Source organism: Cervus canadensis, chromosome 18, assembly GCF_019320065.1.
Source record: "Cervus canadensis isolate Bull #8, Minnesota chromosome 18, ASM1932006v1, whole genome shotgun sequence".
Classification (NCBI taxonomy): domain Eukaryota; kingdom Metazoa; phylum Chordata; class Mammalia; order Artiodactyla; family Cervidae; genus Cervus; species Cervus canadensis.
This window is the reverse complement of record NC_057403.1, coordinates 41,730,111-41,788,101: the sequence shown is the minus strand read 5'-3', so window position 1 is coordinate 41,788,101 and position 57,991 is coordinate 41,730,111. Positions and strand designations below refer to the sequence as shown.

Below are 57,991 nucleotides of genomic sequence, written 5' to 3'. Positions count from 1 at the left end.
ATGACATGTCATCATGTTGCAGAAGGAAACAAAACACAAATGACCCACACACATGTGAAAAGATGCTCCAGGTTATCAGAAGTCAGGGAAGTGCACATTAACATCACATCTTAAAGACTGATAGAAAATAAAAGCCAGGTAATACCCAGAGTTGGCAAGGATGTAAAGAAATTGTAAGTGAAGAAATAGCAGAGTTTCAGCTGGTGCCACTTTAGAAAAAAGTTGACCTTATTTGATAAAGCTGAACAAACACATACTCTACACATGGGCATCAGAGCAGTCTATACAAAAGACTCTAGGTAGCATTGTTCAAAATATATAAAAAACTAGAAACAGTCCAACTATTGAAGTCCACTTCAATAGTTGAGTGAATAGATTGTTATAATTCAGACAATAGAATGAATATATGAAAAGAAAGTGAAAGTGTTAGTCGCACAGTCGTGTCCTACTCTTTGCGACCCCATGGAGCGTAGCCTGCCAGGCTTCTCTGTCCACAGAATTCTCTAGGCAGGAATACTGGAATGGGGAGCCATTTCCTTCCCCAGGAGTGTTCTCGACCCAGGGATCCAACCCGGGTCTCCTGCATTGCACAGATTCTTTACCACCTGAGCCACAAAGGAAGCCCAGAATGAAAATATACAACAATGAAAATGAGTGATCTACAGCTAACTCCATCATCATGAATGAATCTCAAAAATATGGTGTTCTGCCAAAGAAGTCACAGAACAATATCTGTAGTGTGATTCCTTTTATGTAAAGTTCAAAGAGGGACAAAACTAAAGAATGTACTCTTAGGAATAGATTCCTAGGTGACAATACTGTGAAGGATAACAAAGAAACAATGATTTACTAAATAAAGGAAAGTGCTTACCTTGGAGTGGGGGAGAGGGGCACAGGGGGGCTTGTAGGGTATGTTCTATTTCTTAATCCAAGAGAATGGGTTTGTTTTGTAAAATTCATTTTTCAATTTTTTCCTTTTTGGCCACATCCTCTGGTGTGTGGGATCTTACTTCCGTGACCAGTAATCAAACTCATGACCCCTACAATGGAAGTGTGGAGTCTTAACAACTGGACTGCCAGGGAAGCCCCGGAGGGTGGGTTCTTACATGTTCATATTACTGATATTTAAACTATAAACTGTTTACATATGTTTTATATGCTTTTTGTTACATGTGAGAAATTTCACACTAAATTTTTAAACGCCATGTGTGTGTGCATATTTCTGGGAGAGTCTACATTCATCAGATTATTGGAGTGTCTGGTCTTCTAACAGAGTGCACCTGAGTGAGAAGGTTTCTATGGTCCCATCATGCTCTAATATTCATTCCTTAGATGGATAGAACTCTTGTGTCAGCCTGATTACGGTTCATCCTGATCAGCTGACCTCAACCCCACTCTGCCTTGGAGAGGGATGTGAACCAGGTGTGAGTTTTGTGTTGTCATAACTCACGTGACCACCTTAGGGTCAAAGGATGTTACCTGCGGGCTCATTGCAGAAGGGAGATGTCCTTCTTTCCTCCCAGGAGACTGAGTCCCTTTGCCTTGAACGCCTCCATTCCTTTCTCCCTCCCCAGTTCCAGTCCTGACATAACTTTTGTCTATCTTTCTTCTTCCTCCTGTCCATCCCCATCGTGCTGATGGACCTGGCCCTCTCCAAAAGGCCCTAATATAGCAGAGCAGGAGTCAGGACCCAGCCCTGTGCTTTTTCTGCTGCCCCACCTGGCACACCTGTCCTCTCCCCCCCACCCCCAGCACCTCTGTCCTCCCATGGGGGCGGTCATGTGCTTGTCCAGGCTTGCAGTGCCAAGTCCACAAAAGGATGGTTTACTCGTTAATCCATCTCACCCACTGAAGGACTTCAGATTTTATTCCAAATGAGATGGGAGCCACTGCAGAGAGGGAAGGATATGATCTGAATTCATTTCTAGAAGGTCTTCATGGTGACTGTGTAGAGCTTCAGGGGTAAAACGAGAAATGACAGAGGCCATTCAGATCCTACGGCACTAACCCAGGTGAGGGATGACATAGCTGGGAGCAGGTGGTGACCTTGGAGACGGGGAGATGGGAACGATTTATACAGCCAAGAGAGTTTGCAGTAGGATTGGTTGTGGGAGTATGAGAAAGAGGACTCTAAGGTTTTTGGCCTTTGAGGATCTACAGGGAAGACGATGCCATCACTTGGAATAATGGAGAAAAGGACGAGCAGGTGTGTGTGCAGGTAAACACGGGGAGGTCAGGAATTATGTCTTTGACACACGGGTTCCAGGTGTCTTTTGTTGCCCATGTGGAGATGTTGCTCTGTAGTTGGATCCAGGCAGGTGATGTTAATGGATGTATCCATCATCAATGACAGATAGATGCTCTTTAGTGCCAGTGCCTGGATGTGGTCCCAGGTTGGGTAGGAGCTCCACAGAGAAGAGTGAAAGGACTGACCATCTGAGTAGGTTGGAAGCCTCAAGGACACCTGGGAGGCTTTCAAGGGAGATATCCTGGAGGAGGCTGACTTCAGCTCACTGGGGTCTTTTATTGAGGGCACTTTTTTGCTGTCTGGAAATGCAGTTTAATGTATACCAATCATCCAGGGCAGGTCAGTGGTCAGAACATAGGTTTAATGCCCCTGATCAAAAGAAAAACAAAATAAAGAAACAGAAAGAAAGAAATAGGAAGGAAGAAAGAAAGAAAAAAGAGAGGAAAGAAGGAAAGGAGGAAATGTACAGGGAACTTCTCCTCCTCCCTGACCTCATTTTCCCCATCAGTACAGTGGAGGTGCAGGTTCTGATACTATCTTCAGGACACTTCCAGAACCGAGTCGCTTGGATTCCAAATATCCTACAGGCCAGCCTTTGTGTGTCAGGGTCTTGGTGTCTGAGGGGAGATGGCCAGAGCTGGGCCAACAGCACCAGCCATCACCTTGCCCATGGCCTGTGTCACCAAGAGTCGTGGTAAGTGGAAGTGACGCCTCCCCAAGGATCACGTTAGCTCTGATAATGCTCCAGCCATCTGCCCCCCCCCACTTGCCCTCAGGCAACCTGGAGGGGCTGGAGGCAGGGCACAGAGAGAAGCCACATGGCCCCGTGGCTCTTGGATCTGAAGGCAGGGAGTCTGGTCCCCAGATGGAGAGAGACATTTTCCCCTTCAGCCCAGCCTCAGGCTAGTCTCCAGAGGTCTGTGAAACCACAAGGTGGAACCCTCAAGTTTTGCTGTCAGGCCCTCCAATGCACATCCAGAGATGTGCAAGGTGGGGGGGGGGGGCGGGCGGAAGGGGCAGTGTCTCCTTTCATCTCTGTGGGGGACACTCCAGGGCCTGCCCACACCCCTTGTAATCCACTCTTCTTGCCAACATAGACCCAACCACCAGCTTCCTTCTGCCTGAACCTGAGACTCTAATGGGAGCCTTTTTCTGGCAACAAGAGTTTGCTCAGCCCACACACCAGGTAGGATGGAAATGCTGGTAAGTTAGCACCCTGGGAGCAGTCTTCATGGATAAATACTCCAGCTTTCTTGCCCAGGGATGGGACAGATCTGAGATACCTCTGGCCCAGAGGTTTCCAGCAGGACTGACCACCAGCTGCCCACAGCAGTGACTACTTCTTAAGGCCCCCTCTATTGGTTTCCTTCTCTTTCTTACCTCCCCTGTCCTCTATCACTGTTTCCAGGATCACCTCACTCAGTCATGTCCAACTCTATGTGACTCAATGGACTGTAGCCTGCCAGGCTCCTCTGTCCATGGACTTCTCCAGGCCAGAATACTGGAGTGGGTAGCTGTTCCCTTCTCCAGGGGATCTTCCCAACCCAGGGATCAAACCCAGGTCTCCTGCATTGCAGGTGGATTCTTTACCATACGAGCTACCAGGGAAGCCCCCTAAATAAACTACTTGAATTCAATTCTTTGTTTCAGGTTCTGTTTCTGGTAGAATCCAAGAGAAAAAAGCCCCAGCCAAAGACACCAAATCCAACCAACGATTGAGATCTCTCCTAGTTCCATTTTGTACATATTTCTGGAGTGTAAGCTATGTAACAGGATATATCAGGTACTGTCTTTATCCCTAGTAGGGAAGTCATGCAGAGAAAGTTCTAGACAAATATACAAAACAATATAAAGGAGGAATTTACTCTCTTGTGGGAGGTAGTTATCAGGGAAGGTTTTACAGTGGAGGTGACACCTGAGGTTTTGAAGGATGAATAGGAGTTCTCCAGCTAGACAAGAGGAAGATGGAAAGCCTTTTTAAAAATCCAGAGGTATAAAAACGCACAAGGTATCCAAGGAATCGCTGGTAGTTGAGTTCTCTTGTTCCTCGAGAATAAAGCATATTTTGGAGGTGGTAAAGGAATTTTAAAAGAACACAGAGAGGTTAGAATAGCAAGAGATGTGGTTCAATAGGCAGGCAGAATCTTGTCTCTATTGCAGAAGGTGTTGTGATATTATCTTGGAAAGATGGGAAGATTTTAAGAAATCATGGGTTATATTTTTCTGATTGCATAAGTATCAAAGGCTCATTGTAGAAAAGTTGGCAAATAAAGAGAAGTATAAAAAAGAAAATAAAATTACTTCAAATCCGGGGTTAATTAAATCACACTGATGTGTTGTTGTCTCTCAGAGGAGTTTTAGGCAGAAGAGTGAGGTGATCAGATGAGTTTTAGAAAATGCTCTGGCAGCTGGTGAATATCATGTGGCTGGAAAGATACTGGACACAGGGTGACCGGCGAGGAGGCTGCTGCAGTGAAAGGTGATGGGTGGGACCCTCTGTGGGGATGCTTCAGCAGTGGGAATGGGGCTTCGCAGAATGTTTTAAGGTGGGATCCTCAGGATCGCTTGGATGAGACACAGGGTAGCAGGCAGGAGGGCAGCATGACTCCTAGTGAGTTTCTGAGTGTCTCCATCCATAAGCTAGTGGAGGAGACAGGGGCCAGGAGCCAGGAGACCTGGGTTCTCATTTCAACTCTGTCACTTCCAACCTGTGAGCTGCAGTTTCCTGGCCCCCCAAATGGGATGATGGTTCCAATCCTACTTTCCTCACAGGCTTGTCAGAATGGTCCAGGGGTCAGAGGAGAAGAACATCGCCGGTGCGTATGGTCCCAGGCTTTCCTCCTGAAACCTCCTCCCTCCCCTGACCTTCTGCCTCCAACCATTAGCCTCCAGAAGGCCAGGACAGATCCACCACCCTACTCTTTTCCCCTTTCTCTTCTCTCTGCATCCTTCACAGAGGACATCTGTCATGTTGGTCGCCTTAATGAAAATGCTTTAAACACTCTCCTGTGTGTTAAGTCACTTCAGTCGTTTGGACTGTAGTCCTATGGACTGTAGCCTGCCAGGCCCCTCTGTCCATGGGATTTCCCAGGCAAGAATACTGGGTTTCCATTCATTTCCTTCTCCAGGGGATCTTCCCAACCCAGGGATTGAACGCGCATCTCCTGTGTCTCCTGCATTGGCAGGTAGATTCTTTACCACTGAGTCGCCTGGGAAGCCTCTTAGTTTCCCCATCAGGGATCGAACCAGTCCCCCTGCACTGCAGTCTTAACAACTGGATCACCAGGGAAGTCCCATGTCATGGATTTTTGACAGAGTTGTCCACTAATGTATCTCAAGAGCCTAGAACAGTGTCTGGCACTTAACAGGCATATGTAGGAACACGTCAGCAAATGGGTGCACGAATGGGTAAATAAGTGAATGAATAGCAATTCTAAGCCTCTTGTAATAGGGGTCAGAACCTCAAATGCCTTGCTAGCCTGCCCATAACAAACAGATATAGGAGTAAGCGCCCCGTTGTGACCTTTCAATCCGAACAAGCTAAACAAAACCCACCCGATGGCCCACCAGCCCTCAGTGTACCTTCCTAGGCACTGAACAGAACATTCCCTTCTTGTTGATGGAGAAACTCTGGCCAGGTAGCTTGCCGTGGCCTGCAGCGGATGACAGAACTGATACTGAACCGCCATTGCACCCCCCAGTTTCCTCCCTGTTCCCTCTCAAACTCAGATCTTAGTTCCGAGAGTCTCGTTCTCTTCCTGTAGTCGAAGGTCAGAGCCTATTGCCCCCAGGAGCTGAGTCTGGTGTCCCAGTGCGTGCTGGAAAGGCAGTGTGCGCCCTGGTCCGGCGAGTCGCCGGGAGCGGGGCTCTTGCAGTCCGCCGAGCCCGCGCCGCGCCCCCGCCCCTGCCCATCCCCGGCCGCGCTGTCAGTCTCCATTAGCGCTAACAGGCTCCAGACAGAGCGGGCCCGGCGCTGGGTTAATGCAATCGGCGCGTTACCTGGGGCGCAGGCTACATTACCAGCCCGGCCCCCGCCCAGCACGGTCAGAACCAGCAGACCCGCGCCCCGCCGGCCGCCCCGAGCTTTCAGCGCTCCTCCGGCCGCGCCCGAGCGCCACGCGGCGGAGCCCAGCCCCAGCCCCAGCCCGTGCCCCACAGCCTGGCGAGGCGAGGCGGGTCCCGGGCGGGCAGGCAGGGCGCACGGCACCCGGGATCCCGTTGCTGCCGGACACGTGAGTGCGCCCTGCGCGCAGGACCGGACTAGGTGTGCCAAGGAGGCCCAGGCTGGGATGCGCAGAGCTAGGGTGCCAGCGAGTTTGAAGGGCAGAGGTAATAAGTGTCCGGGGAGGCTCCTGGTGCTGTTGGACGTGGCGCAGACCCAAGCTGAGGATAGGGGGCAGCCAGCTGCACCAGGTCAAGTCACCGCCCCGGGAAACCTCTGCCTGGGCGTGTCCAAACCTAGTCTTTTGGGGCAAGAGGGAGCTGGCGAATGAGGGAAGCGCTCGGGGTCCCAAGAAAGATCCCGAGGGCTGCAGGGGCGGTCTCCACGTATAAGTTCCGTCCCAGTCCGGCGCGCCACTACCTCTGCTTCCAAATTTTTCCAACAGACGCGCGCCTTTTCTGGGCACCCTGCGTCCGCTCAGCGCGCGCCAACCACAGTATCCCGGCGCTCCCGGGAGACCACAGGCAGGGTGGAATGGCCCAGTGATCACATCGTTTCCTTTGATCCCAGCAGAGCCTCTGCGTGCTCCCAGTATTCCTGACGCTCTTCTCACCAGCCGCACCCATGCTTCTGGCGCGGATGAACCCGCAGGTGCAGCCGGAGAACGGCGGGGCGGGCCCGGGGTCGGAGCAGCCCCCGCGGAAGCGCAAAGAAGTCTTGGTGGTGAAAGAGCGCAACGGCGTCCAGTGCCTCCTGGCGTCCCGCGACGGCGATGAGCAGCCCCGGGAGACCTGGGGCAAGAAGATCGACTTCCTGCTGTCGGTGGTCGGCTTCGCAGTAGATCTGGCCAACGTGTGGCGCTTCCCCTATCTCTGCTACAAGAACGGAGGCGGTGAGCCCCCTGACGGGCTGGGGGTTTTGACTTGGGAAGCTACCTGTCTGCGACGAGGGCCGGGAGAGGATCTGGGGATACCCACGGGAGGAGATAAGGAGACAGACGGGCAAGTCCAGGGCGCGGGAAGAGACCAAACAGGGCTCACGGAAAAAGGAGTCCCCTTTGGAAGAGGGAAATCGAGGCATGACCTTGGCATGAACTTGGACAATGATGGGCGCATGCGTAGAAGGACAGATTCCAGGGCACCAGGTTGGGTGATGAGCTCGGACCTTTTGATGGTCTGCAGCAAGGGAGGTAGAGATCTGGAGAGCTTCTGATGCGGCGCTGAAAGTGCACAGAACGTGACAACTAGGTGCACACAGTAATCCTAACTCCAGCGCTCTGAGTTTGATAAAGGACTTGGGTTCCCTGAAGGCACTTGGGAGGCCCTGCACTCTTGGGGACAGAAATCCTTGGATCAAAGACACATAAAAAGAAGCTAGTGGCAGAGAGAACGCCACTGCTTAGGTTGATGGTCCTTTGGCTGGAGGGGCCAGAGAGCACAGCCTAGGAGGGTTGTGTCAGCCACTACCAAGAACTGGCCTGATCCTTGAGGCAGGAGGCTTGGGTAATTGATTAGGAAGAAGCCTTTACCTCCTGGGGTCCTGGCCACATTGCAGGGTAGAGTGGGTGAAGGGCCTGGAGGAAACGTCACTCTAGCAGTCAGGCTCTCTCCCCCTTCCCTTGCCAGGTGACCTCATACTGCCTGCCCTGGGATGAGAGCCTGGATGAGGGCTATATCAACTATAGCCCACTCAGGGAGCAGAGTCCTGGGGAAAGCAGCCCAGCATGCAGGATACTGGGGCCTAGCCCTAGCTCCTTCCTGAGAGCTTTTGCGGAAACTGCCCCAGACCTCCCCTCTTTGCTGGGCTGAGCTCAGGAGTACCCTGTAGCAAGCCTGGGAAGATGACCTAGAGGAAGAAGTCGGCAAAGCTGGGGGGGGCAACCACAGCGGAAACATTTTTCTATCCACTGGGCCATCTGCCTGGCAGGGGCTCTGGCTCAGGACTCCAGGGGGTCAGAGGGAGGCAGGGTAAGGGTTTGGAGTTGGAGGAAAAGCTCATGACCTTGTCCCATAGGGTCTGGGCCCCTGCTGTTTGCTTCACTGTGTACTCTGGACGCTTGTTTTGGGTGAGGAAAGGGAAACAGATGATCCAGAGGTGAAACTTTTCCTCATTGGGCTGCTGCAGCTTCTCATGAGTTTCTGATCAGGTTTAAGCATTTTGGCCCTTCAGACTCAAGGAGGGAGGAAATATGGTTTCTCTGACATTTTTTGGCTGACAGAGAAATGAAGAATGAAGGACAGACCAAGAGAACCTAGAACACTCTGTCTAGCGTGTCCTCCATGACCATCCAAGGCTGCATGACCCTAGACAGCGGAAGGTTCTGTCATTAATCAGGGATATGTATTGGGCTCCTCTTGGCATGAGGCACAGTGCTGGGCTCCACAGGGGTCACCTAGATGTATTAACTGCCCCTTCTGCCTGCCAGGCGCTCTGGTCACCTAAGGGCTTTGTTGTCATGCTGCTACACGTCATTCTCTTTTTTAAGTGTCTGTTGAAACTAAAAGCACCCCAGATGGCCAATTGGACACGTCAGCGAGATGGATATTCTGGTGTTTTCACTGACACTGTGCTCCCTTGGCCATCGCCCCCAACTGAGAGTTCCTGCTGTATGCAAGGTGATCCGTACCAGACACCCAGGGCACAAGACAGAGCACATTTGTCACACGTTCCGATTTGGGGGCAAAATTGGCCAGATGCTCCCTCTCCTGGAATTGCTAGCCCTGCCCATCACCCATTCTGGGTTGTTTGGTCATTTGTCTCTTTGTGGGTCTGTCTTCCAAACAGACTAGGACACATTGAGAGGAGAGACTGTGGCTTTTCATGCCTGTATTTTTTTTTCCCTGTTTATTATATTAGTCACATTGCTTTTTCTTTATTTGGTTGCATGGGGTCTTAGTTGCGGTATGTGAACTCTTAGTTGTGGCATGTGGGATCTAGTTCCTCAACCGGGGATCAAATCTGGGGCCCCTGCATTGGAAAGTGGAGTCTTAACCACTGGACCACCAGGGAAGTTCTTATGGTTGAGTTTTGTTTGTTTATTTGGCTGCACCAGTCTTAGTTGTAGCATATGGGATCTGGTTCCCTGACCAGGGATCGAACCCAGGTCCCCTGCATTGGGAGCACACAGTCAGACACCAGACCACCAGGGAAGTCCCCATGCCTGTATTTCTAATGCCCAAGATAAGGGCTAGATCCAGGGGATGTGGTGGAAGGTGCCCGACAAATTAATGAGTAAATGGATCAAGTGGTCCAGGCCCTCAGAGACCTAACGCCTACCCAGAAACAGCAGAATCCCTACCCCCAGCAGCAGGAACTAACAAAGTGAGGCAGCTGGGCTGGTGGGGGTGGCACCGGGTGGCTAGGAGCACTGGCTGTGGGTCCTGGGTTCCAGCTTTTAGCTGTGTAACACTGGGCGACTCTCCAAGCCTTGGTTTCCTCATCTGACAAATGTTCAACTCAGAGGGTCATTGTGAGGACTCGATGTGATAATGCCCCTGGAGGGCCTGGCGTGAAGTATAGCCTTAGTAAAGGTAGCTGCCACTTCTTATTCACATCTTTAGGTTGATGTGTGAGATGGCTGAGCCTGGGGAAGGTCTGCTTAGGAAAGACTCCAAGGGGGTGGGCTGTGGTTGGAGCACAGATGGGTGGGGCACACACAAGCCTCAGGAAAGGGAGGAGGAATTCTAGTTGTGTGAGAATGCAGGTGGGATCATCTCTGAGATTAGAAGTACAGACTGGTTGAAGGGCAAGCCGGGAGAGATAAGGGTGGAGAGGCAAGTTGGGGCCAGGCTATGGAGACCTGGACTGCCAGGCTCTGGGCCGGGGGAAGTTACACCAGTGAATTTCCATTTCTGGCTAGAATGTCCATGGGGGGACAGTGGAGCAGGGCAGCCTCACGTATCAGAGTCTGAGCAGCTCCTGTTCTCACTTACTCCTGCCCCCTCCAGGGGATGCTCAGCAGGCCTCTTCGGAGCTTTGTCTCTGCTGAGACCTCCTGGCTGCTCCTTGTGGATCACTTCCCATCTAGTGATTATAAAGGCAGCCCCAGAGATGGGCAAGCAGGTCGGCAGGTGATAACCTGTGATTCTGGACACAGTCAAAAGACCCAGGTTCGCATCCCATCTCTCTGAGCTCAGGTCCCCCTCTCTAAGCTCAGGTCCCCCTCTCTAAGCTCAAGTCCCCCTCTCTGAGCTCAGGTCCCGCTCTCTAAGCTCAAGTCCCCCTCTCTGAGCTCAGGTGCCCCGCTGAAGCTGGAGGTAATCTTGGGTGATCCCTGAGATCTGTCCCTCTCCAAGGCCTGGATCAGCGCTGCCCCCAAGCCAGGACTCACATGCCCTGTTATTTAACAAGCTGTGTGCTCTCCTGGTGCCAATATTAACATGGTGACCTCCAAGTCTAGCTGTTCACGCTGGCCCAGACTGGAGGATGTTTTGAAATGATAAAGGTACCAATAGTTTAGGCCTCTGGCTAATATTTTTTTTTGAATGAATTACTGAGAAGGATCAGCTTGTCTGAACATCTTCCCAAAAGCTAACTGCTGAGATGCATGGGTACAGGTGGCTTCTGGCCGGGAAAGCCCCTCTCAGAAGTTCCAAGGCTTTGTTCAGAACCTTCTCGAACGTGGAGGCAGTGCCATGGGGCTCTTTCCAAGGTCCTCCATGCTTATGGTCTTGCATCTGGCCTTGCTGGTCCCCAGGGAGGAGTGGACAGATCTGTTGGGTCCCCGTGTCTGCCTCCCTGCCAGGGAAGAGACCACTGTGAATTATCTTTTGTAAATGACAGCTTGAGACATGTCCGGCTGATGGCTCTGAGTTGTCAGAGAGATGTCCTTTAGGTTCTGACAGACCTGAACTTGACTCTGAGCCTGACATTTCCTGGAAATGTGGCCTTGGACAAGTCACTTCTGGACCTCAGTGTCCTTGTGCAGAACAGGGGGGTGATTGTATCTTCCCATAGGGTGATGTGATGTTAGAGATAATACAAGCAAAGGACACACAACAGTGTCTGGCACGTAGAAGGGGCTCAGTAAATGAAGTTGTTGCTAATGGTTCCTGGATCTGGAACTGCTAGACCCAGGCTAGATCCGGGAGTAGGACAGGGTCCTGATTTTGGAGGGAGCAGACTTGGCTATAAGAGGAAGTTAGAAGGGCTATAAGACTGGAAAGGAATCATGCTTGGACCTGGGAGTTCTTTTTATTTTATGTACTTTTTTTTAGCTGGGCTGGGTCTTTGTTATTGCTCTAGAGCGAGGGCTCAGTAGTTACGGCGCACAAGCTTAGTTGTTTCCCAGCATGTGGGATCTTCCTGGACCAGGGATTGAACCCATGTCTCCTCCATTGGCAGGCAGATTCTTAACCACTGGGCCCCCAGGGAAGCCCCAGGCCTGGAATTTCTAACGGCCTAACCTTATCCCATTGTTGTTTCCCTACCTGAAAAATGGGGATGAACATTCCTATATGGGGTCCCATGAGATATGTAGTCTGGGTCCCAAATAGGTTTCCCTTCTTTCCTCAAGTGAGCTCAGGTTCTCAGGTACCCACAGACCTTTGGGAATCCTCTTGGTCAAAATATCTGGAGTTCTTAAGGCCAAGGAAGAGGTGGTGGCAGGTACAAAGGGCAGGAGTTTGCAAACTCAGTGGTCTCACACTGGGCCTGGCTGCAGGGGGCCATCTACACCCTGGACTTCCCAAGCCTGACGCTGGTGATTCAGCTCAGATGCACATGAGCTGCCAGCTGGGGTGGCCCTCTGGCTAAGACGTTTGTGGGAATGAGGCTGTTCATCAGGGGCTGGAGCTGAGACCACGATCTGACATTACCAGCATTGCCCATTGCTCTGAGCTGGCCAAAAAGATCTAGAGAGACCGTTTGCAGCAAGATGGGGTTTCACAAGGATAAATGCTACATCCTGCCCTGCAGTCCCAAACCCAATTGCCTAAGTAAGGATGAGGCCCCAGCACAAGTGGAGAAAGGCCCTGGGGCTTGCATTAGCTGTAGTCTCTGCGTGAGTCACTGCTGGGATCCATTTATTTAACAACAACAAAAATACCCGTTTACTAAGTGCCCATCCTGTGCCAGGAATATAGAGATGAACAAAAGGCTATCTTTGCCTTTAGGGAGTTCAAAGTCTATTATAGATATTCTACAAGTTAATGTCATTTTATATTCTGTTACTGAGGTAGTATTAGCTCCCAAATCAGGAAGGGGAGGTTCCACTCTGTTCTTCGTAGGTTATATTTTCTTCTCTAATATGGTTCGAACCATTCCAAGCAGCCTATAATTGCTTGCTCTTAAAGAGACCAGGATGGAGGAGATGAGAAACCAAAATCTTCAAGAATCTTCATTAGGAAGAATCAAGTCAGATCCTGCAAAGTTGATAGCCAGGGGAGAATTGTCACGGGGGGAGGGGTAGCCCAGCTCCAGTCTCCCTGATTTTCACCCCCACTGACCTACTTAGAGAAGTGGGGTTTAATCTACAGGGGAATGAGCATTCTTCCTCGCTAGGACTGTCCTGCACTCAGAGCTAAGGCCAGAGGTCAGCCGGAAGAACCCAAAGTGAAGATGAGATAGTAGAGGGGATAGTGAGAGATTATGGCTCCAAGAAAAGTCAGTTCTGGTCATTTTGTGGATCATTTTGTAGAATCCCCTCATAGAACAGCAGGGGCTTCCGTAGACAGGTGTATGGGTACTTGCTGGCTAGTTTCACTAAAGGGCAGGGGATGGAGTAAAGAGGTGAGGCACGCAGGACCTTTAACTGCAGCAAGTGAACTCTTAGTTGCGGTATGTGGGATCTGGTTCCCTGGCCAGGGATCGAACCCGGGCCCCTGCATTGGGAGTGCAGAGTCTTAGCCACTGGACCACCAGGGAAATCTCTGCATGGTCCCCTTACCTGGATCCTTCTTCCCCAGCCCGGATTGGGTTACAGGCATGTGCAGACCCAAGCCAAGGGGAAGCCAAGGGCCTGCTGTCTGCAGAGGCTGTGGACAGAGCTTAGACTTGTGAGCACAAGAGTCCACATGAACATGCAAAAGGCCTCATATATCTCTGGATGGAGCTGGGGTGGGAAGGAATCAGGATGTGGGGTCCCCCCGCCGAATGCCTCCACATTCCAGCACAAATTCTTCAAGAACCAAGGGTTCCAGAGTCGAACTTTATAATGAATAGAACCATGCTGAAGGTCTAGTTGTCAAAGTAGGATGATGGGGCATGTGTAACAGCTGTGACCTGAGTTGTCATCTTTAATATGTAGACACTGTAAGGTAGATCTCCATGTGTGCTCTTGTCCTGGGCCCTGCCAGTCGGGTGGCCTTGCTTCATGCTGAAGCTGTGTCTCCTACTGAAATCGCACCTTCTCTTTCTCCCTGCTGTCTGTAGCCTTGGGGTATTTGGGAACTGGGACAAATCTGCAACCCTAGGCACTGACCACAGTTTTCTGGGAATTCTGGTGAAAGCCACGGGCAGTGACAACCTATAGCTGAGCTTCAGGCACCAGGAGAACAGTTCTGGGGGTTTTCATGTATTCATGTATCAGGATGTGGCTAATTTGAGGAATCCTGCCCTTCACAGACTGGGAAACTGGTCCAGTAGGGTCTCAATGGACCCTCCTCTCCCTCCTGCCGCCCCTTTCTGATCACAGCCCCTCCACCTCCTCCTGATTCCTCACCAGGCCTGGGCCATGCCATGTCTTACTAAGTCCCCTCCCACGTCTTGCTGGACCCCTTGTCCTGGGGTCCTCCTCACCCACCTGGGGTCTGCTCCAGCACACCCCACTCTAAACTGAGTGACCACTGGCTTCCCTTTCTGAGGACTTGGCATTTGCACAGAGGGTTCCAGAACCCCACTCTGACCAGTAGGGTTCCTCTCTAATGATGGGGTGTCAGGCAGTTTATGTCAGACAGATACTTTTCTTACAAATGGCCACTGGTTGGAGTCCCTTTTGCAGTTGACAGTCTTTTGCTCCTGTGTTCGTGCGAGTGTGTTGATGTGCAGAAGTCTTTGTGTGAAGATGTACAAGTGTGCACCTGTGTATGTGTGTGAATGAATGCTGGAGACTCCCAGAAGCTGAGATCCTTTGGAAGTACACCCTGCCTCTGTTTCTCCAGCTCTGCGCCTATCAGCCCAGAACATACACAGCCAGAGCCAGGATTCTGGGCTTGTGGCCTCTGAGGCTCTCAGCTCTCCAGCCCTGTGTGAGGCTGGATGCAGTTGGCACCACCACACAGGAAGATGAGGCAGGGCTGTGGGAAAGTTTGGGGCCTTACAGAGCAGCACTTTCTAGGAAGTATGCAACCAGTCTCAATGTCCCAGGAGCTGCTGCAGGGCTGTTTCTAGGAGAAGCATCCTCTGCTGATCTTTAGGCACCCCTAATAAATCTCTTTCTGACTCTTCAGCTCTGCCCTGGCTTCCTCCAGATGTTTGAGCAAGGAGGCTTGGACCAGCTCACCGGTTGATGTCTTCTATTAGGATAAGACACTGGCCACTGGACAGCTTGCTGGTTTTCATTCATACTCAGCCATTCCGTCATTCTTGAGTGTTTCTGGTCTGTTGCCAGCTGAAGCTTTGGCTGGCCCACATCAAATGCACTTGGAAGAGTCCTGGACTGGTGCAGACCCATCATCTTTCCTCTTGTCCCTCCACTGGGCCTCCCAGCCAGCACAAGAGGAGATGAATCTCAAACTGGGCAATTTACCTACTGTTGGCAGTACTGCCCAGAGGCTTAGAGTTGAGAAAACTGGCCAACGTGAGATGCCTGGTGAATTGGCTGATGCTCTTCTTTCCTCTGGCTGTCGAAAAGAGCATCTGGTCGCCAGGAGAAAGTCACACTGCCAAGATCTGAGGCGTGACTCCTGGCTTTTTTCTTTCCTTTTGTTCCTTGGGCCACTGACTTCAGTCTTCAGGCCTGTTAACACTCTAATACGTCTATTTCCCTTACTCTCTGGCTCCAGGCCCCCATGGGCAATGGCAGGTGGTCACAAGGCGGGCGCAGACAGATCCCGATGTGGAGTCAAGCTGCCTACTTACTGGTTCAGACCAGCAACTTGACCTTTCTAAGCCTCGGTTTCCTCATCTTTTACGTGGGATTGGCGGTGATTCTCATAGGAATGGTTTTAAAGGAATAATTATTCAAAAACTTAGTGTGTGGCTTGGCATATAATGGAGGCTTAATAAATGGTACCTGTTACTTTTACCAACTCCGTCATCACCATCACCACCCTGACCTCTGTCAGCATCATGAACATTGCTGTCGGCAATGTGGACAGATGCATTTTGAAGCCAGGCTAGCCCTCTCTGTGTGGGGAAAGAAAAGGGTAGAGGTTGAAAGTAAGAAATGAAGAGGGGAAGGGAGAGGTTGGCATGTGGCCATTTCAAAGAAGTCTAAGCCTTGGGACTTCCCTGGCATCCAGTGGTTAAGACTTCGCCTTCCAATGTAGGGGTGCGGGTTCAATCCCTAGTCCCCCTCATCAGGGACTAAGATACCACATGCCTTGCAGCCAAAAAAACAAAACTTAAAACAGAAACAATATTGTAACAAATTCAATCTAAAGACTTTAAAATGGTCCACACACACAAAAAGAAAAAAAAGAAGAAGAAGAAGAAATCAAGCCTGAAGCAGGGGCTGAAATGTTGAACATGACCAATAGACCGGGTGGATCACCTGGCCCCCAGAGCCCCAGTTTCAGAACGTGCTCTGTTGAGACTTTATTCAGACTCACGTCCTACATCTTGGCTGAGATAGTCTGAAATTGGCAGAATATTTTGGGAATGGCTCTGGAGTTCTGGAGCCAGGCAGACAATGGTCTAAATCCCAGATCTATCATTGACCAATTGAATGAACTTAGAAGTCACTTAATTTCTCTAAGCCTCAATTTCCTCCTCTGAAAAATGGGTACAGCAGTTGCTACCCAAGACAGTTTCTGGATGGGGTAAATGGGATGACAGCTGTCCAGTGCCCAGTGCTCTGCTGGATACATAGGAGGTCCTCATTTTTCAGTGGTTTCTTCCCTACTGCCCACCCTACTGATCCATCTCCTGCTACAAAAGGACCGGGTCTCAGAGCCACTGGGGCCAGAATTTCATGCTTTGTCCCTCAGAGCCCTGGGCTTCCTGAGGAGAAGCCCTGGGAGGAAAGTGGAGACCGACAGTCTGAGTAGCTGGGTGAGTTTAACCCTGGGTGCACACGACTTTGCCATGAGTCTCTGCTCGCCTGGAGGCCCAGTTTCCACATCCGTAAATTGGAGGTAGTAATACTTATAAGGTTGTTGTGAGGATGGAATGAGACATTGCATGGAGCACAGTGCCTGGAACACAGCCAGGAATATTATCTTCCTCATATTATCATCATTGAATATTTCCCAGTTTCTGCACTTTCTTACTGTGGGCGGGTCAGAGAGTGTTTGGTTTCCAAGGTTACTGCATCTCAGCCAAAGGCCAATGGCGGGAGGAGCGTGGTCTGGCCTGGCCACCTCCAGCTGCACCAGGCCAAGAAGCTGGCATTTTGCTTTGATCACGCTCGCAGCCTAGGCTGACGTGGTATGTATCCCGTGAGTCACCTCACAGCGTCAGAACCCGTTAAGCTCACCCCAGGCTACCGGACATACGGAGAACTCTCTCTGGAGCTCAGACTTGTCTCATTCCACCAGGAATTCTCCCAGGGATTTGTTGCTGCCCGTTTTGCCAAGGGCTCCCTCTAGTTTCAGCAGTGTTCTGGGTGATATCTTCCTGGTCAGAGACTGGAGCCTCTGGCCTCTTTGCTCCAGTGTGTGTTTACCTTCAGCTGCCAGTAAGAGAGAGAGCCTGATGGGAACGTGAATCCTGCTTCTGTCACTTACCAGCGGTGCAAACAAAACCAAGTGGACTTCTCTGCCTTCAGCTGCCCCCAGGGTGTGGGATGGGGGTGGCTTGGGGTCACAAATAATGACCCTCTCTGATTATGTCTGTGAAGTGAAGTGAGACTGCAGACCATCCAGTGAGGTCATATTTGGGAAAGTCCCAGGTGACCTTTAATGGTGGCTAAGACTCCGAGCTCCCAATGCAAGTGGCCTGGGTTCAATCCCTGGTCAGGGAACTAGATCCCACACACTGCAGTTAAGTCCTGGTGCAGCCAAATAAATAAAAAAATAAACAACAACAAAAATCTGACTCAATCATATATAACTTTGGGCGCTAGTTACGTATCTCTCCCTCTCTGCTTTCAATTTCCTTACCTATAAAAGGAAGGGCTTAGGGTGATTGGCATTCCCCAGAGTGGTGATTCATGAAAGAAAGGATTCTGTGTTGAAATCAGTTTGGTAAAGACTGCAGCTGATCTTCCTCATAGCCTGTTACAACATGTGCTTGTGTATCAAAGGCATGGAGAATTCTGCAAGGAACAAGCCTATTTAGCTTTTAAAAAATATTTATTTATTTTAATTTTATTATTTATTTGCCTGCACTGGGTCTTAGTTGCAGCATCTGGGGTCTAATTCCCAGACCAGGGATCAAACCCGAGTCCCCTGCATTGGGAGCACAGTCTTAGCCACTGGGCCACCAGGGAAGTCCCCTATTTAGATTTGATGAACCAGATTTTACTAATTTGAACACTGAACCTCATGATTATGATTGTGACTAGTGCTATAACTTTCATTATATTATGATTATTTGTTTAATTGCCCTGGTGTTCCTACCACAAGACACCCCTTGAGAAATGGCCAGGTGACAGATGAATGACGACCCTTGCAACTCTGACCGACATTGATCCACACACTCTGAGGGGCAAGCCCAAGGCTGGACAGGGGTCTTGGGGTTCATGCTCCACCTCTGTGTCCCCCAGGTGCCTTCCTGATCCCGTACACCCTGTTCCTCATCATCGCTGGGATGCCCCTGTTCTACATGGAGCTGGCTCTGGGCCAGTACAACCGGGAAGGGGCAGCCACCGTGTGGAAGATCTGCCCATTCTTCAAAGGTAAAGAAGGAGTCAGAGGTTGTTCTAAAAGACTTCTCTGTGCCCCCTGGAGAATCTACCCTAAAGGTGGGATCCTCACTAGATCAGCTTTCTTGTGGAATTTATAAGTATTGGCAAGGTCAAGCACATCCACCATTCAAAGTTACATGGAGCACTTTGGAGATGTCAGGAATAGCTTTAGCCTAGAAAGTCTGGAAATCTGGGTTCCAGTCCAGGCTGTGCAGCTGAGTGACCAGAGGGAGTCTGTTTTCCCATCTGGGAAATACTCATGAAGTGTTAGAGGTACCCAGAACGCTACTGTCTCCCTCTTGCTCCCCAGGCAGACTGATAAATCAATCATGCACCTTTCCACCCTGGGCAAGGGGCTTCATTCCACTGGGAGAGAATGTTATCGTGTCTCATTGTTATTCTACCCAAGGGGCGAGGGAGCTGGGATACTTGTGCTCCAACACCTGGCCCAGCTGCTCCCTGGGAGCAGTAAAATCCTGGCATTTCTGTCCTGCCTGATGAGTGAACAGAAGGGGCTCCAGTGGCAAGAAAGAGCCCTCAGGCAAAGGGATGGTGGTTGCCTGGGGAATTTTTTTTAAAACAGTTTGTTTTATGTTGGAGTCTAGCTGGTTAACAATGTAGTGATAGTTTCAGGTGGACAGCAAAGGGGCTCAGCCATACATATACATGGATCCATTCTCCAAACTCACGTGTCATCCAGGCTACCAGTAACATTGAGCAGACTTCCCTGTGCTGTACAGTCGGGCCTTCTTGGTCATCCATCTTAAATATAGCAGGGTGTACATGTCGATCCCAAACTCCCTAACTATCTCCCACCCCTCTCCCCCCACTGCATTCTTCTGCCTGGGGGATTTAGGCTTTGATGGTCTGCTACAGAAAAAAGACAGGCATAGGGGTGCGTAGTGCGATGGTTGGAGCCAGCTTCCCCAGAGTCGTGGCTCTGGGAGGGAGAGTGGGCCGGGGGAGGCCCCTGCCTGACCCCTGTGCCCCCCGCCCAGGAGTTGGCTACGCTGTGATCCTCATCGCCCTCTACGTCGGCTTCTACTACAACGTCATTATCGCCTGGTCCCTCTACTACCTCTTCTCCTCTTTCACCCTGACCCTGCCCTGGACCGACTGTGGCCACGCCTGGAACAGCCCCAACTGCACCGACCCCAAGCTCCTCAACAGCTCCGTGCTGGGCAACCACACCAAGTACTCCAAGTACAAGTTCACACCTGCAGCAGAGTTTTATGAGTAAGTCTTGACTCCTCGTCCTATTCACATGGGGACCTATGCTGTTCACATCGAGCACATGTACTGGGCAGAACCTGAGCCAAACACTAAAGAAAACCACTGGAGAGGAAGGGGCCACGTCAGTCCTTGAAATGTGCTCAGCAGCCACCATAGGCCTGAGGTTGGCTGGGTACACAGGATATTTAGTTGCAGCATGCAAACTCTTAGTTGTGGCATGTGGGATCTAGTTCCCTGACCATTGATCGAACGTGGGCCCTTTGCAGCAGGATCTCGGCATCTTAGCCACTGGACCACCAGGGAAGTCCCACAAATGAGAATTATTTTTGTAGTGTTGGTCCAAAGTGATTTCTAGTCTCATCATTCCCTCTAGATTAATTGAAGGGAAAAGTTGTCCCTTTCCCCTTATTTATCCATTCATTTCATTTACTCATTTCTGTCTGTATGAGCTCATTGGAGTTTATTTTATTCTGTGGTTTAACCCATAACCGTCATTATTTATTTCATTGCTTCTTTGAATGCCCTCAACCTCTACTCCATCCTTTCAAGTCCTTGAGGTTGGTGATAGTCAACTTGTCAGCCATCTAATTTTGAAAGTTTGCATGGTGGTCCCTTCAGAATGTAGCATCTGTTGTCTTTATCCCTCAGGGGATGGGGGTGAGCCCCGTTTCAGCAATCCCTGCACAGGTGTTAGCAGGTAAGCAGAAAGTCCCCGGCACAAGGTGTGGGGCAAGACAGGTAAATCCCACTAGAACCTCACTCTCAAGGGACACATGGTCTGGAGTAGTGGCTGGAAAACTTTCTAGTAAAAGATTGCATTTTGGGCCTTGCGGGCCACATACCTATCTTGCATATTCTTTCTTTAATTTTACCCTTCAAAAAGATAGAAACCATCTGCAGCTCACAGGCATCAGGCTCACAGACTCAATGGGTCACAGCCGAGTTCCAGGGGGCGTGGCTTGTTGACTCCTGGTCTAGAGCAGTGATCCCCGGGAGAATGCCCACGATGATAGAAATATTCTGTGTTTGCACGGCCCAGTGCAGTAGCCGCACGCCACGTGTGGTTAGTGAGTAGTTGAGATGTGGCAAGTGTGATGGAGAAGTTGAATTTTTAATTTTATTTAATTTTCATTCTTTTACATTTTAAAATATTTGTTTGTTTATTTGGCTGGATCAGGTCTTAGTTCTGTGTCATGCAGGATCTTTTGTTGCGGCGGGTGGATTCTCTAGTTGTGGCGCTGGGGCTCAGAAGTTGTGGTGTGTGGGCTTAGCTGATCCATGGCAATCAGTGTCTGAGTTCCCTGACCAGGGATTGAACCTACATCCCCTTCATTACATGGTGATTCTTAACCAGGAAATTTCCCTCATTTACGTTTAAATAGCCAGTTGCTTCCATATTAGACAGTGCAGGTCTAGAGGATGAAAAAAGACAAGTTCACAAATTCAGGGCTAGTCTTCTCTGGTCCTGTGTATTTGCTAAGCCACAGCCCAGAGAATGGGGTTATCCAGAGAATGGGGTTCCTTAGGACCATTCCCACCTTTGCCATCTCGGTGCAGTCGGACCAAGGAGATTTGATGTCGTTAAAGGTGGCCTCTGGGAAGTCTGCTGCCTCCTGGGGTCCAGGGGAGGGGAGTTGGGGTTCTCAGGACCCAGGAACTACCCTCCATGAGCCATGGCCAAGAATTTGCTAAGCATCCTGGACCTGCATGTCCACCTGCCTCCATCTGTGCTTCCTGTGGACTTTCAGGACCGAGTGCACAATTATATAGATTTGGAGACTCGGTGGGGAGAGGGTCCACAGTTGTCATGAAACTTGAAATCCTTCTACAGCCTCCAAAGGATCTGAAGAACCACTATTACTTGAAGTGAGCATCTATTTAAGTTAATACCATCATCCCTGTCTTCCTCTGCATCACATCAATCAACAGCTAATCACTTACCATGTACATCAGGCTTTCTGCTGACTTCTCTCTGTATGTATTATATCAATGTAAGCCTCACACCAACCCAGTGAGGTTTCTGTAACTCTTCCATACATGACTTGGCTGCAAACATTAGCTTCATTTTGCAGATGCAACAGAAAATCACTGACCCGTGGTCACACGGCTAGTCCCGTGCAGAGCCAAGATTTGGACCCTGGCAGATGGCACCTGCTGGACTCTTGAGAGTGAGCTCCTCGTTACCCTTTGTTCCATGATCCTCGCTCTCTTCACCCTAGGCCCTGCCTTCCCAGGCAGTGAAAACTCTAGAGCCTGTAGGCTTCACCTCTGTGTTATATTGGATTCCAACCATTTTGAATGGCTATTATGATATCAAATTATTATCATCATCAAAACTAACATTTATCCAGCTTTGATTCTGTCCCAGCCATGCATTTAGAAGTGCCATTTGAAGTGAGTTTGAACCTAGGAAGTCCGGCTTCAAAGTCCAAGCTCTTAGCCCAGTGATGCTAAACACTGGCTGCTCTTTGGAATCACCTGGAGAGCCTTAAAACACACTGATGCCTGGATCCTATGCCTCGAGATTCATTTTATTGGTCCAGGTGCAGCTGTGGTGCGGGGACTTTATTAACAGTTCCTCCAGCAATTCTAATATCCAGCCAAGGTTGACAGCCCCTGTCTTGGACACTGCGCTCTCCCATCTCAGACAGAATGAGATTCTTACTGGGGACAGTCTGACGTGCTTACAGTACCGTGTCATGGAAAATCTAGGGCCTCCTTTAGTCTTCTCCTGAGGGGGTGTGGCTTCAGACAAACCCAGAACCACGGGAGAGCTTGCTGGCAGAGGTTTTAGGTCTTCCCAGTTTATGAGTGCAGTTTGGACTGGGAGATGGTAAAGGATAGTGCAGCTGAGGGTGCTGCTGATACGTGTAATTGGTTCTGGGCTTTCTCCTTTATCATCTCATGATAGAGGAAAATCCATGATTTTTCTTTTTGCTTTTGGCAACCCTCGTCCTTATAAATTAAAATGGAAAGCGATAGCCTCATGTCTAGCCTGGTTATTATTTGATTCCTCCTCTGACATCTTCATGGCCAGCGGATCTGCTGCTGGAGAAAGGAGAGGTGAGTTGGGTTTTGAGGCTCTGCTTGCTTTAATTACAGCCTTAAACTTCCTCCGAGCTAGGCTGTGAAAAGGCTGATTCTCTTGGGGGATGTCGTTGAAGGCAGAGTCCACGGCTTATTTTCAGCAGCTTTTTGCTCTACAGAGCTCCCTTCCCATCCTCTCCTCCCCCTTCCCTCCCCTGCTCCACCCTTTTAAGTGCCCCCACCTCCACCCCAAGTCTGGTATCTACTGTGATCCAGGCATCAGCATCTCCTCCTGTCCACGTCCCATTTAGTCTTCACAGTTCATGGAGGTGGAAATTACTCCTGTTTTACAGGTAAGAATGTAGTGGTTCAGGTTTTAGGGAAGTGGCGGAAGGGGTCTGAATCCAGGCTGTCTGGGTGGAGGCTCTCACTCCATCGATGAGCCTCTCCTCTGTCTTCTCCAGTGGGGTGAAGAAGTCCCTTCAGAGTCTCCAGTGGGGTGTATTCGGGACAGGAGTGCAGAGGTGTCTGTGGGTAGATCGGAGCCCTTCTCATGCATCTTTCTCACCTTCAGGCTGCTTTTGTGTGCTTCTCAGTATCTGAGTCATGAGCTGCCTCTGGGATTTGTTTGTAATGGCCCTTTTATCTAAATGCTTCTGCTTTAAAAGTTACTCACTTTCAGTTTGGGAACCCGGCAAGTAGGACTCCCAGTGCCAACCCTGAGGAGGTTAGCTGGTTTTTTTTTTTTTTTTTTTTGCTTTTCTTGGAGCCTGCTGGCCAATTCTCTTACCATCTTGTGCTCGTTTAAGCTGATGAACTGAACACATCATTTAAGGGAACAAAACTGCAATACTCCCCAGGCTCCAGGCCTGAAGCCAAACAGCCCGAGGCAAAAAGAAACCCTGATGCTCTGTAACTCTGTAAAAGGACACCCTTGGTGAACACGCACCAGGAATAGAAAACTTCTACTCCCTGCCTGTTCCTGGTGGGGAAAAGACCTCTCCCGCCACCCCAGCACTAACCCTCTGCGCTTAAATGTCAAGTGAGATCTGAGCCCATTTGGCCCACAGACTTCGGAAAGTCTGGATCATATACTTAACGATGATTCATTTTCATTAAACTGCTGGAAAACTGCAACAAACCCAAGTTATTTGTCCTAACCCCCAAGGCTTGGGGCCACTAGTGGAGAGGAGGCTAGATTCACTTTTCTTGGAAATCAGCTCTGGAGTCTAGCTTTTTTCACTGATGAAATATCTAGACAACCACTGCAAACCTTAAAGTGGACCTCGCACACATGTGGGTCCCCTGGCTGGTTAGGGGGCACGTCAGCCATCTGATGGGATGCAGGAGTCGTTTTAGCATGTTTCAGGGCAAGCACAGTTGGTTCAGAGCCCCCCCCCTTTTTTTTCAGTCAAATTGGCCAAATGCTTACTCATACCATTTAACACTTGATTGTATGTAAAGCAATGGGAAGAAGCAGGATTAAGAGTCAGATGGGTTCAGTACCTGATTCTAGTTCTCTGTCTTTTTAGATGTGCCCAGCCTCTCTTCTTCCCTTCCCTTCCCTTCCCTCCTCCACTTCCTCCTCCTCCTCCTCTTCCTCCTCCTTTTCTTCTTCTTTCTCTTCCTCCCTCCCTCACTTCCTCCCTCTCTCTGTCTCACTTTCTCCCCCCCACTTTCTCTCTCCCTCTCTGTCTCCTCCTTTCTCTTTCTCTCTCCCTCTCCCTCCTTCTCAGGACAGGGGAGTGGGCCTCAGCTAGGGCATCATTTTAGAGCTGAGACTAGCAGGGAGAGAAGTTTGCCAGGCAGACACATTGGGCCAGGAAGTGTGTTCTAGGCAGAAAGAACAGATAGTTCCAAGGCCCAGAGCGATGAGAGCGTCATATAACTGGGGGATGACAAGTGGCTGGCGGTCACAAGGAGCCAAAAGCAGGATGTTGCAAGGCAGGGGGATGCACTTGGCAGAGGACAATTCTGAAAGGCCTCAGATGCTGAAAGGCTTTTGTTTTTTTTTTTATCCTCTTAACCAGGATTTCACAACCTTGATGCTTTTGACATCTGGGGCTGGATAATTCCATGTTGCAAAGGGTTGGCTCTCCTGCATTTTTGATGTCTAGCCTATCCCTGGCCTCTGCCCACTAGATACCAGTAACACCCACCCTGCCCTCCAGCTATGACAGCCAAAAATGTCCCCAGATGTTGCCAAGTGTCTGGGGAAGGCAGGGGCAAATTTGCACCCAGTGAGAACCATTGTTTTAGGTGATACAGAGCTCATGAGGATTGGGGGGCAGGAGAGTGACAAGGTTAGAACACAACTTGAGATGGATCAGCACAGACTGTGGATTTAAGGCGGCTGACTGGAGAGACTGGGATGATGGGGATTGGGGAGGTTTTCACAGCAGTCCTGGAAGAAGGGAATATGGGTCTGGCTTGATATTGGGCCATGAGGATAGGATGTTGGTAGCAGATCAAGAGATAGGATTAGGAAGGACCAGACATGGAGACTCATGGCTGGGGACGCTGATAGAGGATCAGTAGCTTACAGCTATGACATCCTGCCCCGGGGCGGTCAGGATGAAGGCTGTCCTGGGGATGGGCACACAGGTCTTGGTGGCCCTTGATCAGCCACACAGCTCTGCTCATTCACTCACTGCAGACTTCTCTGTATGCCTGTCAACATCCCACCTTCCCCATCTCACTCCTACCACACCCAAGCACCCTGGCTCCACTCACCTGCTCTCCCATGGGTCCACAGAGAAGGCACCAGACACCCCCTTCTATGGAGCCTGCCCTGCTGACTCCCTTGGCTGAATTTTCTGGGCCCCCCTCAGCTTCTTTGCTGATGCCTCCTGTTCCCTTGAAGGCTGGGACTCAATCAGATTGGTAGTTCCAATGATCATTGGTGTTGAGCATTTTCTGAGTTCTAGCAATGTAGACCTCGTGAGAGCCCTTTTGCTGTAGAGGGAAAAAAGCTCAAGATGGGGAATGTTTGCAACAGCTATTGTCACCCAGGAGTCCTGTGTGGCTGGAGCCATCACCTCCTGTCCACAGCCTTGTCACCAGCCCCCCAGCAGCCCTCTTTCGGTTTTGACTTCTTTCTCATGAAGTTATGTGTGTGAGATTCATCCAGACAGAGCTAGTTGCTGTATAATGTTCTACTTTATATGTCATAATTTATCTAGTCTACTGTTGATAGATATTTGAGTATTTTGCAATTTGAAGTTGTTATGAACAATGCTGCTGTGAACATTCTACACCATGTCTTTTGATGAACATGTATATACGTTTCTATTGGACAGATACCCAGGAGTAGAATTGCTAAGGCAGAGGATACACATGCGTTTAGTTTGAGTAAAATAGGAGAAATGTTTACTTCTTGGTCTTCGGGCCAGGGATTCTTAAGCTCAGCAACATAGGAATTTTGGAGGCTGTTTTGTGCCGTATAGGATGTTTATGTTGCTCTGTGCATTATAGGATGTTCCACTTCTCTTTCCTCTAGATCAGTGGTTCCCAGCCTCTGAGATCTAATGCCTGATGATCTGAGGTAGAGCTGACATAATAATAATAGAAATAAAGTGCGAAATAAATATAATGCACTTGAACTCACGGAAAAACTGTCTTCCATGGTGCCTGGTCCCTGGTGCCAAAAAGGTTGGGGACCGCTGCTCTAGATGCCTTCTGCCCAAGTTGTGACCATCAAAGATACCTCCAGACATTGCCAGATGTTCCAGTATCCCCTGCTTTAGCCTGTGAGCGCTGTGAGGACAGAGACCTTTCCTCTGTTTATTCACCACCATCTCTCCAGGACCTGGCAAGCAGAGATATTTATTATGTTGAAAACTTCTGTAACTGTTTAAAAAACAGCCTTGGGTGGGAGTGTCTTCCCAGAAGACTTGCTGGCTGGAGCAGGGCAGTGCTAGGCACAGTGACTGCACAGAGCAGGTCCAGGTGATGCGGAGCAGGGACTGGGGCCGCCTGGGCCCGCCTCCATCGATGTGCAATTTCAGGGACTGGCTGGGGTCAAGGCTGAGGTCATCCTCCCTGATGATACCATCTTCCCCGGCAGGCGTGGTGTCCTGCATCTGCATGAGAGCAGTGGGATTCATGACATTGGCCTGCCCCAGTGGCAGCTTTTGCTCTGTCTGATCGTCGTTGTCATCGTCCTGTTTTTTAGCCTCTGGAAAGGAGTGAAGACATCAGGAAAGGTAATGTCTTTGTTTCTCTTTTAGTTGGGAGGTTGGCCTCAAAAAAAAAAAAAAGATGTTTTTTTCCTACCTGTAATTTAGGTAGTTGGCGAAAGGAAAAGGTGATGCTAGAAGAACAAAGTCTGAGTTTTCACCCCAGCTCTGCCACCAGCTTGCTGGAGACCTCAGACAAATCCCTTCCCTTTTCTAAGCCCCGGACTCTCCAACAGTAGGGTGAGAGGGTGTGAGTGGATTAGGGTTCTTCACACTTTCCCACCAAAGCTTTCCTAATAGCAGAGACCAGGGAATGAGGACACCCAAAGCCCAAAGCAACCTATTGACATGTATTTGATAAATCTTAAATTCTGGGGGGCTAAAATTGCATGCCAGTCTTGCAGCCTTCTCTAGAATATAACCATTTCCTTCACTATTTTGATCATTCTCACTCCTGAATTTTTGAGTCAAAGAGAATGCTCTAGAAGATATTTGGATGAATCCTGGGGCATCCTCTGACACAGTGCTGAGTCCTCACAAGCGTTTAGGTTTCCTGGGGAGGGGAATACAGAGTTAGATGACCTAGGACAGCTTGCCAGAGTTGGTGTTCTGACTTAGGTGACACTGCCCCCCCTAGCCAGCCCCTCAGGGTGGAATATAATCAGGTCATCACCCACATCGATTCTGAGCCTGAGAAACATCATGAGAACAACAGCTCCATTTGGACCCTATGGGTCTATGTAGAGCTTGATTGTATTAAAGAGTCTGTAGCTGGGAAATATTCTATCCAGTGTTTCGGTTGGCTCTTGTTGTGTAATAAAAGAGCTCAAAATCTCATGATGGAAAAATAACAATCATTTTATTGTCTCTCATGGTTCTTTGAGTTGACTGGGCTCAGCAAGATGGTTCTTTTTCTCCATATGATATTTCTTGGGCTACATGTCTGGGGGCATGACTGGACTGGAACCTTTGAGATGGCACATACTCATTGAGGGCAGTTGGTACTGTTTAGGAACTCAACTGGAGCTGGCAACCAGAGCACCTTGAGTTGTTTTCACATAGTTTTGCTGTGTGTCTTAGGCTTCTCACAGCATAGTGGCTGAGTTCCAAGAGCATGTTCCAAGGAAACAAACCCTAATGTGCAAGCAGCTCTTCCAGTCTCTCTTTACATCATGCTTGCTATTGTCCCAGGGGCCAGAATAAGTCTTGTGGTAAAGCCCAGAGTCAATGTGGAACACATGGAGTGTGTGTTCATTGGGAGTCACAAGGCAACAACCTGTCATAGTCAGGCAGCCTGAATGTATGAGAAGCTTCATTAGGCAACTGATTTTGGAAAGTGGGATGCATCAGGAATCTCTATGGTTCTCCTAGAGTCTTGGTTAAGTGATAGATAGCAGAGATGGTGGCAAGGCACCATCAGCGAATGAGATTGAAGTCTGTCAAGAAGAGCTTGAAATGGAACTCCCTCTTAGAATGTTGGAGTCATGGTTTCTGCTCCAAGGAAGAACCCAAATGAAATGCAGACCAGGGCGTGGAGGAATTCTAAGATAGAGCAGAACCAGGATCGGACCACAACCATCCCAATACCTGACACATAGTAGGTCTTCAGTAAATATTTATTGAAGAACTAATGAGGGAAGAAGGGATGGTAGGAAGAAGGGTAGGTGGATAAATGAGTTTGGGGAACCTCACTAAGTGTTCTTTTGAATCCACTTCAACTTTTTAAGCTGGAGAAGGAAATGACAACCCACTCCAGTGTTCTTGCCTGGAGAATCCCGTGGACAGGGGAGCCTGGTGGGCTGCTGTCCATGGGGTCGCACAGAGTCGGACGTGACTGAAACAACTTAGCATGCAACTTTTTAAGCATTTATGGATACCTCCTATGTGCCAGGCTTGGTGCTAGTACTAGTGATGCAAGAGTAAATAAGACAGATTCAATTGATTGTAGTATTATGTGTGTTACAGGCAGGTGTAGGTCAATCACATTTGTTCTTGCATCCCCATCCAGAAACATGTGTGTCTCCATTTCAAAAAAAATGGTCACAAACTATACATACTATTACAGATCTTGCTTTTTTAAAAAGCTTAACTTTCTTTACCTTGAAGATAATTTTTCAACAGGTAGTCAGGTTGCACTTTGAGATACAAACTTTGGGTTTTTCAACTGTCATTAAATCAATTTAGGGGGTCACCACAGTTTTTCAAGATGAAATTGTCTAGATAATAACAATGTATACTTCCTGTAGTAAAGTAAGAGCTGTCTTGTGGAATTTGTGATTCAGTTATAGCAATCCATGTGTCTTAATATGTAAGGTGTTTCTTACCATGGTTCTTATGGTCCAAAAAGCTGCATTAGTGGGCAGAAGGACGTTCATCAAACTGAGAGGGTCTGCAAAGACCATGCAGAAGGTGGCATTTGGGATAGAACTCAAAGGACAGGGGCAGGTGAAGATGGAGCAGAAGGAAGGCGTTGTCAATGGAAGGAACTGCAAGCGAAGTCACAGAAGCCCCAGGCCAGCCTCATCCAGCCTCTTCGTGCCTCTCCTGGGGGTCCGGAGCAGGGCTCTTCTGGCCTCTGCAGAAAACAGAGCTGCAGAAGGTGCATGAGCTTTGCTGCTGCTGCCAGCGTGTGTGAGGGGCCACCACGCACTTCTAGTATTGCACCCCCAAATTAAGTTTCCTACTGCCTTCACTGAAGGGGTACAGCCTGCCCCACCTGGCTTAGCACTTGGCTGGAGCAGGCAGGAGTTGTCTCTGAGGGGACCGATGCTAAAGAGATGAGGAGTGGAGCTGAGCAAGCTCCATTCCTTTGTACAAAGGCACCTTCAGACGAGGACTCATCCCCTCCCCTGAGGAGTGTAGCGAGGGGCCTGGCAGGGCAGGGGTGTTGGCCTAGGAAGCCCCACCCCAGATGAAGATAGGTCACCCAAAGTCCCCGCCCACATTTTGCTCATGTCCTCCAGTGTTCTGGTTGCTGAGCAGGCAAGGGGCCCTGCAGTCCATGGAGGGGCTTTCTAGAATAAGGAGCTTCACACAGGACACTGCTATGCTCTTTGTTTTTATACTTTGGCTCATGAGAAAACCACACGTGTTGCTCATTTCTTCCCAGACTACACCTAGAACAGGACACGGACCTTCTCTTAGCAGGCTGCCCCAGCCACAGAACTGGCCTGGGATGAATTGCAAATGTTTACACTTTCTGTCTTGGCTGGTCAAGGCTCTGTTTGGGAAGATGCATGACTTCACAGCTGGCACCTGGGATGGCAAGGGGCGGATACAGTCTGATCCAGGGAACAGGGTTACTGCAGACCACACACTCTGTGACCCTGGCTCACTGACCACCGCAGGGTGGAGGGTGGAGGTTTGAGTCAGGAGTCAGTTAGCCCCCAGGGCGTCAGGCAACCGTGTCAAACACAGTGCTGTTTGCTGCCCTGGAGTCCTGTCTGCCTCCTCCAACTCATAGTCCTTGGCTGAACCAGCCTTAGCAACTACAATCCTGTACTGAACATCTAAATGCTAACCTAGAAGGTTCTCCAAGACCATCTACTCCAGGTGCTTATACAAATGGGGACACTGAGGCCAAGAGACAGACAGGGTTTCATAGGAGTCTTGACAGAAAAGACTTGAACCTGGGGCTCAAACATACAGTAGCGAACAGGGCTTTGTGGTCAGATGCCCTGTGTTGGAGTCCAGACACCATCATTCCCTACTGGGTGACCTCAGGATGAATGATGCCCCCTAAGCTTCAGTGTCCTCACCTGCAAAGTGAGTCCCATTAATGGTCCTGCCAGCCTCCAGGGCAGTTGGGAGGATGGGGTGAGAGGTCCTTGGTGCTGGGCTAACAGATGGAAATTGCTTCATAAATGTTCCTCATCTGTCTTTGTCCCCTGCAACCTGGGAGAGCTTTAAAAAAATTTTTATTTATATATATATTTATTTATTTGGCTATGCCAAGTCTTAATTGCAGCATGCAGGATCCTTAGTTGCAGCATTGTACTCTTAGTTGCAGCATGTGAGGTCTAGTTTCCCGACCAGGGATCAAACCCAGGCCCCCTGCATTGGGACCATGGAGTCTTAGCCGCTAGACCACCGGGAAAGTGCCAGGGGGGAGCTTTTAAAGCACGAAGTGCAGGACCCATCCCAGACCAATCCAATCAGAAACTCCAAAAATGGAATCTGAACTTTGACATTTTTAATCTATAATTTCCCCCAGAGTATTTTCATGTGTAGTCAGGGGTGAGAAGGAACAAAAAGGAAGCCACACCACCTTCTCCTCACCCCACTTCTCTGTTTTTCATTTTGGGCAAGATGGGCAGGTATTTCTTCTTAGTCTGGGGACAGCCTCTTCCCTTACAGGTTTCTGGACAGGGCAGTTTGTATTTGCCCTAAATTGTATTTGCCCAAAAGAAAGAACTGCTACAGATGGGACTTTCTGCCCAACCATATCCCTCCTTGGGCAGTGAGCTTAGGAGGATATGCTTGAATGAAGGTAAACAAGGCAGGAAGAGAGGAGGGACAATGGAGGGCCTACAGGTGGGGGTGCCTGGTTCTACCTTGGGGTCAGTACAGGCAGCTTGTAGCAGAGGAGGCCTTGGGCCCTGCGAGGACCTAGTCTTCTTTCTTGCTGCCCTTAGCTTCCTCGATGGCAGCACCGCCGGTGCGCTGACTTTCTCCTAGGTGCATCCTTGGTCTGTCCACGCTGTCCTGGAGTGCCCCAGGTCTGACCTAGTGACGGAGACTTCAGCATGTTCACTGTGGGAAGGAGGTGGAGGGAGGGTGTGACTGGCTCCTTCACCCCAGCCCTGCACCACGCGGGTGGCGGAGCCAGGCTCTCACGGCGAGCTTGTCCACCGCCAGGTCGTGTGGATCACGGCCACGCTGCCTTACCTCGTGCTGTTCGTGCTCCTGGTCCATGGCATCACGCTGCCCGGCGCCTCCAACGGCATCAACGCCTACCTGCACATCGACTTCTACCGCCTAAAAGAGGCCACGGTCAGTGCCCAGCCACCACCCACCCTTGGGCCAGGCTGTGGAGGGGTCTCAGTGCTCTATGTGACCTGGGATGGGTCCTCCCCACTCTGAGCAGCAGCGTCTCCATCTGCCCAAAGACCGGTTTCATCTGCACCCAACAGTATTCGTGAGCCTGTCCAGCTCTGATGATCTGGAATCTGTGGTTCTAAGTGGCCTTTGCAGACCCCCTCTTTTCAAAGACAGCACTATCCTGTCCTGGGTTCTTATCCCTGCCCAGTGTCATGGCCCCCTAACCCACTCCAACACCCCAGACCTGTTTCTACTCTGGTCTCCAACCCTGGCCTCTGGTACCATCTGGTCAGCATAAGGAGCAGCATCAGCCACAGGGAGACCCAAACCCTACTGACTGTCTCTCCTCACATCTCCTTCAGCTCACTGTCCTGCCCAGAGATTACCATACAAGTGGGGTGAATTTGGAGTGGAGTCCAAAACAGCGGGGTGAGGCCAGGAGCAGAGACATCTTGGAGGTTCCTAGTTCCTTGAGCATCTTCAGATCATAGCTGAGATGATTTCCAACCTCCTTCCTCATTGCACCTCAGTGACAGCACCCCAGCATGCTCCCCTCAGAATCCCCAAAGATGTCCCCATACTCTTTTTGAACCCACGATATCCTGGCAGCGAGGACCAATAGAGGTTTAGGAGGGACACAGCTTCCATTGTCCAGGCATACCTCAGTGTTACAGCCCAGTAACCAAGAGGAAAACCTGCTTCCTTTGTAACTGACAGAAAAATAACAGCGTAAGAAACAAATCAGCCTTGCAAATTGTGAAGCAAGTCAGAGTTCTATCTGTTCTGCACTGTTCGCATATCTTAAATCTTTCCAGCAGTAGAAATAGCCTGAGTACCATCTGAAGGAGCAGCTCTGTCTTCCTCCATCAGATGGCTTCTCTTGTTACACCCTCTGCTTACAAAGTGGGGAGATGACAGAAGTCTCATAGCTCTGATGGTGGCTTAGTCCTGGTGAGCTAGGTAAAATGATCCCCATTGTACAGACGAGGAAACTGAGACATAGACAGTGAAACTGACCAGGGCTAGACCATGAGGCTGAGCAATTGGAGGAACTCAGATCTCCAGGCTTCCAGGCGTGCAATTTCATCATTCATCAGATGAGGGAAGCAAGCCCCATTGGCCACCAATGAGTCCCCACTCTCTGTGGGTTGGTCAAGCTACTAGGAATCGTAACTCCTTCCTGAAGCTGTTGTCTCCATAACACCTGAGATAGTCATAACCCTTTGCCCTTGCCACATCCACTTTCTTGCCTGGAGCATTTAGTTTATTAACTTTCAGTTTTTAACATTCTTTGAAAATCAAAATATCAAATTCAGCCTGTGAGTTCCTCCAGGGTGAGCTTACTCATGACCACCCAAGGCTGTGTGATGCCAGAGAGACCCCAGCCTCTCTCCGCAGTGATTTTGTACAGGCTGCTGGGGAGCAGGAGTTGTGAGACTGCCCCATCTCTGGCTAGATCTCATTTCTTGGGTCTAAGAGCATCCCTGGGGCTTCTCAGCCCATCTGAAGCAGTGAGGTAGTCCAGTTCTCCGGGAGCAGAGGGTGATGGCCTTTATCTGCCCATTTTAGGTGTGGATTGATGCTGCAACTCAGATATTCTTTTCCTTGGGGGCTGGATTTGGAGTCTTGATTGCGTTTGCTAGTTACAACAAATTTGACAATAACTGCTACAGGTAAGATCCTTCCTGGGACTCCAGAAAGCTCTAAATCCTGGGGACCTTCACAGGGGTGGGAGAGAGGGTTCTGGTCTGGAACAAGTCAGATTTTCTTCTTGGGTTTCTTTCCCTGTGAGAGGAGACAGAGTAAAGATCATCCCGGATGTTCCATGAACTCTGACATGGCCTATGGGGGTCCTGGTGAACATATGTCACTTCAGGACAATTCTTAAACAGTGCAAGCTGAGGAACTGGAATAGTTGAAGCCATTAACCCTGGGAAATCATGAGAATGCACAACTGTGACAGAGGGACACTGTGTGGCTTTCAGGGCAGCCAGCACTGCCTGTCTGTCCATCTGACACCTGGGGGGCAGACAAGGGTGGAATACCAGGCTGGTTGCTTGAAGGGTGAGGGCCCTGGCAGGGTCAGAACCTAAAACCACAGGAAAGAATAAGAAGCCTGCTCAGAAGACGGTGCTCCAGATCAGCTGGCTCTGTAAGCATTTAATGCTGCCTCCTGCAGGCCCAGTGCTGTGAACGCTTCAGACAAGGGCATAGATGGGGGCTGCTTTGTCACTCTCTGCCAAAGTCTTAAGACAGAATCCCTGGTACAAGACAGAGTAGGATGAATGCTTGCCAGTGGGACAGGCTATGGGGAGGCTAAGGAAATGGGGCAATCAGCCCTCTGATAGAGGATCAATGAGAACATAGAGGGTACATTTGAGGTGAGCCTTGGCAGAGTTAGGGTTGGGATAGGCAGACGTGGAGTGGGTGGATCACTAGCAGCCTGAGCAGAGCCAGGAGAGGTGGTATGTTTGTGAACCAGCAAGTTGACTGGCTTGCTCAGAGAGCATGTGTTAGAGAGTCCCACGAAAGAAGGCTGGGAAGAAGCTGAGGTCATCTTAGCAAAGCTCTTGAATACCTGGGTGAGAAGTTGAGAGGCACTGGGGAGCTACAGAAAGTTTGTTGAAGAAGGAGCCTGGTGATTCAGTCTCCCAACAAGAGTTTGATATCAGTTACTGGTATCAAAGTGTTTTATCCAGCAGTTGTTGACCTATTTCCTACATCTACCAGGGATGGTGGGGCACTGGGGTCTGAGTGGCATCAGGCAAACTGAAGAGGGGGATGGCATTTGAAGTCATGGATTCCATAGATGGTCCATGAGCATGGTTGTGAAGAGTCAGACCACTTGAACTAACAGTCCTGCTTTTCCCCAGGGATGCCCTGCTGACCAGCACCATCAACTGTGTCACCAGCTTCATCTCCGGGTTCGCCATCTTCTCCATCCTTGGTTACATGGCCCATGAACACAAGGTCAACATTGAGGATGTCGCCACTGAAGGTGGGTGGGTAGTCCTGCCCGCTGAGAAGGAAGGGGCTGAGAAACTCACCTCTTTCTCAGCTGTGCAGTTCTCCTGTGGCTGCAGGACCGAGGGGAGCTGGGCATGGGGCTTTCCCTGTTGCTGCTGGATGGACTTTGAGGCCTTCAGTAGAAATTCCAGGCAGAATCTTCTGAATCAGGCCAGGCCAGATAGGTTTTTGGAGCACCCACTCTGTACCAGCCCCTGGGCTAAGCACTTGACGTATCTTGGTTTAGTTCTGGCAGTGCTGCCAGGCAAGTCTTAATGGACCCACTTTAAAGATGAGAACGCTGAAATTCAGTCTATTAAAGTTGTTTCAGGTCGCCCAGCTAGTGAGTCATGCCACCGTTTGAGCCCTGACCAGTCCTGCAGTAGAGCCTATGCTTCCCCACTGCTTCTCATATTCTTTTTTTTTTCTTCTCATATTCTTATGGCCACAAAGAGGCTGAGACTTGGGGAGGGGCTGCCTATGATGAACTCTGAAAACTCACAAAGTTTTGAGAGTAAGAGGATCCCTCACGAGGCGTAGGAGGTGGGGTTTGAGAACCATTGCCTGTAGCTGGCCAGGAGAAGGACTGCTCTCTGCCTTGGCTGTCTAAGGTCAGCCTCTTTGGCACATGTGTATCTGCTTAGTCACTCAGTTGTGTCTGACTCTTTGGGACCCCATGGACTGTAGCCCAGGAGGCTCCTTTGTCCATGGAATTCTCCAGGCACGATTACTGGAGTGGATTGCCATTTCCTTCTCCAGAGGATCTTTCTAACCCAGGGATCGAACCGTTGACATACTGGTGATATGAAACTGATATCAAACTCTTGGGAAATCAAGTCATCAGCCTCCTTCTTCAACAAATTTTCCATGGCTTCTGAGCACCTCTCAGCTTCTCACCTATGCATTCAAGAACTTTGTTAAGATGACCCCACCTTCTTTCCAGCCTTATTTTGGAGCTGGCTTCATCAGTCATACTTATTTGTTTATTTTCTTGGCCTCACCACATGGCATATGGGTTCTTAGTTCCCTGATCAGGTATTGAACCCACAGCCCTTTCACTGGAAGTGCAGAGTCTTAACCACTGGACTGCCAGGGAAGTCCCAGTCCATCGTCTTTAGAACCTTGGTTTGCTCTATCTACACATGATTGACCAAATATGATGGGGGTGGACTGGGGCTTATTGGGCCTCAAAATGCTCCCCTGTCATCTGCAGCTCAGACCCACAGCCCCAGCCATTGATGAGGTCCTTGATGTTTCTTCCAGGAGCTGGCCTAGTCTTCATCCTGTACCCAGAAGCCATTTCTACCCTCTCGGGATCCACATTCTGGGCCATCGTGTTCTTCGTCATGCTCCTGGCTCTGGGAATTGACAGCTCGGTGAGTGACCTTTTCAGGATACCATCCGCCCCCAGAGACTAGCCTCCGACCCTCCCTCTCCAAATACACACACACTGCTAAGTCTCAAGTTTTCCCCCATTCAAACCCCTGATTAGTAGTTGTTTCCAGAAGGCCCTATTTAAATGCAAGCAAAGAAATCAGTACTCAGAAAGGCAATGATGATGGCATGTGTGCTCACTTGTGTCCACCTCTTTGCGACTCCATGGGCTGTAGCCCGCCAGGCTTCTCTGTCCACGGAATTCTCTAGGCAAGAATACTGGAGTGGATTGCTGTGCCCTCCTGCAGGGGTCTTCCCGACCCAGGGATCGGACTGTCATCTCTTGCATCTCCAGCATTTGCAGGCGGGTTTTCTTTTTGTCTCTGAGCCACCTGCCAGGAACCAGGAGAAACCGCCTTGGCACTGTGGAAATTTATATTAGAAGGGACCTGGGATAAGCCAGCCCAGTACTCTCCTTTTACAGACGGGGAAACTGAATTCAGAGTTTCCTAACTCCTGTTCTCTCACCAACCATTCTTCCCATGGTATTTTATCAGCATCCACTCAGGCTGAGTGAGTGGACAGGAGTCAGGTCCCTGTTGATAAGGGGGAGAGAGGAGTTAACTCCTGGCCCCCTCTCACATGGTTTCTGAGTTCTGAGCTTGGTTGACAACAGGGCAGAAGTGGGGTGAGAGGACAGAGAGAAAGTCGAACCTGCCGATTTCTCTAGAAATCTCTTGGGGGTGTGTGAGTTCAGAGCTGCTGGGAAGTCCGAGGGAGCCGGGGACCTGAGACTGGGGTCCAGGGAAGGACTCCTTAGGCTGAAAAAATTTACACAGCCTTAAAGCTGATAATTATGGTCTATTTGGTGAATTTCCTAAGGACTTCAAGCCTGGGAGGCAGCCTATCAGATTGCTCTGAGGCTGCTCTGAAGAGGTAAGGTAGGAGCTAGGATATATAGGAGTTTTGCAACAAAAACCATGTGGTCAGTGTTAACTAAAGAAAACCAAACATCTCAAGTTAACGAATTTAGTGCTTTTCTTTAAGGGAAAGATGCGAGAGTCTGGGCTCACTGAAATTATTTCTTTAATATGTACCTTAGCCATCTAGGGCCAGTATCCTGTTTTTTCCCATCTTGAGTCCCCTCAGGGTGTACCTTTGGTTGGGAGCTGATGGCTGGAGCATCCTTTGTTTGCTGATATGGCGGGCCACAATTTTCATTCACCTCTGCATCCCACCCTGCCCGGTCCCCTCCAGATGGGAGGCATGGAGGCGGTCATCACCGGCCTGGCTGATGACTTCCAGGTTCTGAAGCGACACCGGAAACTCTTCACATTTGCTGTCTCCTTTGGAACCTTCCTTCTGGCTCTGTTTTGCATAACCAAGGTGAGGGGGGCTTGGCTCTGGGTCACCTGGGGCTCATGAGGCCTCATTTTAATCCAGTTAGATATTCCCAGACTTGAAGCAGAAGGTAGGACAAGGGGGACCATGGCAGTACCTCGTATCCTGAACTCTGTGGTCCATTCCTCTAGGATTATATCCCATTGTCGTCTATCCCCTCTAAGCCTGAGGATATCCAGGCAAACCTGCTTATTGGTTTGGGGGTGGGGACCAGCAAAGGGCCATTTTAAACTGTCAGCTGAAAAAAGTGCACAACCCGAAAGTTGAGAATTAGGTTTTATTTGGTGAACCAAACTGAGGACTTAACCTGAAAGTGTTAGTTGTTTAGTTGTGTCCGACTCTTTGCGACCCCATGGACTGTTGCCTGCCAGACTCCTCTTTCCTTGGAATTCTCCAGGCAAAAATACTGGAGCAGCTAGCCATTCCTTTCTCCAGGGGATCGTCATGACCCAGGGATTGAACTTGGGTCTCCCGCACTGCAGGGAGATTCTTTACCATCTGAGCACCAAGGAAGCCCTAAGCCTGGCTCAGCATCTCAGATAGCTCTGAGGCGCTGTTTCCACAAGGCCAGGGAGGAGCCAGGATGATTTCGGATGCATGCAGCAGGAAGCAGTAGCTTGCAGTAAGCAGTGGCTGGAAACACGACCTTAGTTCCCTGACTGGAAACAAACCCTGGTTACCTGGGTGGAAACGAGGAATCCTAAACATTAGACCATAGGGGCTGGTGCCTAGAATCTCTGTCCCTAGTCCTTGTCTGCCTTGTAAGGAAAAATCAGACAAGGAGACGGAATGTATAGAAGTAAGTAAAGTATATATTAGAAAAGCAGAGTGCATGTGGAAAGATGCATGGGTGAACTCAGAGCTGCTAGAGTCACACCTTTGGAAGGTTTAAATTGTCGTTAAAGGGGAAGTCTTCCAGGTCTTTATCTTCTTCTTGGCCAGTCGTCTCGCTTTGACCTCCCCATGGCTAATTTACCTCAGGACCCTTCCCTGGGTGTGCACACGTTTCTCAGTCAAGATAGATTTCATCGCAGAGGCATATGGAGGGGGTCTGGCATTAGATGGTCTGGCATCCCCTGCATTTTTGATCCCAAGAAGCCTTTTGCACATGTGTAGTGTCTCCCTGGCCCAAGGATGGAAAACGTATGACCTCTTGATCTCTTAACAGGGTTTAACCCTCCTCTGTTCATGCCAGTGAAGTACCCAATGCCCGGTTACCCACCATATTCCTATTGACATATCGAAGTGCGGATCTCAAAATGTAGGCAGGACTTTGGTCCTAAAAATGTAGCCCAGAGCCCATTAGTCTCTTGCTTCAGGAAATGTAAACACAGGGCTGGTAGTGAGTATCTGGCCTGGAGCCTGTCTTTTTATCGCCCCAGTAAGTGTGAACAGGGGGCCAGTTGTAAATGTCAAACCCGGAGCCCATCTATCTCCTGCCTCAAGAATATATGAGTTTTTGCAACAAAGAACAAGGAAATTGGAACATCAAAAGATTACTGTTAATTAAAGAAAACCAGACATCTCAAGTTTAAGGAGTTTAGTGCTTTTCTCTGTATAGGAAGATGCAAGAGTCTAGGCTCATTGAAATCATTCCTTTGATATATAGCTCCACTATCTGGGGCCAGTATCCACACTTTCTGATGCCGAGTGCCCCCACAGGGGGTGACTGCAGCAGTTGGTTGCTATATGGCAGGCATCCTATTTCTATCCTGAATTCCCTGAGGGCTCACCTTCAGGGCAGCTGTAATGTGATGGCTTGATGGCTGCAGCATCCTTTGTTACTTACATGGGAGGCAACCTTTTTTTCATTGATAAAATTCACCTTGCTTTTTTTTTTTAATACTGATTTATTCATTTATTTGGCTGTACCGTGTCTTGGTTGTGGCACGTAGGATCTTCGATCTTCTGAGGTATGCGAGATCTTTCTGTTTCGTCATGCAGGATTTAGTTCCCTGACCAGGTATCGAACCCTGGAAGTCCCCCAGCTTGCTTTTTACTGGCTGAAGTCCCTACCCTCAGACCCAGTGACCCCAGAAGGTCTTTGTTAGAATACGTAGCAGCAGCACAGTAGCACCGTAAACCTCGTTACTTGAGTATGGGGTAGGGGTGAGTTCTGAGTGAGCTGGACAGGGGAGAGCTCAATTTGATGGATGGAACAGTTGATCGCTATTTCAGCCATGAAGGCCTCAGGCTCTCTCTGTCCACGCCCCAGGGTGGAATATATGTGCTGACCCTGCTGGACACGTTTGCGGCGGGGACCTCCATTCTTTTTGCTGTGCTCATGGAAGCCATCGGCGTCTCCTGGTTTTATGGTAGGTCCTGGGCCCTCAGTGTGTGTGGAAAAGCCTCAGCCCCTTGAACTTCTGGAGACTTTTCACCTGGTCAGGCAAAGGGGCTTTCCATCTCCAGGGCTGTCACTGGCTGATCCCAGAGTTGTATAAGTGGCTTATATTGGTCATAGCTCTCAGCTCATCTTTGCATGAGCTCCCTTTAACAAGAGGCGGCAAAGGCCCCAGAGGCATCAGTGTCAGCTGTTAAGAGAGGAATTCAGAGGAAACTGCTGCCCCCTGAGCCATGCCATTCATTCTAGAGTAGGGCTGCCAGATTTTGTCAACCCAGGATACAAGACCCCTTGTTAATAAGACCCCTTATTTCAGATAGTAATTTTTTTTAGCATATATCCCTCTGTCCCAAACACTGCATGAAATTACTTAAACTAAAATTTATATTGTTGTCTCTGAAAATCAAATGCAACTGAGTGTCCTGTATTTTCTCTGGCAACCTTATCCTGGAGCTGAACGGGGAGAACTTGGTAGAAAGTGAAATGTGTTGTCATTCGCTTTTTTCCCCATGCATGTGTGCTAAGTCGCTTCAGTCGTGTCCGACTCTTTGCAACCCTATAGACTTTAGCCCACCAGGCTCCTCTGTCTGTGGGATTCTCCAGGCAAGAATGCTGGAGTGGGTTGTCATGCCCTCCTCCAGGGGATCTTTCTGAACGAAGGATTGAACCCGTGTCTCTTATGTCTCCTGCACTGGCAGGCGGGTTCTTTACCTCTAGGGCCACAGGGAAAGCCCCCAGTGTATCACAATTAACGTGTTTATTCTGTTCTCACTCTTTTCTGCTCACCAGAAAGAGTCTCGTCTCTTCTACCAGATTAAAGTCAGGGAAGCCTCTGAATCCACAGGCATCATTGTTTTAAGATTCAGGAAGCAAGAGGAAAGAGCTGGGCTTTGGGATCAGGCCACCCTGGCTATGTAACAGGGACAAGTCCCCTCCCCAAGACCTGGTTTTCCTTCTGAAAAGTGAATTGGGGTTACTCACAGAAGGGGATGCTACCCTTGAGTGTGTTCTCGCCTGTTCTGAACCAGCCGAGTGCCCATCCCAGGTCTGCTATGAGCCAGGGTGCCCCTGCTTGCCCCAGCTTTCTGCTCTCCGCCTGGGGGCAGACCCACAGGGAGGCAGCAGACGGGAGTGGGCAGCCCCGGGCTCTGTAGGGGCCGCGGTGACGGGCCCGCCCTGTGTGTGCGCAGGTGTGGACAGGTTCAGCAACGACATCCAGCAGATGATGGGGTTCAAGCCCGGCCTGTACTGGAGACTCTGCTGGAAGTTTGTCAGCCCTGCCTTCCTCCTGGTGTGTAGTGTGTGGTGGGAGCGTCCCAGGGTGAGGGCGGAGGTGGGGATCTGTGCTTCTAAGGGGAGGCGGTTGGGATGCAGAGACCTGCTCAGGAGGCTCCGCCTGCCCTGTTGATTCCAAGGAGGCTTCCATGTGAGCAGGGTGTCCAGCCCGGAGCCAGGTCTAGGGCGGGGGCTGTGTGTGCCTCCTCTCAGCCCAGCTCCAAGGTCACCTTTCTAGTCTTCTTCTCTTTGTATTGCTCCTGTTTCTTTGTCTCCTTTCCATGATCCATCCTTCCTTGAATCCTTTCTCTCTCTTTCCCTCCATCCTTATTGTTTCCATCCCCTGCATCCATCTCATGCATCGGTCCTCACTTCTCTCTGGTCCCTCTCTGCATCTCTCCCTCCCTCCCACCTCCTCCCCTGTCTCCCCTTGTCTCTCTTCTCCCTCATCCTTGTATCCTTTTCCCCCAGTTTGTGGTGGTTGTGAGTATCATCAATTTCAAGCCACTCACTTACGATGACTACATCTTCCCACTCTGGGCCAACTGGGTCGGATGGGGCATCGCGGGCTCCTCCATGGTTCTGGTGCCCGCCTACGTCGTCTACAAGTTCTTCAGCACCCGGGGCTCCATTCGAGAGGTGAGCTCTGGACCAGCCCAGGGCAGAGTGGGGGACAGCTGGGGGGGTGGGGGACAGCAGGGGAGGGTGGGGGACAGCAGGGAGGGTGGGGACAGCAGAGGAGGGTGGGGACAGCAGGGGAGGGTGGGGGACAGCAGGGAGGGTGGGGACAGCAGAGGGTGGGGACAGCAACGGAGGGTGGGGACAGCAGGGAGGGTGGGGACAGCAGGAGACGGGCATCCCAAGTCATTCCTGCTGGGGTGAGAGAGACAAACAGGAAGGAAAGGGAGGAGATGTATGTGTGATTGTGGTTGATTCACATGGTTGTATGGCGGAAACTAACACACCATTGTAAAAATTTAAAAAAACACACACAACGAAAAAAAGAATATGAGAAAAGAATATATATATATACACACACACACACATAGCTGAGTCACTTTGCTATATAACAGAAACTTGCATAGCATTGTAAATCAACTATACTTCAATAAAATAAACCTTTAAAAAAGAGAGACAGGCAGGACACAGACTCTAGAGTCAGACGGACCCACCATGTTGACCATGTTATTTACCCCCAAGCCGCAGGTCCCACTTTTGTAACCTGGGATAATCACGTGGCCCTTGAGAGGTAAAAGGGAACGCTTAGCCTGCTGCCCGGCACACGGCCGATCGCCCCCACAGGATGCCCGCTCTTACGTCGCCTGTCATATGTAGTGTCCTGCCCCTCTGTTCCTACCACTGTCACTGTGCTGAGCTCAGCCCTCCATTCCCCTAAGGAGGAGTTAGTCTGCATTAACTGTGCCCACTCCTGTCCCATCTCCTAAGGTTTGTCCTCACCGCACACATCTCCCACTGTCCCCATCTGGAGTCACCATGACCTTGTATTTTGGATTTCACCTGCCTTTTTCCTGGATCTGATACCTGATCAGCCTAAAGCAGAGATTTCCAAAGTACATTTCTTCTCTGAGCTGTGTGCATTGCAGATATATACATTCAGAATCAGTATTTGGGAACCGGAGACTTTTAACTGAAATTATGTCCGCCCTATTCTTCGGTTAAATGCCCTTTCTTTATAAATAATGGTGATAGTCTTTTCCTCGTGTCCTGATTTCATTCCTTCTTTATCCACTGTCTTTACTCATACTTACTGAGAGTCGGAACAGGGCAGGCTGTATTCTCAGCACTAGACACACTCCCCTGAGCTCACGTTCTCATGAAAGGACAGATACATACAGGAGGACCTAAAGAGTGAGCCAAACAGGAACTTAGGGGAGAGGGTCCCAGGCAGGGCTGTATCCACCCCCACCCCCGTGAGCCATGTCTTCTGTTCATGAAATCCTACGGTCCGGGAACTTCTGGGCCACTGGGAGGACCATGTTCAGTGAGCCCATCCTGGACGTAGAATCAGGACCCACTTTGAGTTTTTTTATTCTTCACACTTTGAGGTCCCCCCACCTAGTGATCAGACATTGATTCCAGACACATTCCCTGAGTCCACCCTGTGTCTAGCCCCCTAAGAAGGTGGCCCCGGTCCCCAGGCAGGACTGAGGTTCTGTCGACTGTTTTCTCACTGTGCTCTGAGCTTGTCTGCAGCACTGCCTCCGTTCATGGTTGTAAAATTGCCTGTGTGTGTGTCTGTTCAGTGTCAGCCCCTTCCGTGAGCTGTAAGCTCCCCCAGAGCAGAGTGTGTGGGTGTCCTTCAGCCCTGGACCCCCAGGGCCGAGGCCAGTGTGTGACAGCAGTCACTGGCTCAGTAAGCGTTCGCCGAATGCATATCTCAGAGTGAACTGACCAGCTCCATAAGCCAGGGTGGAGAGCGTCTTGTACAAACCTCTCCTGCTGTCCACATGGGCCTACAGGGACAAGCGGCAGGCGGCCCTGATGTGGGGTGTGCTCCGGGCTGCCGGAAGGGTGTCCCTGGGCCAAGCTGAGGCCTCCTCCACTTCTCCATCCTCACAGAGACTGGCCTATGGCATAACTCCAGAGAGCGAGCATCACCTGGTGGCCCAGACGGACATCAGGCAGTTCCAAGTAGGTGCAGCTTGGACCATTCCGGCGGGGGCTGCGGGTGGGGACCCACGGCTCCCTGGTGTGCTGGCAGGACCACACACCACACACGCCAGAAAGCCCAGAACGCTGCGGGCTCTAGTGCCTGGGGGTGTGATATTAGGAACGGAGGAAAAGGGGCCTGTCTTCTGCCCACTTCCAGCTTCTGCCTGCCCCTCTGCTCCTGGGTCCCCAGGTACCAGAGGCCCCAATTTCTTCAACTCTGTTCTCCCTCTTTGAGTTGTGACCGTGGAGTATCCCCAGGTTAGGCTGAGGCTTGCTTATCTTGAAGGAAGCGCTGCAAGTATGTCAGTGACTTGGTGATCTAAGTCCTACTCTTTTCCCTTTCAAAATGTGGGGGTGGGGGTTGGGGAGTTTCCCTGTGACTCCCCTGCTTCAGACTGACTGTGTGACTTTGCAAAGCCACCTTTGCGCTTTCTGGGTCTCTGTGAAAGTTATACTTAATTTTTTCAGTTTCATTTTATTTCTTTTTGGCTGTGCTCGGTCTTCATTGCTGCACGGGCTTTCTCTAGATGCGGCAAGCGGGGGCTGCTCTCTGGTCGGGGCGCTCGGGTTTCTCATTGCGGTGGCTTTTCTTGTTGCAGAGCACGGGCTTCAGTTGTAGCATGTGAGCGCACGATCTCGGTAGTTGTGGCGCATGGGCGTAGTTGCCCCGCAGCATGTGGAATCTTCCCGGCCTAGGGGTTGAACCCATGTCCCCTGCATTGGCAGGTGGATTCTTAACCACCAGACGGACCACCAGGGAAGTCCCCATGTGACACCTAGGGAATCCTCCTAGGTGTTCTCCAAGTCTTTGAAGGAAGCAGCTGTGTTTCCTGCCCTCCCCTGTGTCCTACTGTCTTTCTCAGCAGCCTTCGTCCCTCGGCCCCTGCCCGCCCTGAACCTGGCCTTGCTGTCTCTCTCTGCAGTTGCAGCACTGGCTGGCCATCTGAACCTGGCCCCGAGGAGGAACCCTGCAGCGCCAACATTCAGGTCAAAGGCCACCCTGGACACTGTCTTGGGATTCCTCTCCGACCCCCTCTTCTTCCTCTTTTCCAAGTTGCCACTGATTTAATGACCTGGTTTTCTTTCACCTTCTGTTCACCTGGCCCGAGGGCTGTGGGCTTTTGGATTGCTAAGCCTCGTGGGAGAAGAGGAGAGGAGGGAACAGGAAAAATGACTTCTGTTGAACCTCTTTAGTTTCAAGGAAGTCTCCCCCCAGCTGTGGGAGCCAGCTGGGGCTGAGGTTCGTGTCTCAGGCAGAACTCCCTACCGTGCTGGCTGGTACGTTGGGCCACAGAAGAAATCTTCAGTCCACCAAATCAGACAGACAAAGGATGTTGCTTTTTGGGTCAGACACTGTAAAACCAAAACACGAATATGCAGCCAGGCTGAGTTTGGGGGGCAAGGGAGTGGTACCTAGATCTTACTTCTCTCGTTTGCCCTGGTCAGTGCTGGACCTTGATCAGGGAGCTTTGGGGATATTTGTCGCTGTTATGAAGTCCATGGATAGAACCTCTGGGGGGATCATGAGCATAAATCTTCATGGTTTTCATTCCAGTTGACCTGGGTTTGATTTGTGTGTGTTCTGGGACATTCTTCTGGCTTCTGGTGCTCAGAGGGCCCAGAGCTGTGGGTGTCATAGTAAGTGGCTTCTAATAGGAACCAGATGGGTCTATAGAGGCCACATGCAGGTCTTGCTCTGTAAGGGGCATGATGCCCAGAGAGCTACCTGTGGCTCCTGGGACCTTCCTCGGGGATTCGGGATAGGAAGCCAGCAAGGCCAGCTGTGTGTCTCCACTACAGGACCCTCTGCTGTCCTCACACAGCCAGGTCAGTGTCCAAAGGCCGTCTGACAGACAGCTGTTTCTGTGTTATTCACAGATACCTTCAAAGCCTTTCTGTGGGAATCCCCCCCAGTGTGGACCAGGGGTTCTTGAGTGATGGGGAGTGGGCCCTGAAAACTCCCTTTGTCTCTCTTCATGAGGGCAGCACGGAACCCAGGACACTGCTCCCCGGTCACTCAGGTTGAGGACACTCATATTCCGAGCTGAGGGAGCAGGTTGGCTCTTGGGAAGCATTTCTAGGTTGATTTCTGATACACTCTCACGAGTGATGCCCTCTGGTGGTGCTTACTGGTTAGTGTTGGCTCATTCAGAGGTGATTTATAGTCGGTGGCATCTATTTGGCATTTCTCTTTGTGGTATCAGTTCCTTATACGCTCGGAAACCTAGACTTGTGGGTTCTTGTTCTGACTGTGAGAGGCCCTGTTGCAGAATCTTGGGGGAGAAAATGAGGCCTCATCATTTTCACTGGGAGTACAGGGTGACACCCCAAAGGTGCTGTAGGGAAAGTGGGGCGGGGCAGGGGGCAGGGGGCGGGCAGTCTCGGAGCCCGATCTACTGATTGCGGAGTCTGTGGCAGATGGTTACTTGGGGGCTGGCTGGGGGCAGGGGGATGGATTTTCTGTTGAGTCAGGCCCCTTATGTTCTTTCTTTAAAGTGGGAACCTCAGGAGACTTTGGATCTTCTCATATAAAAAAGTCCAGTTAGAAATCGGAGACAACCCAAGTAGCAGGTGCCTTAGACCCTGAGAAAGGTGCAGCCTGGAAGCACCCAACCGAGTGGAATAAACAGGTGTGTGAATGAGAGCAGGGTGACCGGTGCCTGGTGGTTATCTGGTCCCATCTGTGGCTCCGAATCCACCCCTGAAGGATAATTCCTCCCTAGGTATAACCTTTTTTTGTTTTTTGTTTTTTTACAAAGCACTTTCATTCACGTTGCCTCCCATCCGCCCAGCAGATTCTGTAGGGCTGGCTTCTCTGTCCCCATTTCCCAGGTGAGAAAACCAAGGTCCAACATTTCTGTCATTCTTGCTCAAGGTTCCTCAGCTACTGAGGGATCCAGTCGGACCCTCAACTCTCAACTCTGACTCTCAGCTGAGAGCACTTTGACATTCCCAGCACAATACGGCTCACCATGCCCAGGGCTGTCATGAAATGTAAACAACAATCCATCCAGTCAAGTGGCCAAGGCGTATTTATTTCTTAGCAAAAGAGCAATGTGTTGGAAGAAGGGAAGAGGGGAGGAGGAGATGTCATTTATTCTCCTCTAGCTGTTTGCCAGGGAGGAAAGTATTTCACTGACTTCCTTCGATGAAAAGAGCCACTCTAGGGCCATGGTCCCCAACGTTTTTGGCACCAGGTACTGCTTTCATGGAAGACAGTTTTTCCATGGATCGGGGTGGGGAGGGTTTCAGGATGATTCAGGCGCATTATATTTATTGTGCACTTTATTTGTAATATTATTACTTCAGCTCCACCTCAGGTCATCAGGTGTTAAATCCTGGAGGTTGGGGACCCCTGCTCTAGGGAACAGTGGCATGTGAAGAGCTGAGTCTGCTGGGCAGATATGAGTCAGAAAAGCCTGTGTACCAGGGGCCCCCTTCAGACAAATCCTGCCGTTTGCTCTTGCCGTCTGTATGTGGCCCTTCTGCTTCCAGACATATGTCTGAGGGCGAATTTGGAAATGTGGTGCTAGCTGACCCAACACCAACCAACCCAATAGTGCTGCTTTCTGGGGAAAATTGACTCCCGAGCCTGGGGAACAGCTCTGGGGGTGGGGGAACCTGGGACACCCGTGGACGTTCTCATGAGGTGTTGGCAGACCTTCTGGGTTCACCTTTCACCCACATTTAATGAAAAGAGAGCATGGGCTTTATCATAAACAGTGTTTGACTTCTTCTTTGAGGACATTTTATTATTATTATTATTATTATAGAGGTTACCCAGGATAAGGGTGCTCTTGTGTACTGTATAGGGCACTTTTGCTATTTTACTAGATTTGTAAAGAATTTTTGTTTTCCACGAAGTGTTGAAATATCTGTTTAAGATCATTCCGTTAACATCTCTTCAATGTCTAATTATTTAGTGTCGACTTGTGAGTTGGTCTTCATTCCAGATGCGAATGAGACAGAGGTGAAGGGGACCTGCCGACTCTTGCCAAATATCCTGCTAAATAAAGGTCCTCGAAGCTGCCTTAATTCTCAGAGGGGTTCCAGCCCAGGTGGGGGCCTGTCTCTTGCCAAAGGATCCTGGTAATGTGAGTGAGACTAAACATTCTTACCAAAGATGTCATTTCTTAGTAAGAAGTTCACCGAGCTTGTTTCGTTTCTATCCTTTGAAAGCCATGGACGGGAGAACAGAGGGAGTGTGGTGTGGTGGGAAGCAGCGCAGCATTTAGAGTTTTACCAGACTGAGTCTGTGACTGTCTTACTGGGTAACCTGGGGGCATGGGCTCCACTTCTGTGGGCTGCAGGGTTCTCTGTCTCTAAAAAAGCAAGGGTTGAATCAGAGGATTGAAGGTCTCACCCAGTAAAAAAAAAAAAATCCTGTCTCCATAGCAATGTTGTTATGTTAAATTTACAAAGAATGAAGGATACAGTTTACTGGAGGGCTTGCCTGATGATCTAGTGACTGGTAACAATCTACTAAGTAGAGACATGTTGGAAGTATCATGTTTTCTGGACATTCAGCACTTTCTCTTTCTCCAGTATTTCTTCAGCTGTTGACAGAAACACTTGGTATTTTAAAAAATAAATGCAACCCTTTTGTTTGAAGGAATTTGAGGGTAACAGGTGTCATGCCCTGGTGAGTCCGAAAATCCACAGCTCTGAGGATGTGCAGCTCGGCTATAGTTACAGTCGTACAAGTCACCAAAATTCTGGTGAATGTGAAGTTGCTTTTGGGGTTCCTGCCCTCATCCTTCTGTTTATCCACTTCTGTGTAAACAAGGACTCTTTCAATGGTGCCCTGTGTCACGGACTGTTCCAGTGTCATGCAGATTTCCATATCTGGTGTGTGTTTATTTTAAAAGCTGTCCTCTTCATGGAAAATTCAGTGTACAGAATAATAAAGGATATTTCCTGTGTCATGTATCTGGTAGTGGTATTCTTTCTGGCTTGAAGGTAAACTACTAAAAAATTAAGTAAGTCCAGTGGGTCTTCCATGATCAGTCTCCAGCTAGTAATGAAGAGTTTCTGGTCATCGTGGCCCACCTTTCACCCAAATGACTCTTTTTATAACCTAGGACAGAAGTTTGAGGGGAGGTAAATGGTTGACACATATTTTCAGTTAATTAGAAAATGGATATCTAATTAGCTAACTAGTTTCACTTTTTTGTTTCTAGGGCTGAATTTCAAGGGCCTTTCTGTTTTTGACTATGATATACTCTCAGGGAGCAATTACAGATTGTGGTGGATGAATTCATACTAAAATGTGAATGACTACCTTCCTAGGTAGCTCCTAATAGACAGAAGTGGAAGTTGCTGCTTTTCATCCATTCCATATTTTTAATGTGGGTTTCAGCAAACATTTTCTGTAAAGATCTCTGTCACAAGTACTCAATTCTGTTGTAGAATGAAAGTAGCTTTATTTACGAGACAGGTGGTGGAATGGATTTGGCCTGCAGTCTGTGGTTTGCCCTGGATTGGGGAAAAGAACAAAGGGTTTTGAGTCAAGTTAGACCTGGGTTTGAATACCAGCCCTACTACTCACTCTTGTGGAATCTTGGACAAGTTACGTAAAATCTCTGAGTCTCTCTTGCTTCTGAAGAATGAGAATAAGACTTTCAAGAGGATTAGCAGGATCAAACAAGATGATGAACACTTAAGAGCAACCTTTCAGGGGCCACAGTGCCTGGATCCAAATCCTGGTTCCATCACTCAGTTGTGTGAAGACTTTGACAAGTTATTTAACCTCCCTTGCCTCAGTTTATCATCTCTACATGGGAATGATGATAGTGACCACCTCATGGAGCTGTAGAGAGGATTAAATATTAATATTGGATTCAGAATAGGGCTAGCTTGCACAGCTTGTTAGTTTATGTTTAGCACGTGTCGGTTACATAATGATTATCTATTTCTTCTCCTTCTCACCCATCTTTGCCCATTTCAAAGGCAGCCCAGCTACTGCTGCTGTGTTTTCATGTAGCCAAAACAGCGTCTGTTCTCTTGTCCCCTCATTAGGATAGCACCTCAGATGTTTGAATTGGGAATAGCCAAATCTGAGTCTCCCTGGGCCTGAATGCATGTGAACAGCTGGGAAGGAAGTTCCAGCTTCAGAAAATACCAGCTTCCATGGGTCCTGGGAGGCAGCAGCCAACCTCTTGCGGGACCCGGCTGCTCCACAAGCCCTCCGCTGTCAGCCCCCATTAGGTTGCTGGCGAGGGAGATGCTCCCTTAGCTGGGCCATGTTTCAGGGAGGCCCTGGCCTCAGCTATGACCCAGAAGAGGTGGAGACAGGAGTGTGGTAACCAGAGACTCCCGAAAGATCTGGCGACTGATTGGCTTCAGATGTCCTTTTTATCAGCAACTGGCTTGTCAGCCTTGGGCCAGGGAGGAGCTGAGCTGCCCATAAAAACATGAAGGTAAGGGATTGGGCTGCAGGAAATCAGACCACCTCTGATTTGAGGTGCAGTGACCACCTCTGTCCCCAGAGAAGGCCCAGCGAGGGTCATGGCCTGACCATACCCTGGAGCCATGGCTGACTGTTTCTACAGCAAAGAATGGCTTTATGCAGGGAGAAGCCACCCCACCTGCTGCAGCTTCAAGTCTAGTCCAGAGTCCCGGCCTCAGATAGGAAGACCCGGAGTCAGAGAGGAGAGCCCTGAAGCAAGTCCAGCTCCTGGAGACGGTGAGTCTGGGGCACACTTGAAGGTCACGGTCAGGCCAACGACAAGTCACCTGCCTGCTGCCCACCCTGAATCCATGCCCAGGTTCCTGCTACATTTCTGTTCTTACACCACAGCCCCCCAGGCTTCCCTGGTAGTTGCCATTGACCCCTGACCCCTCCCATCTGGTCACTTGGTAGTAACGATAACCTATCAATGGGGAGGAGTGAGAGGGCAGGGCTGACAAATGAGACAAACTCACTTCGCAGATGAGGAAAGACATTACAGCTCTGACATTTCCAGTGAGTGACAGACAGAGCCATGACTAGAATTATTAGGTAAGCAATTAAACTGTATAGAGTCCCCCATCAGGGTTTTGGAATTGGAAGAGAGCATGGCACAAGGAGTACCTGGCTTTGTTAAAAGAGAAAAGGGGACTGTCCACGTCTCACAAGCCATGGTCCCCAGGAGGACTGAGACCTTAGGGACATCAGCACCTTGGACAAGGCCAAGGCCCTGCTCCAACATTCAGTCAACAAGCACCCTGTCTTATCTTGTGGCAGTTACTGTTCCCAGTGCTTTACAGATTGCAACTCTGAATCTTCTCAATGAGCCAATGAGTTAGTATTACTATCCCCATTTGTAAGTGGGGAAAACTGAGACAAAAAGGGATGATACAACTTAGTAGCTGGGGGGACTAGGATTTGAAGCCAGGAAATCTGGCTCTAGTCTGACCTTTAACCACAGGTGCCATATCCCTTGGACCCCAGACATTCAGGCATAACGTGATCCAGTTGGTAGAGGCATGGATCCTCAACTAGTTCCAACACCGTCTTCAATTACAAATACATAATATAAAAATAACTTTGTGTGTATCCACATTTGTAATTTGAACACATACATATATTTTATATATGTTATATATATATATATATACATGCACTTAAATATACATTTATATATAAATATAATTTGCCTACAATATGCTAGGAAGCAAATGACTTGCTCTGGATAACAAAGTAAGAGAGTTCATCTTGAACAAACCTCTCCTGTAAGTCAAGGAAAATACCTTTGCTCGCTTTCTCCAAACACACTGCATATCTCAGTCATGCAGTCCTGCCACCCCAAACCTCAGAATTCTCCTTAAATAGTCCTGCCCTCTTTCAGAGAATAGGACGGTAGTTTTCAAGATGTTAGTCTGCTACCCTCCTCATTTGCTGGCAAATTAATAAATCTCTCAAGGGACTTCCCTGGTGGTCCACTGGTTAGGGCACTGCACCTTAACTGTGGAGGGTACAGATTCGATCCCTGACCAGGGGACTAAGATTCTGCAAACTGCATAGGGCAGCCAAAAACTAAATATAAATGAACATTTATTTAGGACTCCAGAAAGGCACTGGCCAGCACCGGTGCGTTTCTGCAGAACGAGCCGCCCCAAAATGGCTACTGCCAGCTTCTATGTCCTCAGGGTGGGCTTCGATTGCTTCCCACCTCTCCAGGAGACTCTTCTAGAACAGCAGAGATGACTCAGGAGGCCCTGGAAGATCTCAGCATCCTAGGATGGAGAATCCAGATGCCGAATCACCAGGGAAGGCAAGTTGCAATTGGCAAAACCCATTTGAGCTGCGATGTGAATGAAAAAAAACATATGCTTGTTGAATGAAGGACTAATCAGTGAGCTAACAGACTGGACTGTTTCTCAGTGCCAAGAGCAGAAGAGCACAAGGTTTCTGCAAAGCTTTGGGAAGGATGGTGAACTGCTTAACAGGAAATTTTTCTCACTCCAAACAACTGGATTAGATAACCTGGCACTCTGGTGAAGCTATCCAGAGAAGCCACTGTTCTTTTCCATTCTCTCCTGTTGCCCCCCACATCTAAAGAGCACAAAGTGTTTCTAAGGCTATATATAGCCTGATGGGGTGGTATTATGATTAATACTGAGTTCTGAAGACCCTGCTTTGGCCAGTGGAATGGTATCATCTAGGAGAGTGATGCATGTGCATTAAAAGGAGTGTGGTTATGTTAAAAAAATTTTTTCTTTCCTTTATTCAAAGCTTTGTCCTTGTACTCATTCAGCATTGGGAACAGGGGCCAAATTTTCGGTTACATGCTGGGCAGACCATTTCTGGCCGTCCCCAGGCTCCTGCTCCCCTTCCCCGGGCTGACAGAGCACTTTGGCAATGGAGGAAGACAGTCCAAACAGAACATGAGCACCGTGGCCTCCAGGTGGCACCAGCACACACTCCTGGCTGCCAAGCAGAGGCTGAGGGACACCAGGAGGACTGAGGGTCTTTGTTCTCTGGACCCATCTCAGAGCCTCTTTGAACCCTCAACACCTGCCTGGCCAGGATAGTGAAGAGCCATTCTTGTTTGGGTGAAAAAACTCCACTGGGTTTTGTATTGTTATATCTTGGGTGGAATTGTTCACTTATTCATTCATTCTTTGATCAGAATTATACTCAGTCCCATTCTTATTCCAGGAAGGAACCAGAGAATACAAGGAAGGAATAACCCTGTCCTCAGGAACTCCCAGTCTGATGAAGAATACAGATGGTGTGCTAATAAGGAAACGTGTGTTGAGCACTGACTGCATGCTTTTCTAAACCCCTCTAATGGCTCCCATGGCCTTCAAGGTAAATCCAAACTCCGCCTCCTCAGCCTGCCCCACCTCTCTGCTCCAGTTACCTGGACTAGCTGCAAGTATGTCCCCAAGCACACCTGGCCCCCTGGACCTCATCCTTGTGCCTTTCTCTGAAACTTGCTAATTCCTCTTTGTCCCTTAAGATGTCATCTCTTATAAGTGCCTTTCTGAGCCTGTCCTTGTCACTGCATTTACCACAGATTGTCAAAGATCTTTCAGAGGGCTAAGAACTTTTGGCACAGAGGGTCACAACCACTTACTTTTATGTGTATCTCCAATGCCTAGACAAGTATCAGGCGTATAGTCGGCCCCCAGTGGATGGCTGGGTTTACAGATGAATGAAGCAAGGCTGTTTCTCAACCTGGCAGTGAGATCATGCACAGAATCCCACCTAGGGAGACGGAGAGGTCTCCCCATAACAGGTGGCCCTTGAGCTGAGTCATGAGGGAAATTCCAGGTCATGAGAGTCTCTAGAGTGACAGCACAGAAGTAGGAAGCAGTAAGGGAATACAAGGACGTGCAGACTTGAAGTGTCTAAGTAGAAGGGCTGCAGAGGGAAATAAAATCCGGAAGACAAGGGCCCTCCTATTCGGGATAAGGAGATGGAACTTTTTTCAGAGGGCAGCAGGGAGCCAATGAAAAGCTTTATATTTTTCACTGGAGTGATATGACCGAGGGATCAAACTCAGGTCTCCTGCGTTATTAGCAGATTCTTTACCGTCTGAGCCACCAGGGAAGCCCTCTCACAATGTGATCATACTTGGATGTATATAGTGTATCAGTGAGCAGTGGCTGCGTAACAAACCAGCCCCAGGCTGAAAACAACAACCATATGTTCGACTCCTGAGCCTGTGGGCCACCTTGGAAGTTCTGCTGACCTGGATCAGCCTCAGCGGATCTTGACTGGGCTCACCCATGTGTCTGCCGCTGTGGGTCTTAGTTGCTTCTAGGTGCTGTCTCCTTCTCCAGCAGGCTCAGCTGGACTCTCTCACATGGCAGTCACAGGGGCGTGAGAGTAAGTGTTCAAGGGCAAGGCTTCTTGAGGCCTGAGTCAAGAGCTGGCAAACCACTACATCTGCTCTATTTTATTATCAAAGTAAGTTAAGAGTCCAGCCCAGACGCTTCCTGAGTGCAGTTACAAAATCACACCACAAAGGGTATGCACAGAGAGAAGCGAAAATGATTGTAGCCATTCAGATGGATCACTCTGGCTCTGCAGGGTGGAGAACAGTAGCAGCAAGCACTACAAACTTGGTGCAAAAGTTTATTTGGGTTTTTCTGTAAAATGTGCTGGGAAAAAACCCAAAGGGGCCTTTCAGCCAACCTAAATAGTATCCTCAGTTAGCCCAAGTAAGAGGCAAAGGATAGATCCTTTTCAGACAAATGCTTTATGAGTCAAGTTGCCTCAGCACTTCTGAGGTGCTAAGTACTGAACTGGTTCCATCTTGGAGCCTGAGGAGGTCACCTGGACCAGAAGGCATTTAATCTCAGCTTGAAGGAGGAATAAGATTTGGGAATCTCCGTGCCGCGGACCCGCCCCCCACCCCCCAACTCCCAGCCCCAAGCAACTGCTTCATGGTTAGGGCCCTAGAGGCTGCAAGAGACAAAGGAGCAATCTGAATGCTGTCCCTGGGTGTGTCGGCTCAGGCATAGTCACCATTCTTTGGGATCATTGCTGAGAGTCTTGCCCTGGGTTGGAGGTCAGCCACCACCCTTGAAGGATGTGTGGTTATTACTGACACTGCCCACAAGAGGGCAGCAGAGAATTGTCAGTCAAATGGGTGCCTTTGGCCAGAAACAGGCATGAAGTTAAACATGAGAAGCCCAGATAAATATCTTTAAACCGTGTTCTGTGTAGGAAGGAAGAATTACTTTGCACCTATGGACTTGGGTTCTGGAGCCAGACAACCAAGCGTCATATCCCAGCTGTGTCATGGATGTGAGACGTGTGCTCTTATACAACACCCACTCTCAGAAGCCTCCAGGCCCCGTGATTGCTTTAGTACTCTATTGTTGTAATCTTGAAATTCTTAACAATTTTTAAATTATTCCATGTACAGTCCGGTCCCTTTTTACTAATCTTCACAAAAGCCTGGCTGTCCACATCTATGCTCAGTCATTTCGGCCATGTCCAACTCTTTGCAACCCTTGGGACTGCAACTCACCAGACTCCTCAGTCCTTGGGATTTCCCAGGCAAGAATACTGGAGTGGGTTGCCATTTCCTATTCCAGAAGATCTTCCCCAACACAGGGACGGAACCCAAGTCTCCTGTGTCTCCTGCATTGCAGGCAGATTCTTTACCCACTGAGTCGTCAGGGAAGCTCAAAATCTCACTAAGTAGATATTAATATGTCCATTTTACAGATGAGTTAACTGTGGAGATGGAGGCAGCCAATATGGACTTTCTAAGGTGGAAAGCATCTCCTAATTTGGTTCTTACTCTGCTCTTACCCTCGGTTCCAGGCCTCTCACAGTATCACAGCACCAGGAAGAGGGTTAAACCCAGTGGAGGCTGGGCTGTCAGACCACTGATGGCCAGAGCACTGGCTCTGGACTCAGGAGACAGAGATAGAATTCAGAGCATGATTTTCCAGCTGACCTTGGGCACACTTCCCTCTCTGAGCCTCAGTTTTTTCATCTATAAAATGGTACAGATGCATTCTGAGGTCCCTTGCTGCACCCTTGTATTAATCGTGTCCTCTATGTCCTGTATTCTGACGCTTTGACTGCTGGAGCCTTGCTGATTCTGGGGGGACTGCCCCTCCCAGAGTTAGCCAATCCCTGGAGATAAGAGTGAACTTTCCCTTCCAGCATCCCAGAGCCTGTTCCCCAACTTCTCTCTTTATTAGGTCCTCCACATGGACCACTATCATCCAGTCCTTGTCACTCTAGGTCAAGGACCTGACAACTGTGGGCAGTCCCTAAGCCCCAGACCATGGGAGGAGGGGGGGTTTGGCTAGCTCCTTCACCCCCGCTCCCACCAACCAAGATTAAGTTCTTACCCCCAATTCCTCCCTCCTTCCTCTGCACCTGACACACCCAGGGCATCACCTTGTGCCCCACCAGGTGGCGTCACGCCCCCTCCTCTGGGGAACTGGGACTAACAAACTATCTCTTAAATGGCAGTTGGCTCCAGATCCATGGGCTTTACCACACCTCAGAGTGTCTATTAATACACCGCATGTTAAAACAACTTCTTTATTTATGAATCCCTCCCTTTTTTTCACTTTCTCCATTCCATGCACTTTTAAAAACAACCCATTTCAATCTCACAACAGTCCAATGACAACCTAGTTGTCACTCTCATTTTAGATGTGCAAAACTGAGGCACAGCAAAGGGACATCCCCTGAGTAAGAACACACACCTACTAAGTGCAGAGCTAGATGGGAACCCACACATTCTGGCTCCAGAGTCGGTAATAATACTCTGGTGAGCCACTCTCCATCATTTGGCCTCATCCATACTAACAATCGGGGCTTCCCTGGTGGCTTAGATGGTAAAGAATCCGCCTGCAATGCAGGAGATGAGGGTGCGATCCCCGGGTTGGGAAGATCCCCTGGAGAAGGAAATGGAAACCCACTCCAGTATCCTTGCCTGGAGAATCCATGGACAGAGGAGCTTGGTGGACTACACAGTCCATGGCATCGCAAAGAGTCAGGCACGACTGAGCAACACACACACACACACGCACACACACACACTATACTGATAATCAAGAGGAAAATAGGAGCTGCTGTCCCACATTCTCAGCAGCGAGGGGGGAGTTAGCTGATCTTTCTCTGCACGTGTCAGAGCCCGTGCAGCTGTGACTTGGGGTGTTTACCCTCCCCTGTGTCTCTTGAGGCCACCAGATTGGCTGGGTACAAAACTCCAAGTCCAGAGGGCATGCTGCTGCTAGGGAACATTTACCATATATGCATCTCTGGCACCTTCCCCGGGCCAAATATTTCCAAACGCCACCCTGCTCTCTGTATTTCAGGAGTACTCATTCCAAGCCGTGGAAGTGAAGAGCGAGATCATGATCAGAGCAAAGAGCCACAGCGCAGGAAGAGCCAAGCCCATGTGGCTGCAGGTCTCTAGGAGTTTGGAGGGACAGTGCGATCCCGTTCCCCGCTGTGCCCCCTTCCAGGTCCCGCCCTCTCCATCTCTGGCCCCAGCTCCTGCCCTCCCCACCAGCCTTCACCCCACCCCCATCCCTGGCCACTTCTAAGATACTCTCTCCACGGAGTTTGCCCTCTTACATCAATATATTAACAGCCAGGACAAAAACTCTCCAATTACAGGTAACCAAAGACTCTTCAAACAACTTGTTTCATAAGTGCTTCTCCCCTCCTGGACTCTAACCTTCATGCTCTATGAGATTCCCAGGGCAGGCACAAGCAGACAGAGGCCTTCAGACAAGGGGAGGCTTTGGTCTGGGGCCCTCAGAACAACTGGAAGACTTGCAGAGTGACTCCCAGCCCCACAGATGCCAAGTAGGGGAATTAAGGGCAAATCTTTTCATTTCCCTGGGCTTCTACTGCCATACTCTTATGTAGAGTTCCATGCTCTTATTTTGGAAGCATTCTAAATTTCTTTCAGTCTCCCTTCTGATGCCTAAATTAACTTTACAGTGTTCCTGCCAAGTCTCAGCCTCCTGTTACACAACTCCAGGGTCAGGGAACTCATTACCTCTCCAGGCAAGGATCTTTGGAGAGAATGTCCTTGCAGTAAAGGGACTCTACCTCTCTATCGTCTTTGACTATAATTATTCATTCATCCATCCATCCCTCCATCCT

General features: G+C 49.6%; 1 protein-coding gene, 1 long non-coding RNA gene and 1 other non-coding gene across 3 annotated transcripts; 1 reads left to right on the top strand and 2 right to left on the bottom strand.

Moving 5' to 3' along the window:
* Window positions 1-6,451: 6,451 nt before the first annotated feature.
* On the top strand, window positions 6,452-48,837 carry SLC6A2 (solute carrier family 6 member 2). Its single transcript, XM_043436217.1, has 15 exons — window positions 6,452-6,480; window positions 6,984-7,302; window positions 18,217-18,348; window positions 19,356-19,593; window positions 26,684-26,822; window positions 31,653-31,787; window positions 33,405-33,508; window positions 34,709-34,833; window positions 36,105-36,217; window positions 37,473-37,601; window positions 39,832-39,931; window positions 41,151-41,251; window positions 41,707-41,874; window positions 43,816-43,887; window positions 44,832-48,837. Exons 2-15 carry the CDS (start codon window positions 7,035-7,037, stop codon window positions 44,853-44,855), a joined length of 1,848 nt encoding a protein of 615 aa, XP_043292152.1. The 5' UTR covers window positions 6,452-6,480; window positions 6,984-7,034; the 3' UTR covers window positions 44,856-48,837.
* On the bottom strand, window positions 13,203-13,274 carry TRNAG-CCC. The gene has a single exon. It is a non-coding gene; the product is annotated as a tRNA-Gly (tRNA).
* A 419-nt stretch (window positions 48,838-49,256) lies between the features above and the next one.
* Window positions 49,257-57,235, bottom strand: LOC122420767. Its single transcript, XR_006263368.1, has 3 exons — window positions 57,123-57,235; window positions 52,062-52,193; window positions 49,257-49,383 (listed from the first exon to the last, which is right to left on the bottom strand). It is a non-coding gene; the product is annotated as an uncharacterized LOC122420767 (long non-coding RNA).
* Between the last annotated feature and the right edge of the window lie 756 nt (window positions 57,236-57,991).

Excerpts from the sequence above, each read along its gene's own strand:
- SLC6A2 (XM_043436217.1), top strand. The coding sequence starts at position 7,035 with ATGCTTCTGGCGCGGATGAACCCGCAGGTGCAGCCGGAGAACGGCGGG. Across the intron at positions 34,834-36,104 it reads TGAGGATGTCGCCACTGAAG|GAGCTGGCCTAGTCTTCATC; the intron begins GTGGGTGGGTAG and ends TGTTTCTTCCAG. Across the intron at positions 37,602-39,831 it reads CTCTGTTTTGCATAACCAAG|GGTGGAATATATGTGCTGAC; the intron begins GTGAGGGGGGCT and ends TCCACGCCCCAG.